We start from the raw sequence: 72,089 nt of genomic DNA, 5'->3' as shown, positions 1-72,089 counted from the left end.
TGGTATCAAGGTCAGAAAGGTGGAGTTAAGGGCTTGAAGGACAAACTTCTAAATTCAAGATTCCTCCACCAGGTTATGAACATCCATCTTTATGATAGGCCAGCAAGCTTTGTAGAAATCAGTGGTGAACCCATCCAGCCCTGGAGCTTTCCCATTTGGCATTCCCATGACAACATATTCCACTTCCTAGAGGGAGACTTAGGAGCATTTTATTATGGTCCTCCGTGAGGATTTTGGGAATATTCTTGGTGATCTTTTTGATATCCTGATCCTGATCATTCCTTGGCTCTTTGAGAAGAGAGTTGAAATAGTTTGTGAGCTTTGTTTCCAACTCCTCTTGAGAGTGAATGAGATGACCCTCTTGGTTCTTCAGAGCCAGAATTCTATTGTTCCTCCTGTGCTGTATCATTGTTTTGTGGAAAAAGGTCATGTTCCTTTCTCCACATTTCAACCAATTTATTCTGGATTTTTGTTGCCACAACTTTTCTTCCTGAATGGCTCTTTCATCCCATCTTTGTTGTAGTAGTTGTTCCTCTTGCTTGCTAGTCTTTGATATCCCTTCTTCAATTATGTTTTGTTGAAGTAGTTCCAGTTGTTGTTCCAAGTTTTTTTTGTCCGTGATGATATTTCCAAAAGTGTCTCTATTCCATTTTTTGATTTCCTCTTTGATATATTTTAATTTTTGTTGGAAAGAATACATTTTTTTTCTAGTTATGGAGGGAGAGAAGGTCCACCATTGTTTCATTTTATCCATGAAATCAGGGTGGTTCAACCAGAAGGCCTCAAACCTAAAATGCTTATTCTTCAGACACCTAGAACTTTGAATCTTGAGAGAGATAGGCTAGTGACTAGAGCCTTCTTGTGGAAGGATTATTTCCTTCATTTTCCAGGGGGTGAGATAGGATGCCTTAGAGAGAAGGAAACGGTCTAAACAGGAGGCTATTTTATGGTCTCCTCCTCTTCTCTTATTCCAGGTGTTTCCAGGAAAACTAGTGTCTTTTCGATCTTCTAGTCCCACTAGGATTGGTAGCTATCCTAGAAACAAACAATCAAAGGAATTTGCGATTTCCTTTATGTATGACAGATAAGAGAGAAACAAAGGAACCAACCTGGATCTTCTGCTTGACTCCTTGCTTGATTTCTCTCTCCCTTGATAGAGTTACTTATCCCGCTCAGAGAACACCTATAGAGACAAAGTAACAAAACACCATTAAAGCATCTCGATCTATTATATCATAAAAAATGCAGAATCAGAAATACATTGATAATACAATGGCATTCACGAAAACATGATTGTATGGAGGAAAACTCAAAGAACTTTATTAATAGTAGAAGGGAGAATTACAACCCAGCTGTCTGATCTAGCATCATCCTCCCAGCATCAGAGCCCTCTTCACCTCATGAAAATCAAGATCACCCAATAATACAATGCCTTCTCTCAAAGACAAACTATCAACACTTCCTTACAAATTATAAAATTCCAGCCTCCAGATCTCCCAGATGAGGGATCCATTTATAGATGTCTGCAAGCGTGTGAGTCATCTATGGGTTTTTTATTATTGTAATTCCACTTGTTGTTCTAGGTTCCACTTGGAGATTTCTTGGATCTCTTACTCATCCCTGGGTGAATTCAGAGAGGCAAGTGTCAAATGAGAAGTTTCAGGAAGATTCCATGAGCATCCACTTAGCAAACTATCTCGGACATTTGTCCATCCTCGCTCATCACACCCCACAGAAGGCCTCTTTAGTATGCATTGCACCTGGCTAGTGTAGAAGTCAGTATGCATCGCACCCTGACAGTGGAGCAGTCAATACAATCTAGTTTTGGCCAGTTCTGAGTGGTTTTCCAGGTGGAACTTTTGGGGAATGATGTAATCAATTGACCATGATATTTTAGGGTATGAAACATCACTTTTAGGGGTTAAGAAGCCCTTGGTTTATCAACATATAAGTTTGGGGCTGCAGTGCCTAAATATGTCTATAATAGTTGCCCCCTAAAGCATGAAGTTGTAAATCTTTTGATGTCAGGTGAAATTCTTTATCATGAGGATCCGAGTTATTCGAATTGGAAGGACCTGTATAAGATACAATACAATACATCATCATCATATTATTTTCATGATCTAGCTGAGGCGGGCATTCCCATGCTCAGCTTTATAAATTCATTTTCATGTACATAGGACAGACAATTGTCTGCACTTGTAGACTGGTTCTTCTTATGAAGAGTCATCTTCGCTAGCTTAGATGACTATCTATGCAGCTTCTGTGTACATTTTATGTCTTTATGTTCCTAAGTATATCGTAACCTAGATGGATGAAACTAGATCCTAGGCCTTCAAAACTTTTTCAATATTCGCTCGATGTATAAGTCGATCCATGTGAAAAGATGTTCTGAGGTCGAACATAGAAATACATCGCCTGATTACCAGCCAATATTGTAAGTTGTTAACAGGTGTGAGAGTAATCAACGATAATGATAATGACCCTCAAGGTATTATAATACAATTCACATGGTGTGAATATATGATTTGATGTCAAACACCACACAAAATCTTTCGGTCGAAGGCCATTGATGTAAACCTATCGCTGGAAGTGAGAAACTTGCCATTGAGGCATGCAATCTTCAAAGTATTGAAAGGGTTGTTTCTAAGTCAACTTCTTGGATAATGAGCTGATGTCGACAAGAAGTGACCCATCATAGGAGGGCCTTAATGTATCCCACATATATGACGTGAAACGAAGCAAATGATTTTCTGGAGGTGAAAACGATCTGATGATACAAGGTTCAGGAATGATGGTCATGAAAAATGGGGGGTGAAGGTATTGTAGTGGATGAGGCATTAGGTGGATGGTGAATTCTCTGAATGACTTCTCTTGAACATTTCGGTGACACTGAGATGGATTGGTAGTGTTAACCCGAAAATATTGATGGTATGGAGGACCAATCGTGATATGACTGGTGAATGGAATAACCCAAACCGACTCAGTCATGGTGATGGAGTGAAAGTGTCATGTTCAAGAGCGATCTGCTACCATTAAAGTTCTTCAAGTTTTCTTCCCTTTTTCCCTAGTCATTCCTGACCAGTACCTCTTTATTTTTGTCAAGCTTGAGGAGGATAACATATTCTTGTTCTATAATTTTCCCTTTCGGCAAACCTGTCGCTATGTTTTAGCGAGCCTAGTGACAGTGAAACTCGTTCTTGTCTAGGTGGACAATTTTGTCTCTATTATTTTAACGAGTTTCACGATAAAGACAACTTGGTCCTTTTCATGTTTAGAGAGTTTTAAAGGGAAAAAAAGAGAACTCCAGTAGTTCTTTTTCATAGCATAATCCCTTAAGTCCAAAAAATATTAAAATAATACAAAAGGGATGACTTTTAGATCACTTTAGTGAGCCGAAAAAGACAAGCGCTCGAAATTTTTCATGAGATAATCCCTCAGGTCTAAAAAAGTTTAAAATACACAGGAGGGATGGTGCTTCCAATCACTTTAGCGAGTTGGAGAGGCCAGTTGCTCGATAATCTTTTCATATTTAGCGAGCCTGAAAAGGGTTTAAAGTGGACTCATTTTTTGAGGAACGAGTGGTATCTGGGGTAGCAAATGGTTCTGGGTAATCTTGGAACTTCTCAAAACATGGTGATGTGAAGAGGGTGGCTAACAAGACCACTCATCGTAGCTATTCCTCAAAATGGTAAACAATCAAGTGGAAGTGTATGATCAGCCAAGCGAATGGAGGTGATGGAGGAAACACAACCAAGGTTCAAAAGGCTGATATAATTTGCGATCACAAGGGTTATTTACAGAAGCTAGGTTCATTTTTTAATGAGCTTGAACTCTGGGGGAACATATGCTCAGTGGTAGGTTTATTTTTTAATGAGCTTGAACCATACGATAACATTGCTCATGAGAGTGCAGGTTCATTTTTTAACGAGCTCGAACCTTGGGGAAAGTATGCTCATTGTAGTGGTCAAAAGATGTCCCTCATTGGTAGGTTCATTTTTTAGTGAGCTTGAACTCTACGATAACATATGCTCAGTCCTTTTTATGTAAGCTAGGAACGACCAAACTACAAATCTAAGGAACTACTGAGATTAGGTAGGATGGTTTCATCAAATTGTTTAGACAAAACCCTTCCTTTGCTTCACCCATAGAATAGATGAAAGTGAATGGTGACCAATCATCTGACCTCAGGAGTTAAAACTAAAAAGCTAAAAAATTTGAAAAGCTAAAAAATGAAATTGGTCGTTTTTTGCTAGCATAAAAAGGTTTGCATGCCCCCAGGCATTGAGAAAAGGAGAGTCTCTAGTAACCATATGGGAACCACTGTAGTTAATCAGGATGGTTTTATCAACTTGTTTAGACAAAACACTTCCTTGGCTTTGTCCACCAATTAGACAAAGGTGAGTGGTGTGTTACACCAATAACTTAACTTACAGGGGAATTCATATGGTAGGATTGTTTCATCCACATAATAGACAAAACACTTCCTTGGCTTCGTTCGCAGTGCAGACAAAAGTGAATGGTGTTTCAGAACAATCACATAACCTACAGGGAAACCTATTTTTTTTTTTAGCTGGGTTCATCCACCAAATGGACAAGGGTGCATGCCCCCTAAGCTTCATTACATTCACCAGACTACTCGCGGTAATTAGGTAGATGGAATGAAGGTTGAAGAGAAACTCTTGACTAAAAAAGACCATCTAGGGATGATGATTGACTTGGCACTATGTTTGAACCGGGAAACGAAAGTTGGTTGATAAGCTGGACAATTTTGCCTTCATGCGGGAAACACATCACTCGAAAGAGTGTGGAAACAATAGCTTCCATTCTATAAACATAGTCACGTCCAAGGTGTATATTATAATCTAACGGCCCTTGGACCACCATCACATTCAAGTGAATGGTTTTCCTTCTCAAAGTTATCGACAACTTAGGAAGGATCCCTAATGGTCGACTGGTTCCTTTGTTAAAACCTGATAAATTTTGTGTATCAGGCGTAAGTGATGGCGAACCAAGTGATTTCCAAGAAGTTGAGGAAAAGATACTCACTGAAGCCCCTTCATCTATGATAGTTCCAGATACGATCATTTTGTAAACTTGTACTATGATCTGGAATGGTATATTATAAGGAAGGAGAGCTCTTGCTAGTCGATTCCAATCAAAGGAAGTGATTAGATTGCTTGGATGGGGTACTGAATAAACGGGTGAAATAACCCCTTGAGTTGCGGGAACTGGGGGATTCTCTTCCTGATGTGAAGGAACAGGTAGATTCCCCCCAAGCTCATCAGAATCTGAAGTGACAAAAAGAATTTGAACAGTATCGTTCTCACTCTCTTTGGGAATGATATCATTTGAAGGTGGACCTTTTGAAGGAAATACTGGGTCGGCTGCCATCTCGACCTATTGACTTTGGTCCAGTGTGGATCCAGAAGATTTACTTTCAACGATAGGTGTTTCGACCAACGGTTCAGTTAAGCCAGTTAGATTTTCAACTAGTGAAGGACTAGGGGAGAGTTTCTTGTATCCAGGTGGTAGTTGTTGTGGTGAAGCAGGATGGTTATGCAAGACTCTCTTGGCCTCATCCAAAAAAGGACAACGGGGAAGACGATGATCCCCTTCACATAATCCACATGTAGTTCTGATCTTTCCTTTCTGCCCAGGAATTTCATTTTCACTAGTTGATGGTGTGCTATCAACATGATCACCAGAGGTTGATGACACTGGATGGTGCTAACGGGGAGACCATTCTCTCAAGATCCACAGAATGTAAGGACAATCTCAATGAAAATGGTTTCCTTCACAAATTAGACAAGAATATTTTGGAGATTCAATGTGCGGATTTTCATTAGATGATTCATTGTTGTCCCCTTACTTACTTCTTCTTCTTCTTCTTCTTAGGCACTTGGTTACTAGCATCACTATTTTCACCAAGCGAAGATGAAGAAGGGGAGGGAGAAATAAACGAAGAGGAAGGTAAAGGGCCAACTTTAGTATCAACTGGATGTTGATTCGATTGCTGAGGAATCACGTTATTTTGAACCACAGAGGTTGAGAATAGCCACATTGGCAGGCTAATAGTCAAACTTGGCAGAGACAATGTGGCCTTATGAGGTGCACCAATATTTCCCCAAGATGTAAAAGGGCTAGGAATCCCCTCAAGAGGGATTCCATGATTGGTAGACTCCATTAACTCAACATAAGATCAACGAAGGAACAGGGATGTTATTTCAAATTTAAATAAATTTTAAGGATGCTTTGACACAACTTTTGCTTTTTCAGTTTTAAGAGTCGAGAAAAATCTAAATATGACTCTAGTCTCCTTCTATTTTTAATGAGCTTGAAGTGACAAGTGCTCAGATGGACCTTTTCTTTTAAGGAGTCGAAAAGGAATGAAAGTGACTACTCTGGAAATCTAGATAGAGGGATTACCAAATCAATCTCAAAACTGCAAAATACACCTTGGTGATAAATTAAAGAGAAATTACAAAGGACTTATGTATGGCAGTCAATCTTCTCGGATGCTGTGTTGAATGCATTGCGATCGATAGGGCGGCAGACACAACTTCCTATGGATAAAGGATATAAGCCTATTGTGATCTCCCAATATATACTTGACAGTACGGGGAGCACAAGTCTGTGCTAGAACTTGTCGTATCAAAGAGGAGGAATCACCCAACCTTCGATGAAGATAATAGTTACTAGATTTTACGACACTGGAACACGTCTCTAGCCTAGACCTCTAGATGTGTTGCGTTAGGTTCCAAAGCATTGTTAAGTTCATTGAAATTTATTTTAGAGTTGATTTTGCTTAGAAGTTTGCCTTTCAAGGTTCACCGCATGATGTATATGTAAAATTCCTAAATATGCAATCTAAAATGATAAACAATCGTTGTTTATTTTTAGCAATGAAAATCCTAGCTACTAAGGAAAGAATATTACAATTCTTTCAAACAGAGAGCAAACAACACACACTAAATGCACTTTTCCTAAATCATTTTTCTCACACCGTCTAAACACAAATGCAAATGCATGTATTTGTTTTTTGTTCCCTTAATGTGAGAAATGAAAAAAAGGAAAACTGAGTATAGATCTGAAATATTTCTTCAAAGCGACATTTCAACAATTTCTTTTTTAAAATGAAAGGAAGACTTAAACGACACTTTTCAAATTCGAATAGAAAATGCTTTCGACACTTCAAATACCAAAAAATAAAATCAAATACATGACAAAAAGTTCAATTGACTATCTAGAGAAGGAAGACTTTAGGACACTCCTCTTTTTGACACAAAGCGACAGTTATGACACTTTTTGTAACAAAATGACAGTTCGATTTAAGAAACTTTTCGACAATGGATTTCAAATGATGGAAAAATACATAAAAACATTTGCTAATCATAATGAATGGAGGCTGAACTATGTAAAGTAAGGAGGCTTCAGTAATGAGATACTATTCATAAGCAGCAAAAAAAACAAACAGAGCTGAAAACAAGGACAAAAATCCCAAATTTCAAGGAAAGAAATAGGATTACTCAGTCATTGCACCTGTGCTTCACAGAAATAGGGATGCATCTCACCTTCTACACTCAGGAAGTGTGATGCATACTAGTTTCTAGTGGTAGACAGTGCGATGGGCCAGGGAACACAATGCAGCTGAATTCAATGAGTTAAGCTGAGCTATTATGGACGGTAAAGAACAAAGTATAGGGGTGTGATCTTGGGAGGTTATTGAGCTGCCAACAGGGCATCTAGAATGCTTGTAAGTCAGATGTTCAGATCATAAAACAAACTAGAGATTGACTGAAGCACCACTCATCTACTTTGCAATTGCAGAGCAAGAGCAGTTTGAAGGCTATTTGGCTAACTTTAGGCTCCGTCTATAGTTTATAAAACAAACAATCAATAGAAAACAAAGAAAATATTTGTTCCCTAGTGGAGTCGCCATTTTGTTTCCGGGAAAACTAGTGTCTTTTCGATTTTCTAGTCCCACTAGGATTGATAGCTATCCTAGAAACAAACAATCAATCAATTTGCAATTTCCTTTATGTATGACATATAAGAGAGAAGCAAAGGAACCAACCTGGATCTTCTGCTTGAATCCTTGCTTGATTTCTCTCCCTTGATAAAGTTTGCACCTCTTCTCCTACTTATCCCACTTAGAGAACACCTGTAGAGACAAAGTAACAAAACATCATCAAAGCATCTCGATCTATTATATCATAAACAATGCAGAATCAGAAATACATTGATCATACAATGGCATTCACAAATACATGATTGTATGGAGGAAAACTCAAAGAACTTTATTAATAGTAGAAGGGAGAATTACAACCCAGTTGTCTGATCCAGCATCATCCTCCTAGCATAAAAGCCCTCTTCACCTCATGAAAAGCAAGATCACCCAACAATACAATGCCTTCTCTCAAAGACAAACTATCAACACTTCCTTACAAATTATAAAATTACAGCCTCCAGATCTCTCAGATGAGGGATCCATTTATAGATGGTTGCAAGGGTGTGAGTCATCTCTGGGTTTTTAATTAGTGTCATTCCACTTGTTGTTCTAGGTTCCACTTGGAGATTTCTTGGATCTCTTACTCATCCCTGAGAGAATTCAGAGAGGCAAGTGTCATATGAGAAGTTTCTGGAAGATTCCATGAGCATCCACATAGCAAAAAGTCTCAGACATTTGTCCATCCTCGCTCATCGCACCCCACAGAAGGCCTCTTCAGTATGCATCGCACCTACCTAGTGTATAAGTCAGTATGCATTGCACCCTGACAGTGGAGCAGTCAGTACAGTCCAGTTTTGGCTAGTACTGAGTAGTTTTTCAGGTGGAACTTTTGGGGAATGATGTAATCAGTTGACCATGATCCTTTAGGGTATGAAACAACACTTTTAGGGGTTAAGGAGCCCTTGGTTTATAGACATATAAGTTTGGGGTTGCAGTGCCCAAATATGTCCATAACACCAGGTGAATAAACTATTGCTTGTGGGAATTTCAATAAGGTTGAGGTTTTCAATGGTGGCAAGGAAAGCCTTCAAATCCTTACCTAACTTCTAGATTCCTCCTTTCTTTCCAGATAATTTAGTTATCATATTGAAATCGCCAGCTATGATTTTGATGGGGTGGTGCAGAGGGTCGAGGATATTGGAAATGATTTGGAGAATTTTGATACGGTTTATCACCTTATACGGGGCATAAACATTGGTTATACTAATGGTCTCATTGGTGCATAGTATTCTCAGGATCAAAGTTAAGGAATGGTGAGTGGCCAGAGAAGATAAAAGGTCAAATTTAGAAATTTTCCAAAAAGTCATTATGCCTCCCGCCATGCCTGTAGCTGTGTTAGCCAAGGAGCTGTAAGGCCTGAAGCATGAGTTGAGCAGGAGGGGAGGGTGAGATGAGTCCAGTTTCATTTCTTGAATGAGAAGGATGTCAGGATGATTAAACATGACTCTTATTTTTAAGATATGTTTCTTCCCAGGACTATTGAGTCCCCTAATATTCCAAGATATGCAATTCATTGACATGGAGATGGGTATAGAGCAAGAGCCTTTACCTTTCCTTCATTGATTAGCTTGGCTCCTAGTTCTTGAAGGAGCTTACTGGTGGTATTTCGTCCTCACTTTCTACTTGAGCCTTTGAGGTTGACTCCTTCTACTGGGATGTTGGCTAAAATTCTTTTTGAAGTTGTACTTTCTTGTGCTGGAATGTGGGCTTTGAGTTTCAGTTCTTCCTGGAGGAGATAAGCTCCTTCGATTTTTTGTAACTATTGTTCTGATATGGCATTTATTCCTTTTTGTTTCCATTTCTATGTAATTGTTGCAAGGTATAGCCCTTGCAGAGCTCCTTCTATTGAGTCTTCCTCTAGTGTTTCCTCTGATTCTGCTGTTTGCATTTCTGTATTTTCTAGTGATTGCTCTTTACCTCTGTTGGTATTATCTGTATCCCTTCTATCTTGATCGTTGTCTTCTGGGTTCATTTCTTCCTCTCATGCTTCATCTGTTGTCATCTCATTAGGATCCCTTTATTGTTGGTTGTTGTTTAGTACCTTGAACTAATTTTGGCTTTCTTCTTTGTATAGGTTATTATTGGGGATACATTTCTTCCTATTATTATTATTCCCGAAGATTATTTTGGTGAACCCTTCGCTATATTTTTGTTTATTTGCTTTCTCTTTCATTTGAGGTGTTTTATTCATGGGACCATCTTGGAAGAGATGCTCATTCTCATGACACTTCCTGCATTGGAGGGGATTTATTCATAGTCTATACTTTGCAGCCATACTTCATCTTTGAATATTAGTTGGATAACTTCTGGCAGAGCCCCAAAGACATCTATGTAAACAAAAGTTCGGGCATAGGAGACATAGTGACCCATACTAGTGTCTTTAGACATTTTAATGTATTCCCCCAACTGGTCCCCAATACCTTTTAAGACTGAAGGAGCCCAATAATCAATTGGTAAGGAGTAGAGGCATACCCAGACTGGAACCCTAGTGAAATCCTCTTTTTTGGGTGTGAAGTTCTCCCTCCAGAATCTCATGTATAAACCAACTGAGTTGTAGAAATAGGGTCCTCCTTCAAAAATTTTGTCTCTGTCTTCTAGGAGGTCAAAGATGACTGTGAAAAATCATTTGGAGCCCAGCTGAAGTCTGATCTCCCCTTTGGGTGTCCATTTTCTCTGGATCCACCAGTTCAATTCTCTTTTTGTTGGCCATATTCCCATGAACTTTCATATGACCACATGTTCTTGCATGTATTCTCTGTATTCAACTACCCTGGGGTATTGGATTTCCAGTTCTAAAATTTTCTTCGCTTTGGGATTACAATTGTTCTTGGTATTTTTCCCCTGATCTTGCGGCTGCTCCTAAGATTGAGGAGGATTGATGTTGGCATGGAAGAGCATATCTGCAGTCTTTCCCTTGTCTGCCCACGAATCCTTGGTTGATATTTTCACTGTCTTCGTTCCTTTTTGGTGGCTCGTTTTGTTGTGGATTCATAGTTTCTTCTTTTTTCAGAGCTTCCTCCTGGTGGCGTACAAAAGGCAGAGTTGGAAGAAAAATTTGTGCAGAATGAAGCTTGGTCTGGCGGCCGTCCAGAGACCATATCCTTGAAGGAGTGGGCGTTAGGTTGCTGAAGCAGATCCACCATGGCGGGAAGGGCCTCGAAGGCCAGAACTAGAGGCACCTGGGGAAGATTGCGGAGCTTGCACAGACCCTAGCGTGCACCTATTTGTTGTCTGCTAATTAATGTGCAATGTAACTATTAAAATAATGTCTTTCACTCATTTTTGTGCCTTTAATCTCATGGTTTCTTTATGATTTCTGCTTCTCTTCATGTTTTTAAGTTACTTGGTGACATGCTCTTTTATATGAAATTTCATATGCATCCTTGAAGTTAAAACATATGGATCACTCATTACTATCCTACCACCATACATTTTCCCCAATGGGCTCAACCAATCCAATTGGCTGTCACATTCTTACCTTCAACTTCCCTTTACTCATGCACCAAGCTTCATCCAGGTCTTACTTTACCTGTTGAATTTCATTAAGCTCTCTCGAGCTCCATTAACTTTCATCTTTCCCCAACCAATCAAAATACCGTCAAAACATAAAAGGAAAGACCAAGAAGAAAACAAGAGAAAACCATGAAAAACCAATCATAGTATGAAACCACAAACAAAGTGGCGTGGCCATGCACCAGACATAAACAAAACTGGAAATCAAGTGCGAACAAATCAAAATGCACCGAAAGCACAAAACTAGCAACAACCACCATGACTCATCCCCATAGATTCTCAATTCTTCCAAGGAAAATTTCAACTCGAGCCTTCTTCAAGATTTCATGGCAACCTCTCTTGCTATGAAACTCCCTGCATCATACTACCATAAACACATAATTGTCAGTGTATAAATAAATATAGCAATATACCTATTATATTACATTGTTATGACAAGAAATTTTCCTTGTAACTGAACACATCCATCCCATCTCTCAAGGGACTCCAAATCCCTTGATGAATCCAACCATAATTAGAATCCAGCTATTATACCTGTCAATTTCATGTTCATGAATATAACACATATCCACATAATGTTAGACAAAATAAAGGTTGAGAATACTTCTTGTATGCAAAGCACTCATTCATTTGGAATTGTAGTTTCCAAACATAACCAAAGTAATTCTCACCCAATTCCTATCTTCTAACTTTTTCCTTTTTGTAATTGAGTCTTATTATGTGCTAACAAATCTCCCAACTGTTAGTTATATAATCAAATCAACTATTACCTTCCCATGCTATTACCAAGCATGTTGCCATGCATTTTTTCACACATGTTAGTCAAATGTTCCAAAGATCAATACATCATGTCTATTAATTTGAATTCAACCTTTACCAAGACTAATATTCATGTCATAATCAACTCACACTCATAAATCATAATACTACAACTAGAACCTACTCACAATTAAGTACATATTAGCTGTCTCAACACATATTATGTTAGTACAATCATCTTAGAACAAGATCATTCCTTCATGCAATATTATGGACACATACTCATAGCATACAATTAATCAAACATTCAAACAACCTATAAACATATCATGCTACATAAACCAAGTAAACGACATAATCAAACTCATACCTCAATGTATCTCAAGGGGTTATCACATTTGCATAAGTCAGTCCAGGTTAGCACAACACAATATCACAAATATATCGATTCATACCTGAATATCCTAACCATAACCATCTACATAAGCCAATATAGATTAGCATGATACATATAACATCAAGATACTAGCTACAATGAATATACTCATCATGCATATGACTGTAATGCATATAAAAAAAGGTTAACTACCATACATGACTATCTAACACGTGCATGCAACCACACTTAACTAGCATCTATCATGTATATATAACCATAAAAACAATAGATGATAGGCATGCGTATAGCCACAAGGCATATAAAAACCATTAACCAACATACCTACATGCCCAACATACAAACTTGTATGACGATCTTATCTTACCTCGATATCCAATGCTGCAACCTCGCCTTTTGATTTGCATTTCCTACCCCATATCAACAAACATATCAGCATCATGATGACATAAGATGCAACAATGACTATCACAATGTATCTTTGACCTATTGTACATGCATAACCATAATCATGACAAGGCATGTATAACAACATATAGACATTGACATGCATATCAAATGCATATACAACTGACATGCATTCATCACAAACACATCCCAACAACAACATCATCAACTTCTACATGACAACACAATCGCAACAATGACCTTCACATGCATACACATCAAACAAATATAAAACCTATATGCATGCATGACAAACACATTGCGCCCATCTAGTCTAAGTGTTGAACCATGCTCTGATACCACTATGTGGTATCATATATCACCCAAAGAAAACAGAAAATGAACATCACCCAAAGAGAACAAAACCTTCTCTGATACCACTTTGTAACACCCTCCTCCTACACTTACCCAAGCTAATTGGTCCACTAGGGTAAATATGTGATGAAGAGTTACTATGATATGACTCAACCTTCTAGATCACCTTAAGGAAGTGGAATCGACAAACCAAAACCTTACTGACCTTTCTCAGGAGCTACAGGACCCACATGAGCTAAACCACCCCTCCAGGTGCCCAAACCCTAAGTCATATTGCTTTTTCACAAAAAACAATCCCTAGTCACATGCACAAGCCTACATCCATGCAACTGTAGGCCTCTCGTCGCTCCCATAATCCTGCAAGGGAGAGACTGCAGTCCTTTTCAACTAGGTTTTTACCTGCTACTGCAAGATTTGAGCCACTTTTTTAGGGTTAGTCTCTAGACCACTGCCCAAAACTTGATGAGACTTTCCAAGATAATAAATGACACCAAGACAAATCATTTAACACAAAACTTGATTAAGGACTTGACCTAACCAAGCATAACCATGACAGAAATTCTGTCAAACACATGATGAACATGAAATCTATAGGTCATAAATACACATATGAACATAGGGGTCTCATACTTATCTGAGAATTGTCAAGAAGGTATAATGTCCTCCCATATTATCTACAATAACATCTATTAGGTCATGCATTCGATAACCAATCACATATTCATCAAACATTTCAAGATCCATAAATAGTATACATCATATAACCAACATATAAACCAGTAGTAACCAACATATAAACCATGGAAACTTAGCCATAATGTCACCATCATAATCAATACATATTCTCATAGATTAAAATAGAAAATACCTCTTATTAACATATGAAAATTCCAACCAAGTCAGGGACTTCCACATACCATCCAACCATAGACTAGGTTGAACCAAATCTTTCTTTCAGCCAGTCACTCCCGTGCCATATTCCAAGCATGAATGTGGTATCTCATGGAATAACAAAAAAAAACCAAACCAGGGCTTCTAGAGGCCAACCACCGCAAACCTCAACCAATGATTCCTCCTCTTGGTAGAGCATCACTAACTATCACTAGATTAATATCCATCCAAGTTGTCCAAAGCTACAGAGCATTTCTTCCAACCCGACTTCCAGGACTAGCAACTCAAGCCACAACTGTTGTCGGGCTCTAGAGCGTTTGTCCAACCAAGGCTTCCAGGACTAGTAACTCTACCCACCAAGGGCTCCAGATCGTTTTTCAAACCAAGACTTCTAGGACTAGTAACTCAATGCACAACCATAAGGAACATGAGCATCAACCAGAAAACAAAGATAAACCCACAACACCATGGCTATCCAGGAAATGAAAAGGCTAGGAAAAATCATTGTCAATCTAGGAAATCCTCCATGCCAATGAAAGATCATAACGAAGAAACCACATACATGTGCCATGCATGCCAAAATTAGTTAGGAAATCATACATGCAATTTGATACCTGCAAATTAATCTAGCTATATTTGATGATCCCACTATCCCCTTGTGATTTCCTTCTTTTCCTTTTCCTTCTTGCTCCAAATCCCAAGTATGCCACACTCATCTAATATTGCTCCAAGAAAAATCTAAGTGTGCAAGAGTATGAGAGAGAATATAATAGAGAGGTCGATGCTAAAACTGAAAAAATCCTTGAATTGGTCCTTAGAAGCCTTTTTATTAATGAGGTCTCTATTTTCTCCATTTCCCATTACGTTTCCTTCAATTTCCTCCTCACATGAAACATGTGACCTTTCACCTTCCTTTTCTCCTACTTTCCATTATTTTCATAAATAAATGCCAAATAATGCCTCTTACCTTTTCAAATCCATTTCCATTGCCTTTGCCAATTTCCTTTAGCCATAATAAACCAAATGAACACCTACTAGGATGTTTTTTCCACCATTTAACTTGGAATACATGTCCCATGACCTTGGTCGTATATTTTTTTACATGGATTTTTGATCAGGGGTTGTTACAACTGAGGGGTAGCAGTGAGTAGCCTAGAGTTGTTCACAAACGAAGTTGTGAACAACTCAAAAGGAGTCCCTATGTGTTGATTAATTGATGGATGAATGATCAAGTAGAGGGCATATTTTTGAGCCATGTTCAATGAACTAAAGGAGCAGGACCATTGATAGAGGTAGAGCTGTAGATTGGGAGAAAAAGGACCAACAATTGTGTTCAGGGTATGATCAAGGAAAATATGGTTGTCGACTACACCAGCTAGATGATCAGTGTATCTTGTTTAGGGTAGATTAGTTGTTGAGGTGACTTGACACCCAACCCTAGTTGTATTCTTGTATCAATGGATGCATGAGGGCCATTATCCCTGGTATAGGAGCCCTAGAAAGTTGTATTACAGTTTGTTAATATAATAGAGTTAGGTTATTGAAAATTGTAAAAAATTATTTATTTTTGTGCACGTGATGATTTAATTCTATTTGTTCTGTTGGGAAAAGCAGTTTTTTTGTGGAATTTGGATCAGTAGTGTCATAGATTCTAAGACCATAACCTAAATTCTCTAGTGTTGTGGAAAGACAACATAGGACCTAGTGTAATAACATCATAGCGAGCGGCTATTACTCAAGCTTTAATTTTGGATTTTGTTTTCATGTTTTTGGTTGTATTAACCTCAAGATTATAGCTCTTAGAATGAGGTTATTCTCATGTGACTCTGAAGCATCAAATGTTTGTGGAATACGACAACCAACCATGAGAAGGACAATGGAAATTGGGAAACATGGAAAGTATTAATGCATGGATCGAGATATGGAAACACTACACCTCTAAAAAATTCTGTTGGGCATGGAATCCCCCAAAGGCATGTTTTAGGGCTCAAAGCCCAAGTGTTGACTGAATCTTTTGTAAAGTTCTGTGAATTGCGGGCACAGGGCACAAAAGTATGATAGAGTCACAGGGTTGTCCGCCCTAGTTTTGTAATGTAATGTCGGCTGGATAGACCTACCCATGGTCTGCGGACCATGGGATTGTATAAATAGAGCAAGGCTTTAAGTGTAAAGGATAAGTAGAAAACAAGTATAGGTGACTGAGTCGTAAGTTAAAGTGTGTCTTTGGGTCGTAGAGTAGGAGAAGGCTCTGCAGATGAGTGTGCAGAGGTTTAGTAGTCCGCAGTTGAGTGCGCAGACCCCTGTAGCTGAGTGCGCAGGGCGAAGTCGAGTCTGTAACCAAGGAAGGAATTAATAAAGAGAAGTTTTGTTATAATTCTGTGTATCTGTTCTTGGGTTAATGAATGATTGATATAATTTGCAAATATATTGTTTATTTACTACACGCACCTGTATGAATGGTTTATGTTGTTAAGTATAACTTAAAGCACGCAAGTAGGCTAAGATAATCAACTAACATTGGAATACTAGTAAGGTCTTGGGTAATAACGTAGAGCGCGATGTTTAGCCCCTGGGTAGGGCTGTGTGAAGGCAGTATATCAGGCTGCGAGGTACGGGAAAGTGCGCGAAGCAACCTGTGTGTAGGGTCAAATTGCGGACTAGTTGAACTCATCAGACATCTCTAGGGTGCAGAAACCTGGTTCTAGCACCCTCCCATACTACTTCGGGTGAGACCTCAGTCCGCGCTCCGCGGACTGTTGCCGAAAGGGCTAGTATACTGGGATTTGTTTGGATAACTTAACTCTGAACCTAGGTTAGGCCCCAACAAGCCAACAAATGGTTTTGTTGCCGGGACCAGGATCTGCATAAGAGATGTCTGATGTCATGTCACTAGAATCCGACAAAGAAAGGAATTGAAGAGTGGTTGGATAGAAAAATTCACGAGTTCACGATGCAGGAAAACATGAATCCATGATTATCAAAGGAAGAGTGGTTAGATTGCTACTTATATACAGAAATCCATGAAATTTTCTTTGCATCCTTCCCCTCTGAGTTGTACGAGTGGATCGCGAAGCTAGCAGACAGTCAAGGAAGGTGTAGGCTCGAAAAACCTATTGTGTGGACTCCAAAGTTGGTGCGTAAACTGGAAGCATCAGAAGATAAGATCACGCATGCTGTGGATCATTGGCTCAATCAAATTATAGGAGGATTTATCACCGAGTTCGCGGTAGATACTTCAGTCAGATATAGTGAGGCAGAATGACGCTTCCTCAAAGGACAACAAGGTAAGTACGTTAAATCTTTGAACACTTGGATTAAAATGCTACTGTGTGAAAAGCGGGTTATGCGAATAAATTGATGTTTGGGGCTACGCAAAGTGGGAGGATCTACAAAAACGAAAGTAGCGCAGAACTAGAAACTAGCCCCTTGATTTCACCTCTGTGGGAAAGAAAGGAACAGCTCGCGAAGGTCTCACCAAGAAGTGTGATCAGTTTGATAAAGCAACAAATTCCACACATACCACCACCACCTACACCACCATGAGTTTCACCATCTTCATCCCCGTCTTTGCCCACACCACCTCTGCCACCACCACAATTCAATATGGAAAGTGCGATAAAGTTTCCGGTGTTCAAAGGAGTAGGGAATGAAGATCCAGACCAATTTTTGTTCATGGTAAGGGCTATATGGGAAGCACAGGGAGTGATAGATGAAAATATAAAGAAAGCAACGCTGGTCAGCGCTTTGTAGGATTGTGCACTAACTTGGTACATTAAGCATTCCAATGACAATCCAAACGTAGGGATCGTGAATATCCAAGTTGTGCTAAATAAGGAATTTAGCAGTCCAAAATCAGAGACACAATTGATCATTGGATTTAAGGAAATCATGATGCTTCCAAGTGAGACCCCCTGGGAGCTAGATCAGAGACTGAAGTGTACAATTCGTGAAGCCAATATGACCTTGACGGATGGGAAACACTACGCATGGTTCATAGCATCGCTAACTCCGCATCTAAGGAACGCGTTGTCACAACAAAAGCTAACCACTCAGGTCGAGGCCTTGGAGATTGCAATGAGACTACATGAGACCGTGATAGAAGATCCTAACCTGGGAGTTCAACAGATCCACGCACAGTTGAAAAGCTTGTGCCTTGAGATGCAGAGTTTGAAACAAGACAAGACAACTCGCCTAGAAGCGTGCGAGGAGGTATGGTGTGTAAAGTGCAAAGCCCAGGGACATGACAAGGACCATTGTACAGTCTTTGCGAACTACCTGTTGGGAGGAGGAAAAATGCCATTGAGACCAGAGGCACAAGCATGACCAAGTGCGGCGCTTGCATTATGGTGCCCAATTTGTCAGATAGGAGGGAAGCATGCTACAAATAACTACCATATATTACAAAAGTATATGAAAAATTCCCAACAGTTGTTCTATAATTTATGCAGGTCAGTAGGCCACGATGAGCGTACGTGTAGAAGTTATGAACTGATTATGGATCGAACTACTACCTACAGAGTTCATACCGAAACACAAGCCCTCAATAAAAATGCAGGGATGGCGCGCACTGGATTTTAGGGGTGCGGATGAGGTCAAGGTGGAATGGGACCAGGAAGGGGTCGTGGCTAGCTGATATGTTACAATTGCGGAGGGCCAGGGAATTATACTCATGATTGTACAAATCTGACGAGACCATCATACTTAATTTGTACCCAGTTTGATCATGAGATAGAGGATTATCCCACGTTGATAGTGAGGTTGTGCGATAAAGGAGCATTCCAACCTCCCCCGAATCAGAACCTGCAAATGATGAGGTCTAAGCAGTGCGAGGAAGACCCAAATGTAAATATCATGCTCCGAAGTGGTATCACGATAGGATATGACAAAGGCAAGTAGCCCGAAGAAAGTGCCTGGGTTCGCAAGGCTCCAACAAAGGAATTGAAATTTTATTTAGAGCACACTAAGGAGACATTCATGGAAGCTAAGAAGAGCTTCGTGGATACCTCCACCTTAGGAGGTGAAGACAAACTTGAACTAGAAATGGACACATCAATGCTCACTACATTTTTGGAGACATGCATGAAGCTGTTGCATGACATCAAGGCTATGAAGGGTGTTGGTCAGTAAACAGGGTCTTTTTCACCTCTATTTACCCTACATTAATTATCAATCCAGGTACGATTTGTTATCTCAAAGAGTGTACTCAGTTTGAGGCGGTCAATTTTCAAGAGTAATGCTAGTAGTATAGTGCTTCTACAAAAGTAAATAAATGCTAGAAACAAACTCTAAATGCAATGGCAAGAACTTGAATTGCTTATAACTAAATCATTCATTTAAGAAACTACAACACTTCATCAGTCAAGGGTGCAATAATGATAACTCTTCCCTTTGTAAACTGATGTAATTGAAAAGCAATCAAATCAAAGATCATCAATCTGGGAACCGGACAACAATAGTCAATGTTCACTACAGTTTCAGATCGTTCTATTCACACCAAAACAATTACTTGAAATGATAATTCAAATGACAGGAAAGGGAACAACAATTAATCTATTTAAAAGATTGAACAACAAAGCTTTAACCTATAGGAATGAATGAAGCAATAGTCGTAATCTACAGGAATTAAACAACAATCTTTACCTTGGAAATGATTTGAACAACAAACTGGAAATGGAACAACAAACTAAAGTGAGTTATGAAATATTGAACAACAATCCGAATCAAATATAAATTCATAGCAAACTAAATCGACGTTACGCACACAACATATCTATACTGAGGGAAACAGTAATCTGAGTCTCGGTATAACGGTTATTGATTACGGGTATGAAGAAACAGCAATTGAGGTTACCATGGAACAGTAATCCTAATAAACAACAATTACTCTTAGAGGTAAACCGTAAATAAATAAGCAATAGTACCTATTTATAAATACACAACACTGCTATTCTGTAAACGAACAGCAAAGGTAATCTGCAAGGAATAGCAATGTGATACGACAACATAAATCGGTAAAGGAACAACAATGTGATATAAATTTAGAATGAATAGCATAACATTCCAGTTGCAGAGGATAACCTTACTACTCAAATATGAATGAAATATAACAGAGCCAATACATGAAATAATAAGGAACAACAGATTACTGATCAAAGCAAATAAAAGAAATAAAATTGCACACGAATTGGAATTGAAAAGTAATGATACAAGAAGCGAGTGATCCACCATGGCTGGGCCCTTAGCCTCTAGGGACGCACTGCTATGGTTACTTCAGAATCAGAGATGGAACATCAATGAAATTTATATATTAATCATCAAAACGGAGTACAATAATCACTCTTTAGAGAGAGTCGATGATCAAAGTTTAAGTTACAACAGTGAATTTCATAAAACAACAATAATAGTCCACCCCATGGGCTTAGCAACGCTACCCCTTTTTATAGTGGTCAGGCGGAAATATCAAAGATAGAGATATTCTTTAAGGTAGTGATCCCTCAGGATCTCTTGATCCTGAGGGATTCGCCATATCATTATTTCTCAGTTATCTCTTCGTTCTCTTGCGCCGATTTGGTATCTCTTCTTCCTTTTCCTAGCCTACGTGCTCTGATTTGGATTGCCTCATTTGGATGCGGTTCCCTGTCAAAGGGACAACAGTTGATTTCGTCTTGTCTTTTTCCTGGGAATGGCGATCTTCCAATTTCTTCTTTTTCTACATAGAAAAAGGTAATAATTAGTCACTTTTTGTTACTCAGAAATCTTCTAAACTTTATCATAATATTTTACCATATTTCCATTTCACAATGTAAAGAAGTTATGAAATTAAAGGAAAACATAACGAAATGACTGGCAATTACATACCTTTTCTACTGCTCAACACACCCCCCTACTTACCCTTTTTGATGCCCTCATGAAGAAATTGTAATTGACATGCAAGACAGTTAGGGAATAGGCTGGAGAAGGGTTCTCAGTAGGTGGTCTAAAACCATGATGCCTAGCTAAGAATTCAAAAATATGCCCTGTTTGACCTTCAGGAAATTCATATAAGGCTCTATATCTAGGTGTAGGATACCAAATGACTAGAATTCGGAACCTACAACGTAACCAAGAGGGCCTTCTCTTAGAATGAGGTCACCATAGATAGCCAAACGGTCAACAGCTAGCTTAAAATTCCCATAATTGAAAGGTTCTCTATTTTGGATATTCCGATTAGAGGTCTAATATCAGAATTTGGCTGCTGCTATGGCAAGGTCTTTTATGGTAAAGAAGTATTCTACCCCTTGCCAAATGACTGCTGTGTGAATAGGTCCCAATGTCTGGATCACACCCTGAGTTCTCATTAGGCTCCTATGTTTATTCCATAATTACAATGGGTCTGTAGGTTCACCCCTCACCCATAGATCTAATCCATTCTCCTATCTTTGAAAGACATTGTAGGCTTTAAGCCATTTTATTTGATTAACACCAAAAGAAATAAATGCCTGTAGTTGGACATCACCCACGAAAGGGCTAGGTTTCTGTTCTATTTCTCCATCTAACACAAGATTGTGAAAATAAAATTCACATAACAGTCGCTGAACTTTCACCCCATAATGCTTACAACAGTTTAAGAAGTCATCAATGGTGTTTATCTCTATAGGCACTCCTGCCTTGACAGCTTTAATTTTCAATTATAAATATCTTTCCATTAAAACAAAGCATATTTTCTAGCAGGTGCCCTACACGCTAGAACGTTAGTATATAGAGAACATAAGGTATCCATTTGTTTTATGACTATGTCTAGTCTATGGGTTACCTTTTTGACTCTTTCTTCTACCTTTCGCCATCCTTCAAAGGCCTGGGTTTCTGATGCGTTAATGTTTTTAGGCTGCTGTTTTAATTTCTGGTATTTTTCTTGAGGGACAGTCTGCTCTGTGAGTTTCTCGATTGTTTGGTGGGCTTGTGCCAAATCTTTTCATAGAGTTACTATCCTCGGGTCATTATCCAACGTGATTATTTAGGGCTGGAGATCTACTTGGATTTTCTTATTACGACATCTCATATTTATGGTCTGATTTTCCTCCTCACTAGAGGACAGTGCCTCTATCTAGATTCCCTTATCACAAGTCGGTGCGTCGTTCATTTGTACTTCTACATTTGCAACAGCCAGATGTTGTTCCTTTCGAGTTTGAACGATAGGTTGGAGTTGAGTCCTTTTGGTATTTTTCTTAAGGGGTTTTTCCTGGGCAATTGCATGCTTTGCCACAGAGGTTCTTGTTGATTTCTTCCCCATTTTCAAGACTCTTATCTGTTGTTGAAGTTGCTTAATGAAGTTAAGCAATCTCTGCTATTCCTTTCGCAATATTTTAATTTCCTTTGTTTTCTTGGAAGGAATAGCCATTCGTTTACTCAGGTTTGGGCTTTGTACCTCAAGTATTGTACCTTCGCCTTGGCCAATTTCCTTATTTTCTTCTTGGGGTACTTGTTCAGTGTTCTGGTGATTGGGTCGTTCATGGATAGAAACCCTAATTTTCTCTGTTTTTTCCTGGGTAGCTACTTCTTCTACCTCTTCTTTATCATGGAATTCTTCGAGCGTATTCTAACTAGGAACAGATTGTTCCTCTTCTTCATCATTGTCACTCTCTTCCCCAGATACACTCTTATCATGAGCAGAGTGATCCTCTTCTTCTTCCTCCTCATCACACATTTCCTCAGATGTACTTTTATCATGAGCATAGTGCTCCTGTGGTTCTTCTTCGGTATGGGGGTTGAGTGGGTTGTGAGGTTGGAGATATTCAACCATATTGGCCAAAATTCGGGCCAATTCATCTTCTTGCAGAGGGTTTTGTGGTGAACTTTCACCATGCTGCCCTATTTCCTCCCCTTCTTCCTGACCGGACTATTCAGTCTCCTCCTCTGGTTCTTCTTCCTCATTTTCTTCCGTTTCTTCTTCATTTTCCCCACCTTCCAATTGTGGGGGTTGCTCATCTCCTAAATCGGGTATTTCCACCAGTTGACTAATATTCCCTAGGAATTTCCAAGCATTCCTCTGATCCTTGCCAATCTAACAGGTTTTCTTCATTTCAGTGGTCTGCTCGATGTGTTGGCACTGTGTTTTCGTTTCTGGGCTGGCAAAGCCAGTCCCCAGTCTATGGAGAAAATTGATTCTTCCCAACTACTCTGCTATTGGACAATACTGTAGCTGACTATCAGTCGTATTAACCCGTGGTGGCTTACTATTGACTCTACATGGTGAGATTTCTTGATGCTTCAGGCAACATCATGTAATAAACAATTTAAAAATGCAACAAAATTCACAATACATCTTTGCTTTAATATGGTTAGAATTTTGAGATGGCGTGGGCTTACCAGGCCTTTCCTACCGTTGCAAGTGATATAGCTTTGGATAATTCTTGCCAATTCTGCCCATGGCTCTCCCAGGGCTGTCGGAAGAACTCCTTTCCATTTCACAGTAAGGTTTTGCCCTTCATCCTGGAAGATGGTCATGGTGTTTCACAGTCTCACTTTTTTCAGAGTCCACACAGGTCCAGTGGCTGGCAATCCCAAAACTTCTGCAATTATGTCGTCAGTGACTACTATCTATTTCCCTCTCACCATGGAGTAATTTTCTTGCAGGTTCTGTAAAAACTCAATTGCCAACGTCTCATTGGATTGCTGTAGACGGTTAAGATAAGCTATCCATCCTGCCCTTGCTAGGATTTCTCGTGCAGCATCAGACACCATCAACACCTGTGGCTCATTGCGAATTGATCTTCCTCCCATCTTATGATGGAAATAATACTGAGAGGGGGGGGGTGAATCAGTATTATCAAATTCTTATCAATCTATCTTCCTTATTTATACTTTGAATAATTCTTCAAATATTGATCATTACTTTGTATGTCAGTATAATGAGCAGGAACAAGAAAAGAAAATAGTCACACAAAAGAACACCAGATATAAGGTGGAAACCCAATGTGGGTGAAAACCACCTGCTGCAATATGTCTCTATCGTTTTTCAATTAGAAACTCCTTTTACAATGATTTTTTACTGTTGCAGTCCTTTACCAGTACGCAGGCTACAACCTGCAGAGAGCTACAACCCTCTCTCGTTCTCCAGCTTCTCCTGGAAGGGAGCTACAACCCCCTTAGCTCTTGTACTAGCCAAGATACTAGTATGTAGGTGTTGGCCTACTAAAGGCTACAACCTTCTCTTTCTTCCAGGGACCACGTTTCATAAATTTTCAGACTGGATCCATGAACATCAATCAATCATCAAGTATATCTGCATCAAACAATCTCCTTTTCCCAATTAGCACTGAATCAAGTAAACACTTCTCTGATAGCTGTACCCAGAACACAGTAACAGTAACCACACACCAAATTTTGAACCCAGAATACTGCAACAATAGACAGAGGTAGCTAGGTCATAATTTAAAGATATACGCTACTTCAACAACCTGAAACCTGCGTGCAGATCTATAAAGGATAATTCCTTCTTTCAAATATTCAGACACTAATTAACCCAGATTGTCAGATTTATAGATCAAGCATGCGCCTCATATAACAGATCAAAATCATGCAAAGATACTATTATTCAAGCATAAAGATTATGACCCATCAAAAGAACTTATTCTTCTTTATGCGCTAAGGTTCCTCCTTCATTCACATCCAGATCTGCACCATAACCCAATCACAAATATTTAAGATCTAGCACTTATTAGATATTCAATTCATTCGATGATGCTTTGACAAATGATCTCCTTCCTCTTTTATAGTCTTAGGCCTTCCACAATACCACGGTCCAAAACCATAGGATCAAAAAACTGTTGGACTAATACCATGAACCAACCATGAAAGTGCGTGAGATCAACACTTTTGGATGCAATACCACGTACCAAAACCATAGGATCAAAAACTGTCAGACTAATACCATGAGCCAACCATGAAAGTGCATGAGATCAACACTTTTGGATGCAATACCATGGATGAAAACCATAGGATCAAAAACTGTCGGACTAATACCATGAGCCAACCATGAAAGTCCGTGAAATTTTCTCTTCATGAAAGGAAATTTTCTCTGCATGAAAGTGCGTGAACTTTTTCTCTACATGAAATAAAATTTTCTCTGCATAAAAGTGCGTGAATGTTTCTCTACATGAAATAAACTTTTCTCTGCATAAAAGTGCGTGAACTTTTCTCTACATGAAATAAACTTTTCTCTGCATAAAAGTGCGTGAACTTTTCTCTACATGAAATAAACTTTACTCTGCATAAAAGTGCGTGAAATTTTCTCTACATGAAATAAACGTTTCTTTGCATATAAGTGCATGAAATTTTCTGCACTATAATTTATCATCTGAGATGAGTGGGTTGCCATCAAGTACAACATATGTATCATAATGCCAACAATCTCCCCCTTTGGACTTGATGGCAACAACAACCAATCACTCTCCCCCTTTGACATCAAGGGCAAAGGGTTATGCTCCCCCTAAGAACATGCTCCCCCTGACTATAAACCAGATCTGCAAAGAAGAACCATAATCCATCAAACACCATAAATGACCATGAAAGAGATAGAGACGTATTGCAGCAATATTCAGACCAGCATCCATGATCTCCTTCTGTACTTCCTCCATAATGCCAACAATGTATGCTCCCCCTGAACCTGTGCCATTCGATCTTTGACCAATCCGCAACCCAGCACATGTACGCATATACTTCAGATGAACCTTGCGTACAACCAACATTCAGAAGAGATTCAACAACAAGATGATGCATCAACAACCCCCAGCTTTTGCCTGAGGTATTCAAAGGTCTCCCTAGGCAATGGTTTGGTGAGTATATCAGCAACCTGTTTCTTAGAAGGAACATACTCCAACTTGACCTTTTGTTCAAGCACTTGTTCCCGGAGAAAGTGATACTTGATTGGTATGTGCTTGGTTTTTGAATGCATGACTGGGTTCTTTGAAATGCTGATTGCACTTGTATTATCACATAAGATGGAGATGGGTGGTGTACAAGTGATTTGAAAATCCTGCAAGGTCTGAATCATCCAAAGGAGTTGAGTGCAGCAAGATGTAGCAGCAACATATTCTACTTCAGCTGTAGACAAGGCAATCGAACTCTGTTTCTTGCTGAACCAAGATACTAATCTGGAACCCATAAACAATGCACCACCACTTGTGCTCTTCCTGTCATCCACGCTTCCGGCCCAATCTGCATCAGTATAAGCATGAAGTGTGAGATCTGTATCTCTAGGATACCATAAGCCATAATTTTGAGTCCCTTGAAGATATTTGAAGATTCTATTTACTACCTGAAGATGAGTTTCCTTTGGATTTGCCTGAAATCTTCCAACTATTCCCACTGCATGCATGATGTCTGGTCGGGTACCTGTCAAATAAAGTAGAATTCCAATCATAGATCTGTAGGTTGGTTGATGTACTGTTGCTGATTCATCATTTGCACTGAGGCTACATCCTGTGACCATGGGTGTACATACTGGTTTTGCATCTTCCATGCCATATTTCTTCAAAATCTGCTTGAGATACTTGGTTTGAGACAAGAAGATCCCTTCTTCCTTTTGTTGGATTTGCAGGCCAAGAAAATATGTCAATTCTCCAAGCAAGCACATTTCGAATTCTTTCTGCATCACCAAGGAAAAGCTTTGACTCATAGATTCTTCATTGCTACCAAAGATAATGTCATATACATACACAACAAGTATTAGCAATTTGTCATTTTCAATTTTTATATAAAGATTGCTATCTACTAATCCTTTTGAAAAACCTTGTTGATGAAGATATTTGTCCAAACGATAGTACCAAGCCCTTGGAGCTTGTTTAAGACCATAGAGAGCCTTTTTCAGTCTGCATACAAGATTTGGATCATTTCCAAGAATGAAACCATCTGGCTGCTCAATGTATACTTCTTCTTCTAAGTCTCCATTCAGAAAGGCTCATTTCACATCCATTTGAAATATTTTGAACTTTTGAAAGCTTGAGAGAGCAAGGAAAATTCGGATGGCCTCAAGTCTTGCAACAAGAGCAAAATTTTCCTCAAAATATATTCCTTCTTGCTGCGCATACCCTTTACAAACAAGTCTTGCCTTGTTTCTAATTACTTTCCCATTTTCATTCAACTTATTTTTGAAGACCCATTTTGTCCCTATAACATTCTTATCCTTTGGTCTAGGAACCAACTCCCAAGTGTTGTTCTTTTCGATCTTCTCAAGTTCTTCATCCATTGCTTTGACCCAACATTCATCTTTGCATGCCTCTTTTACATTTTGTGGTTCAGTGGAGGAGAGTAATGCCAAATAGCTTGAAGCTTCTGCAATTGTTCTTCTTGTTTGTACACCTGCTTCTTTCTGCCCCAAAATCTGAGATTCTGGATGATTCTTCTGAACGTACAGGGATGGAGTCTTCTCTTCTATCCTTATCTGTTCCTCTGGTGCTTCTTGAGGTTCTTCTTCTTCATCATTCTGTCTTTGAGGGTAGTCTTCATCTTCTTCGATATTTTCATGATTTACTTGCCTAGGAATGTATCCCTTTTCATCAACCACTACATCAATGCTGTCAACAATTCTTCCAAGTCTTTTATTGTAGCACTTATATGCTTTGCTGTGTGGAGAATAACCAAGAAGAATGCCTTCATCTGCTCTAGGTTCAAGTTTGCCAAGTTGCTCATCAGTATTCTTAATATAGCATTTGCTCCCAAAGATTTTGAAGTGCTTTACCGAAGGAGTCTCACCATACCAGAGCTCATGAGGAGTTTGAGTGTTGTTCACTTGGACATTTTTTTTGTTGAGAATAACAACCGCAGAATATGCAGCTTCACCCCAGAAAGTTGCAGGTGTTCCAGACTCATCCAACATAGCACGAGCCATTTGTTGGACTGTTTTGTTCATCCTTTCCACCACTCCATTTTGCTGAGGAGTTCTAGCTGTAGATAATTCTCTTCTTATCCCATGTACTTCACAGAAATCGAAAAATTCATTTGAGGTAAACTCCCCACCTCTATAAGACCTGAGGCACTTAATTTTGTAACCTGATTCATTTTCAACCAAGGCTTTGAAGGATTTGAATTTCTCAAATGCTTTGTCTTTGTGCTTCATAAGTCCTAACCAAACAAACCTGGAGAAATCGTCAATGAATAATATCAAGTATTCTTCTCCTTGAGGTGTCCTTTTCCTAAATGGACCACATACATCTGTATGGACTAGCTCAAGAGGCATGCTAGCTAATCCTTCCTTCTTTGGAAAGTTAGTTCTGGTTTGCTTTCCAAACTGACATGATTTGCATATGGTGTTGTCTGGAATTTTGATATCTAGAAGACCACGAACTGCCTGATATTTGCATGCTTTCCTTATTTGTGAAAAACTTAGATGCCCCAACCTCTGGTGCCATAACCAGTGTTCATCATCCTTGCTCAAATAGCATTGTTGTTGTCCTTCTTCAAATATGTATAGATTATTTGGAGTTCTTCTACCTTTGATCACTGTTTCACCTGCATCAAGATCACGAACACGACATCCGTTTGATCTAAATATCACCTCGGTTCCTTGATCACACATCTGGCTGACACTTAGAAGATTATGCTTCAATCCATCAACATACAAAAAATTTCCAGCTTTGACCTTTTCTTTTAACTGAGCAGTGCCTTTTCCTTTTATAGCTGCAGGAGTATCATTTCCAAAAGAGACTTTCTTTCCCTTTTCTAAAGCAGAATATGATTCAAGTTTTTCTTTTTCACCTGTCATATGTTTCGAACATCCACTGTCAATGTACCATAGATTTTCTTGTCCTTCTGCATAAAATGCTATCCCACATCTTTTTGTTTGTGGTTCCTTTATTCTCCATGTTCTGGTGCTTGAGGCTTGTTCCTTTGTCTGCTGAAACCTGCTCCTGCATTCAGAATCTTCATGACCAAAGTTATTGCAAATAGAACATTCAACTTCATTTTCAAGAGCCGAAAAGTTGTTATAGGTCCTTTTTGTAATCCCGATCATACTTCTTTGTTTTTGAGCTTCTCTAGTCATGATTGTTTTATATGCAACACTTTGAGTTGCTTTGTGACCAAAGTTATGGCAAGAGAAACATTGCCCATTGAAGAAACTTCTGCGATTATCAAATCTACCGGCCAAATGATTGTAATTTCTATTGTCATCCATTCTTGAAGAAAATTGAGAAGATTTTACCTATGGCTGGTTGTAGCTTTTGTTCATCCTTAAGACAGATTGCCCCTGGTTTACCTGATAGTCTTTGTTCGTTCTTGATGTAATTCATCCCTGCTTTACCTGGTGATCTCCATTGTGCTTTTGCTCATTCCTTCTTGCTGCATCAAGATAACTCTTTGAGGTGGATGCTTGAGATGTTTCTCCATTATACCCCAGACCTGTCTTGTTTAGCGGAGAACGCTGTACATTGATGATCTCATCCAGAGTTTCAGATCCTTTGACAAACTTAAGATTAATAGCCTTTGTTTTCTCAATTTCTTTTCTAAGGCCAACAATTTCACCTTCTAACTTTTCAAGATATTTTTCTTTTTCATCAATTTGAAATTGTAGAGTATCAATGATCATATTCTTTTCTTCTATACATGTCTTAAGTCTAGAAATATCTTCATAAAAACTATCCACATCTATAGCATGCCTGTAATCATCATCTTCAAATGCCATTAAAAGTTTATAGTCATTACCTCGTTCATCTTCATCACTATTTGATAGACCATCACTGTCTTCATGAGTGTAGTAGCTTTTCTTATTTGCATTCTGTTTCTTGTTCCATCTGGCAGGTCCCTTTCCTTTGTCAATCTTATCCTTATGAGGACATTTGGTAGCATAATGACCTAATATTCCACAAGCAAAACATTTAAAAGGTAGCTTACCTCTGAACCTTCCAGTACCCCGTTGAAGATTTCTGACAAAATTTGATTCTTCTTCTTCTTCTGGCACGTGACTTGATTCATAGTAGTCTCCTTTGCCTGAAGCCTTAAAAGCAGCTTCTCTCCTGTCTGATGGACCTCCTTTTCTCATTTCATAAGCAGTTAGAATTCCGTGTAGCTGAGACATAGTAAGAGTTCGTAGATTTTCCTTTTCTTCTATTGCAGACACTTTAGATTCAAACTTGGGGGACAATGATCTTAGGAATTTTTCAACCACAACAACCTCTTTTATTTCTTCACCCAAGTTTTTCATACAATTAACAATCTCATCTACCCGAAGGAAATAGTTAGCCACACTTTCATCATTATACATTCTGAGATTCTCATACTGAATCCTGAGGGTTTGAAGTTTTGCACGTTTTCCCTGTTCATCTCCTTCGTAGCTCAAAACAATCTTGTCCCATATTTATTTTGCGGATTTATATTGCATAATCTTCACGAATTCAGATTGAGATAGACATCCTAGAAGAGTATTAACCGCCTTTGCATTTGTTTCATATTTCTTCTTCTCAGCTGAATCTGTAGGAGTAGCTGATGGAAAAGTATACCCTGTTTCTATAATGTCCCATACTTATGTACCCAAAGATTGAAGATAGGTAGTAACGCTTACCTTCCAATATACGAATTTTGTTCCATCAAAAATCGGTGGCCTGATTGATGCTTCCCTCTCGTAGTTGCTCATGATGTTAGATCTTCCTTCAAGCGATCAAGCTTCTTCAGAAGGACCTGCTCTGATACCAATTGTTGGAAATAATACTGAGAGGGGGGGGTGAATCACTATTATCAAATTCTTATCAATCTATCTTCCTTATTTATACTTTGAATAATTCTTCAAATATTGATCATTACTTTGTATGTCAGTATAATGAGCAGGAACAAGAAAAGAAAATAGTCACACAAAAGAACACTAGATATAAGGTGGAAACCCAATGTGGATGAAAACCACCTGCTGAAATATGTCTCTATCCTTTTTCAATTAGAAACTCCTTTTACAATGATTTTGTACTGGTGCAGTCCTTTACTAGTACGCAGGCTACAACCTGCAGAGAGCTACAACCCTCTCTCGTTCTCCAGCTTCTCTTGGAAGGGAGCTACAACCCACTTAGCTCTTGTACTAGCCAAGATACTAGTACGTAGGTGCTGGCCTACTGAAGGATACAACCTTCTCTTTCTTCCAGGGACCACGTTTCATAAATTTTCAGACTGGATCCATGAACATCAATCAATCATCAAGTATATCTGCATCAAACAATCTCCTTTTCCCAATTAGCACTGAATCAAGTAAACACTTCTCTGACAGCTGTACCCAGAACACAGTAACAGTAACCACACACCAAATTCTGAACCCAGAATTTTGCAGCAATAGACAGAGGCAGCTAGATCATAATTTAAAGATATACGCTACTTCAACAACCTGAAACCTGCATGCAGATCTATAAAGGATAATTCCTTCTTTCAAATATTCAGACACTAATTAACCCAGATTGTCAGATTTATAGATCAAGCATGCGCCTCATATAACAGATCAAAATCATGCAAAGATACTATTATTCAAGCATAAAGATTATGACCCATCAAAAGAACTTATCCTTCTTTATGCTCTAAGGTTCCTCCTTCATTCAGATCCAGATCTGTACCATAATCCAATCACAAATATTTAAGATCTAGCACTTATTAGATATTCAATTCATTCGATGATGCTTTGCCAAATGATCTCCTTCCTCTTTTATAGACTTAGGCCTTCCACAATACCACGGTCCAAAACCATAGGATCAAAAAACCGTTGGACTAATACCATGAACCAACCATGAAAGTGCGTGAGATCAACACCTTTGGATGCAATACCACGGACCAAAACCATAGGATCAAAAACTGTCGGACTAATACCATGAGCTAACCATGAAAGTGCATGAGATCAACACTTTTGGATGCAATACCACGGACCAAAACCATAGGATCAAAAATTGTCGGACTAATACCATGAGCCAACCATGAAAGTGCGTGAAATTTTCTCTTCATGAAATGAACTTTTCTCTGCATGAAAGTCCGTGAACTTTTTCTCTACATGAAATAAACTTTTCTCTTCATAAAAGTGCGTGAAATTTTCTCTACATGAAATAAACTTTTCTCTGCATAAAAGTGCATGAACTTTTCTCTACATGAAATTAACTTTTCTCTGCATAAAAGTGCGTGAACTTTTGTCTACATGAAATAAACTTTACTCTGCATAAAAGTGCGTGAACTTTTCTCTACATGAAATAAACTTTTCTCTGCATATAAGTGCGTGAACTTTTCTGCATTATAATTTATCATCCGAGATGAGTGGGTTGCCATCAAGTACAACATATGTATCATAATGCCAACAACTTATTCACACTCAGCACACTGTAAAAACACAGAGACGATAATGGAACAACAGGCTATTCAAATTTTTAGCTCGCTGTTAGGAAAGAACAGAGAAAGTAATGGAATAGCAAGCTGTTCAAATTTCTAACTTACTGCTAATTTTGCAGAGCAGAACATGGAAATGGTTTCAGAACAACAAGCCATGCATATTGGGAAAAAAAATACCGTTAAGTCTTGCTATTCCTGAGTCATAATTCTTCCGAATGATGAGCTGACACGTATGCCAGCAAATTATGAGGTCACCCGCGCCCCCCTATAATGTTATAGGCCGTCCTCGGCCGTCAAATAAAGGAGCAGCATGCCAAACTGCCATAGTACAAAGTAATAAAGGAACAACATATAAAGATACGCCATGTTTAAAAAAATGAACAGATTACCGAAATCGAGGCTTATGATAGAATCAATAATAAATATGGAAATGCCATGATATGATGCGAGAAATGGAGGATAGGACAACTGACATGAAAGAAAGTTTTTATGTGGTCATTATCGAGTTTTACTATCATAATTGATTTGTAAATGATTTCAATGTATCAGGGGTTCGGAACGGTTATATACATAATCTCATTTGAAAGCATTTATAAAGATATAAGAAGAAGGGTTTTATGATGACTATTGGTGTATAAGAAATATGACTTTAATACCATCAATAGAGCTCTGTTGCCCACAAGTGTCCGTAACCTTGACAGAGTTGTTTATTTCACCCTTGGAACCATAATCCTTTGTGTATGCCTAGGAAAGTGTTGTGCAATGTTAGAATGGAGGCCATTGTGCTGGCTTAGTAACCAGATGAATCACAATGCCATTCACCAAGAAGGAGTGAAAGGTGGGCAGGTCGGCTCGTGATGAGACCTCCTGTTCCAAGGACTTTTCATTTTCCTCATGTGCCTCTTGGATCATATCCCTGGTGTGGTGGCCATAGTGGGAATGCCACTTCACATTCTTCCTTATGATCATGGTAGGCTGGCTCTTGATGAGACTCCCTATCCTTCATCTTGACAAATCATGTTAGTAATCATATAGATAAACAATTTTTCTTCTTCTTCTTTTCTTTTATATAGCACCTTTAATATTTATATACAGAGGGTGGTTCAACACTCCTTAAGAGTAGGGATGGTGGAAGAAGTCTGAACATCTCAATAGAGAAAAATACACCCTTTATTCTTATTCAATAATAATGATAAAAAAGAAATATAGGGATTTAGAAAGAACCATCATGATAAAAATAACCAATCATATTGGTATTAGTGAAATAATGATAGCAAGGTGATAAATAGTTGTGTTCTTTCCTCTTTTATCTTATCAATTCAAAGTAGTTTCTTGTAAATATGACGATTTTTATGATTTGCTGATTTCAGTATCATCTAGTTTTTGTATTCTTGCATAAATGTATAGTTGTGCCTTAAATGACCATCACTCACAAAAATGCTCTAAATGGTAAAACACATATACACAAAAGAAGAAAAATGCACTCCAAGAAAAATTTTGTTCTTAAGATGGAACACCTACTATCTCTTTAGAGGGACGAAAAAAGAATATGTGTACCCCAAAATGCAAGAAAAAGGGAAAAAACATGCTCGAAGCTGCCGTTCCTTAAGAGGAACAACAGTTGTTCCTTAAGAGGAACAACAGTTGTTCCTTAAGAGGAACAACAGTTGTTCCTTAATTGAAACAGAAAATAAAGCAAGCGCAAACAAAAATGCGAAAATGTTGTTCCTTTGGAAAGGAACAGCAAAAAAACAAAAGTGTTGCTCCTTCGGAAAGGAACAACAGAAAACAAAAGTGTTGTTCCTTCGGAAAGGAACAACAAAAACCGAAAGTGTTGTTCCTTTGGAAAGGAACAATAGAAAATGAAAGCGTCGTTCCTTTGGAAAGGAACAATAGAAAACAAAAGCGTTGTTCCTTCAGAAAGGAACAAAAAAAATGCAGATGTGCTGTTCCTTCGGAAAGGAACAACATAAAATGCAAGTGTTGTTCCTTTGGAAAGGAGCAGTAAAAAATGAAAGTGTTGTTCCTTCGAATATGGATACTAGAAAATGAAAGTGCTGTTACTTTGGAAAGGGACAACAAAAAATGAAAGTGTTGTTCCTTCGGAAAGGAACAACAGAAAACAAAAGTGTTGTTCCTTTGGAAAGGAACATCAAAAATGGAGATGTGTTGTTGCTTCGGAAAGGAACATGCAAAAGGTGGAAATGTTGTTCCTTTAGAAAGGAATAACAAAATTCAAAAGCATTGTTCCTTCAAAAAGGAATAACAAAACGATGTAAATGTTGTTCCTTCAGAAAGGAACAACAGAATGCAAAAATGATGTTCCTTCGAAAAGGAACAGCAAAGCGGTGTAAATGTTGTTTCTTCGGAAAGGAACAACAAAATGCAAAAGTGTTGTTCCTTCGAAAAGGAACAACAAAGTGGTGAAAATGTTGTTCCTTCGAAAAGGAACAACAAAATGCAAAAATTTGCAGAAATGCAGAAATTTGTACAAAAAGCAATTTACAAAAACAGAACTAAAAAAGTTATGTACAAAATTTAAAAGAAATGAAATTTCTTAGTGAACCAAATGTGAGGAAGAGTTATTTTCCTCAGCCAGAATCTGCATGTCAGAGTCTTCCCGGAGTTGTTGGTAGAAGGATTCCCGAGTAAGTGGTTTGTGATACAACCGAACTTGATGGCCATTTGCTTTGAAGGTGTGTCCAGATCAATCAATGGTGGCTAAATTAATGGTGCCATTATCATGCACCTTTTGGATTTCATATGGTCCCAGCCAATGAGTTTGAAGTTTCCTCGGAAAATCCTGAAACCTCGAATCATATAGGAGAGCCCAATATCCTTCGCAGAAGAATTTCTTTTTGATGAGGGTGTCATACCATTTTGCTCTCCGTTGTTGGATTAATGTGGTATGTTGAAGAGTAGAGAGCTTGATTTCATCCAGCTCGTTGATTTGTTGTAGTTTATTATTCTGGGCCTCGTCTAAATCTAGACCAACTTCTTGTGCTGTTCTCAAGGTTTGTATTTCGAATTCTATTGGAAAGATAGGTTCCTTTCCAAATACTAGCTGATTTGGTGAATAACTGGTAGCGTTTCTCCATGTTGTTTTGTATGCCCACAAGGCTTCTGGCAATATTGTAGCCCAATCGCGTCTGTGTGGCACAATGGTTTTTGTTAGTATTGCTTCGATTACTTTATTCGTGCTTTCTACTTGGCCATTTGCCTGTGGGTGATATGGAGTGGTAATTTTATGCTGAATATGATAGTTTTCTAATGTTGCAGCAATTTTATTACTAGCAAATTGCGGTCCTCCGTCCGTGATTATGTCTCTTGGGAGGCCATACCGCACAAATATCTAGAATAGGAAATGAATGACAGAATCCTTTGTAGCTCTTGGCAGTGCCTCTGCTTCAACCCATTTAGTCACATATTCTATTGCTACCAAAATATATGTTTTCTGGTTTGATGATGGGTTGATCGGACCAACAAAATCGAGTGCCCAATGCTCAAATGGTTCAATAACTAGCTGTGGATTTAAAGGCATTTCGTGGAACTGTCTAGGACGTCCTGCTCTTTGGCAACTATCACAGGCTTGAACAAATTTCTTTGCGTCTTTGAAGATTGTGGGCCAGTAATACCCTGTTTGCAGAACTTTGTGACCAGTTGTTTGATCTGCAAAATGTCCACCACACGGTCCGTTGTGACAAGCTTTCAGAATGTCAAAAATTTCATCTTCATAGATGCATCTTCTGATTTGCATATCCGCCCCTGTATGGAATAGGTAGCCTCCAATGCAAGAAAATCGGGTACTACACTGCACAATCTATTTCTGTTCGTTGGGGCTTAGATGTTTTGGTAATTTGCCTACCGCTAAATAATTCGCAACATCAACATACTAGGGTGTTTTGACAGTGACAACGAAAAAATGTTCATTTGGAAATTGATATTCAACTACTACTGTGTCCACTGGTTTTGGCATTCGTGAGAGAAAGTTAGCTACAGGATTCTCTTTCCTAGGTTGATCTTTTATTGTGATGTAGAATTCCTGCAATAAAATCAACCATCTGGTTACTCTACCATTTGTGATTGGTTTATTTGCTAAATATTTTATGGCAGAGTGATCTGTATATAGAACAATAGGATATCCAGTGACATAATGCCTAAATTTATTTACAGCATAAATTACAGCTAAAAATTCTTTTTTAGTAACAATATAGTTTATCTTAGCAGGAGACAACTTCTTGCTAATGTAATAGATTGCATATGGTTTTTGTCTTCTTCTTGCCCAAGAACTGCCCCAATAGCTGTGTCTGAAGCATCTGATGAAATTTGAAATGGTAGGTCCCAATTTGGACTTCTGAGTACTGGGGCTGTTGACACAAGCTTTTTTAGATCCTCAAAAGCATGGTCACATTTATCTATCCAAAAAAATTCAACATTCCATGTTAATGTGTATAGAGGTGCAACTATTAGAGAAAAATGTTCTATAAATCTCCTCTAATAACCAGAAAATCCAAGAAAACTGCGTACCTCTGTCTATGTGGTAGGAGTCGATATTAACAAAATTATTTGAATTTTGGCCGGATTTACCTGTATTCCAGCTGCTGAGATATAATGACCTAGGATGAGCCCTTCGGTCATTATCATATAACACTTTTCATGGCTCAAGCAGAGCCTAGTGGAAATACATCGTTACAACACCTTTTCTAATGTGTCTAGTGCTGGGTCAAAGTCATCTCTGTATGGTGTGAAATCATTCATGTATACTTCGATCCCTTCATTTATTAAATCTGAAAAGATGCCGAGGATAGCTCTTTGAAATGTGGCAGGGGCATTGCATAGGCCAAAGGGTAAAACTCTATAGGCAAACATTCCCCAAGGATAGGTAAAAGTAGTTTTGTCTTGGTCTTCAGGGGCAATCTGAATCTGATTCTATCCACTGAAGCCATCCAAGAAAGAAAAGAATTTCTTTCTTGCTAATGTATCTAATACCTGATCAATGAATGGAAGGGGGAAGTGGTCTTTCTGGGTGGCTTTGTTTAATTCTCTATAATTTACACAAATCCTCCACTTTCCATTCTTCTTCGGCACCACTACAAGTGGAGAGACCCATTTTCTATCAGAGATTGGATAAATAAATTTTACATCCAAAATTTTTGTAATTTAGCTTTCACAATGTCTTTTAGGTGAGGGTCGAGTCTCCTTTGGGGTTGGTGAACATGTCTCACATCCTTTTCTCCATAAATGTGGTGTGTACAAAGCTGGGGATTGATTCCTTTCATGTCCGGATAATCTCATGTAAAAGCTTCCTTGTATTTTCTTAGTAGTTGGATCAACTTTTCTTCTTGTTCAGGAGTTAGGTTATTATTGATGTTTAAGGCTTTTCCTGGCTCAATCTCTATTGTTTTGCTATTTGAAACGAAGGTAGTGGGTATTGTCTGATCATGGGTGTATTTGACAGGATCTTCTTCTAATTCATTGTCAAATGCTGCCTCTATCATGTGACATTGTACTTGGGATCTGGATTCAACTTGGTTAATAAAATTGTTAATAACATCATCCTCTATTTGATCTTTGAAATCGAGGGCATCTTCTATGGTTAATGTGGATCTAATGTTTTCGGTGAGGTATGATACAGGATGTTTGTTAGTTTTTATTATTGTCACACTTGTTTGGGTGGGAGGGTATAGGGCTAGATTATTGATGTTACTCCCTCTAGTTATGGTCATACTTCCTTGTCGGCAGCCAATATAAGCATCAGCGGTTGCAAGCCAAGGTCTGCCTAAAATCAATGGTTGTCCATCAAGTTGGTTTTTGGGGTTTATTATCAAAAAATCGGCAGGATATTCCCAGGAATCAATAGATACCATGACATCATGTAGTGTACCTTCTGGCCTAACTACTGATTGGTAGAACAGTTCTAATAAAGTGGAGGTTGGTTCTACTGATGTAATGCCCAGTTTTTGACAAGAGGTGGTTGTTAAAATATTAATTGCAGCCCCTAAATCAACTAGGGAATTTGAAAAGTTTTGTCCATTGATTTGCACTGTCACTATTGGATTTCCCGGGTCTTCATATTTAACAGTTGCTTCTCTCCCTGATAATATATTAGATAAGGTGCCGACTACTTGGACTGTTGGGTTATTTGTTATTCTCCTCCTTGGTTTTTTTATACAGAGTTCTCTAATGGTTTTTGCATATATTGGGATATCTTGGATAGCTTGGAGGAGTGGGATTTTTATGTACAAATTTTTTAGTTCTCCCAGAATATCAAAGTCAGGATGTTCTATAGGGCATGGTATGATTAATCGTTCTGGGAATGGGGGAGAAGATGTGGTTGTTTGATTATGAGTTTGTTGTCTGATCACATCTTCTTCTTGTAATGGTTTTTCTACAGGTAACTGATTTTCAACTTGACCAATTTTATCTCCCTCGGTTTCTACAATACATGCAGATCTTAATTGAAGGTCATTACACTCCCTTAGATCGGTTTCTAGCTCCAGTGTTTCAATTATTTGAACAGATTGGACCGGTTTGTTATTTGGGTTTGGGTTGGGTTGGGCGGGGAGTTGCGGTCTTAAATTGGACTGGGGGTTTTGTTGTAGTGCTGGAAGTGTAGGTTGAGGGAGTGGAATGGTTTCTACTGGCTGATTTGGACTTTTCCAGTTTGTCTGCTAGGCTTGGCTCTGTGAAGTGGGAGGGGACCATTGTGTTGGATATGCATTGTTTTGCCAATATGGTGGAGCGTAGGGAAAATTAGGCCAATTAGATTGAATTGTTTGGTTCAGCCATGGAGATGAAGGAAATGGTTGTTGTGACCAATTTGAGAAGGGAGGTTGATTTTGCCACATTGTATTATATTGCTGAGCATGATATTGTGGAGGCTGGAAAGAAGAAGCTGGATCGGAGAACATACTTAATTGTTGCGGCTGCCATTGACGACGTTGATTAAGTAGGTACACCGGTTCTAGTTCTTCTTTCGCTTCCTTGTATATCGCTTTCAAACTAGGAAGTGAGGGACAACTTTCTGTAGAGTGGTCTTTTATACAAATGGCGCAAACTTGAACTGCATCTAATGGGCACTCTTTGTGGCTATGTTTCTTCCTGCATCTAGGACAGAATATTGCCAGATTTTGCTCTGCTTCTATTTGTTTCTGCTTTTCTTGCATAATATCGAGCTACATTTTCAGAGTGCCCAATATATTAGTTTTGAAATTTTCCAATAAAGTTCCAATTTCCGCGTGAGTTACTCCTTCTCCAGAGATCTTTTTGTCTCTTGTAAACCTGTCATGTTCTGTTGGTTTTAGCCTTGTGCTGCCTCGCGAGCTCCTAATACATAAATTAATAATGTCAACAAACTTTTCTTGATAAATATCTCCTTTTCCCATAATATTTAGTGTTTCAACCCATTGTTCCTTCATGCCTTTAATTAGTCTTGTTTTTAATACATTGTCAGGTAAGGGTAATGATGCATAAGGAGATCTTTGAAGTTTATACTGAAAACGTTCAACATATTCTTCTAATGTCTCATTAGGCCTAGCTACCATCTGAAATATTTCATCTTTTAATTCTCTAGACCTACAATAATCTTGATATTTCTTCAAGAAAGTTCCTTTTATCTGATGCCAATCATTTATAACACCTCCACCCAACCCCATAAACCATCGTAAATTAGCCCCTTTCAAAGTAGAGGGAAATAATTTCATCTTTTTGGGATTGGTGGTATAGTCATATCCTCTGCACAACACATCAAATTCAAATAAAAATGCATCTAGATCTTCCGATGTTAGATCATGGAATGTAGGGATGTGCTGGAGAGAAATGGCCTTCATAGGTGCATTAACTGTAGTATCTACAATGGGATATTGCAGTGTGGAGGTTTGGGTGTTTTGCTGGTTGTGGGTCATTTGGTCAAATATGTGCCAATAACCTTCCGGGATGTTAGGAGGGTATTCCTAGGCTGGCTAGAAGGAGTAGGAATGGCCTTATCAACACTTCCTTGGTCCGGGATAATGAGAGTTCCTTGCTGAATTAATATTTGGGGGGATTCTTTCTCTTCGTTCTGGATGATTTTTACAACACTTCCCTTATCTGGGTTGCTTAATGGCTGAACTATTCCAAGAGGAGATTTTAGCTCTTCAATTTCCCCTGTTTCTCCTCTTCCATCACAGAGATTACTAAGTTTATCTTCCTGCAATGATTTTGGGCTAGAATTCTCAATTTCTTAAAATCTTGCTCCTCTGTTTGGCTATGCAACTCAGCAAAGGCCATAGATGGTGATCCTGTGGTTTGAAGGCAACCAGTAGGTTGTCTAGAAGTGGCTTTTCTAGATCCTACTGAAGGTTGAGATTTTTCTTTTTTAAGGATTTCATCTATGAAGGTTGATTGGCCAAGGGTCACCGGCCCCTTAGCTTTTTCAGGTTTGGGTAGTGGTTTAGGATTCGTTTCAGGCTTTTTCTACTTAGTCATGCACACAAATCAAAGGCTTATTTCTACCCAAAACAACAACAAATCTGTAGGAAAGTGGGTAGGGGAGCAGGGCTGTTACATGCTACATACGTAGGTTCTTACCTTCCATTTTAAAAACCCAACTCTCTCCTAGTAGGTACTTACACTACTCTCAAAAGAAACAAATGGCTACACTCTTCCCTGGCAATGGCGCCAAAATGTTGGTCAGTAAACAAGGTCTTTTTCACCTCTATTTACCCTACATTAATTATCAATCCAGGTACAATCTATTATCTCAAAGAGTGTACTCAGTTTGAGGTGGTCAATTGTCAAGAGTAATGATAGTAGTATAGTGCTTCTGCAAAAGTAAATAAATGCTGGAAACAAACTCTAAATGTAATGGGAAGAACTTGAAATGCTTATAACTAAATCATTCATTTAAGAAACTACAACACTTAATCAATCAAGGGTGCAGTAATGATAACTCTTCCTTTTGTAAACTGATATAATTGAAAAGCAATCAAATCAAATATCATCGATCTGGGAACTGGACAACAATAGTCAATGTTCACTACAGTTTCGTATCATTCTATTCACGCCAAAACAATTACTTGAAATGATAATTCGAATGACAAGAAAGGGAACAACAATTAATCTATTTGAAAGATTGAATAGCAAAGCTCTAACCTACAGGAATGAATGAAGAAATAGCCGTAATCTACAGGAATTAAACAATAATCTTTACCTTGGAAATGATTTGAACAACAAACCAGAAATGGAACAACAAACTAAAGTGAGTTATGAAATATTGAACAACAATCCGAATCAAATATAAATGCACAACAAACTAAATCAAATGTTACGCACACAACATATCTATACTGAGGGAAATAGTAATCTGAGTCTTGGTATAACAGTTATTGATTATGGTTATGAAGAAACAACAATTGAGGTTACCATGGAACAACAATCCCAATAAACAACAATTACTCTTAGAGGTAAACGTAGATAAATAAGCAATAGTACTGATTTATAAATACACAACACTACTATTCTGTAAACGAACAACAAAGGTAATCTACAAGGAATAGTAATGTCATACAACAACATCAATCGGTAAAGGAACGACAATGCGATATAAATTCAGAATGAACAGCATAACATTCCAGTTGCAGAGGATAACCTTACTACTCAAATATGAATGAAATATAACAGAGCCAATACATGAAATAATAAGGAACAACATATTACTGATCAAAGCAAATAAAAGAAATAAAATCGCACACGACTTGGAATTGAAAAGTAATGATACAAGAAGCAAGTGATCCACTAGGGCCAGGCCCTTAGCCTCTAGGGACGCACTGCTATGGTTACTCCAGAATCAAAGATGGAACAACAATGAAATTTATATATTAATCATCAAAACAGAGTACAATAATCACTCTTTAGAGAGAGTTGATGATCAAAGTTTAAGTTACAACAGTGAATTTCATAAAACAACAATAATAGTCTGCCCCTTGGGCTAGCAACGCTGCCCCTTTTTATAGTGGTCAGGCGGAAATATCAAAGATAGAGATATTCTTTAAGGTAGCAATCCCTCAGGATCAAGAGATCCTGAGGGATTCACCATATCATTATTTCTCAGTTATCTCTTCGTTCTCTTGCGCCGATTTGGTATCTCTTCTTCCTTTTCCTGGCCTATGCGCTCCGATTTGAATTGCCTCATTTGGATGCAGGGCAATAGTTGATTTTATCTTGTCTTTTTCCTAGGAATGGCGATCTTCCAATTTATTCTTTTTCTACATAGGAAAAGGTAATAATTAGTGACTTTTCGTTACTCACAAATCTTCTAAACTTTATCATAATATTTTACCATATGTCCATTTCACAATGTAAAGAAGTTATGAAATTAAAGGAAAATATAACGAAATGAGTGGCAATTACATACATTTTCTACTGCTCAACAAAGGGGCTACAAGAACTCATAACTAGATGTGCTGGGACCGTTCCAGGAGAACCGCATGTAGTCCAGAAGCTCCGGAAGCACACAACGCAAACAAGAAGAGAGATGAGATTGACCATGCAGATCGGGGAATATGAAATGGATCAAGTGATTTTGGATCTAGGATCGGACACGAATGTTCTGCCAAAGCAGACATGGGAGCGCATGGGCAAGCCTACGCTGCAATGGTCTCCTATCCAACTGTGAATGGAAAACTAGCAAAATATCCTACCTATGGGGAGATTGCAGGGAATCATAGTAGATATCGAAGGGGCAAGCGCGCTAGTAGATTTCGAAGTGATAGAGATTGTTGATGATAGCAATCCCTATCCCGCATTTCTAGGAATAGATTGGGCTACTGACATGAATGGAGTAATAAATCTAAAGAAGCAGGATATGATTTTTGAGAAAAAGTCACTACGCATAGTGGTACATTTAGACCGTGCAGAAGGATCGCGCTACATAGAACTGGTGCATGACAATGACATCGACAACGATCTGGATTGCATCTACAAGATAACCACACGAGAGCAAGATTGGGTAAATCCCATTACGGATGGCTGAATCTCATGGGAGCGTGAAAGCTCCTACACATCAGATTTTGACGAAGAAATAGAACAATTGCAAAACTGGTTACACGAGGTAACCATGCTCAACTGTAACATGATGATAAGGTCACTGTGCTACGTAGAAACAAAAACAAGAGACCTACCTACGTATGATGAGTTAAGCGAGGTAGAGGAGTTCCTAAATAAATTTGAAAAAGAAGTGCTAGAACAACAATGGTTTGATGCTCTGAAATGGGTACTGCATGCTACACCCACAAGGTGGTGGGGTACGCACCAACAGAATTTTTAGGACTGGCATGAATGCAAAAGGATGATGTGCCTACGATTTGGGACACCTCAGATGTGGCTAACAGACAAGTATGACAGACGGGATGACCCACGTGCACACCTCATGAAATGGACCAAGGTCTACAGGGAAGAGCCACAACCTGAGTGGCTGCACCTTTTCTGTCATACCCTGGATCATGCCCATGAATTAATATACTAAGATGGAGCTCTGCCATGGCACAAGTGAATGGGATATCTCGCGCGAAGGATTCCTGTTAACCTTCACGTTTGAGGTTCGTTGGTGGGATGCTGTTGATGATGCGCTACAAGCAGTAAAAGCAACTATCTTCAAAATACCTCAGGAGCCAATGGAAGTGCTTCAGTCAGAATGGGCGACCCAACTGAGCTGCGTGCTAGAGTGTTACAATGTAAACATTGAGGAGGAGGATGAAGATCCACGAAAAATTACCATTCTAGAAATTGAAGGCTATCCCGAGGTTCAAAGACCATTGATTAAAGATCCTGACATCACCACGCTAATAAAAATGAAGCTGGTAAACTTTGGGACGGAGGCCAAGCCAAAGTATGCAACACTTGGTGACTACTGGGATGATGCCAGGGTGGATAAGGTCACTGAGTTACTCTGCGAATACCAAGACTTATTCTGGACCAAGATTACGGACTTAAAAGGGATCGTTGGCAATTTAGGGATGATGAAGACCACCCTAAAATCTGACGCGAAGCTGGTTAAGCAAAGGCCTTACCGCTTGAATCCGAAGTATAAGGAAAATGTCAGCATAGAACTAGACAAAATGCTCGCAGCCTGAATTATTGATCCAACAGAAAAATCTGACTGGGTAAGCCCTATGGTAGTGTAGGAGAAAAAGCAGAAGGGAGAGATAAGAATATGTGTGGACTTCAAGGAGTTGAATGATGCTTGTGTACACAACCCATTCCCGATCCCATTCATAGATGAAGTATTAGAAAATGTTTGCGGGCAAGAAGCATATTCTTTCACCGATGGGTTCTCAGGGTACCACCAAATAAAAAATGCACCGGAAGACAGGAGCAAGACCACCTTCGCCACTGAGTGGGGCTACTTTCAATACACCATCATGCCATCTGGGTTAAAAAATGCGCCAGCCATCTTTTTGCGCATAGTTGTTTCCGACTTCAAAGAATATATCCAAAAATTCCTGGAGGTCTATTTGGATGATTGGACTGTCTTTGGATTGGTTAAGCACCACATAGCAAGCTTACACTTGATGCTGGATACTTGGTGACGACACCAGATTGAGTTGAAACTTAAGAAGTGTATGTTCCTCGTTCCCTTTGGGATTATGTTGGGACATGTGGTGTGCAAATAGGGATTAATGGTAGACCCCACGAAGATTGCAGTAATTTTGAATTTGGAAGCACCGCGAAGTGTTAAACATTTGTGCGCTACCTTGGGACACACATGGTACTATAGGAAGTTCATCAAAATCCTTGCCAAGATCACCGCGCTGATGGAGAAACTATTGAAAAAATATGTCACATTCTACTGGAATTATGATTGCATGAAGAGCCTCAATGTCCTAAAGGGGAAATTGGCCTGCGCTCCAATCCTAGTCTTCCCAAAATGGGATGTGGAGTTTCATGTCCATGTTGATGCGTCATGTATCGCGCTGGGAGTGGTGATCACACAAGAGGGCGAAGAGGGATTGGATCACCCTATCGCATTTGCAAGTCGTAGATTGTCCAAAGTTGAAAAGAACTATTCCAAAACCGAGCATGACAGATTGGCTATGGTGTACGCGCTCCAAAAATATCGACACTATTTGCTAGGAAGATATTTCAAGATGTATACAGATCATTCCGCACTAAAGTGCTTGGTCAATAAGCCTATGTTGGGGGGGAGCATATGTAGGTGGCTCTTATTGTTCCAAGAATATGACTTTGAGGTCGTGGTAAAGCCTGGACGCCTGAATGCAGGACTGGATCACTTGTCATGTATCGAGACAGGTGAGGAACCTACTAGTTTGGGGGAAGGATTACCTGACGCATAACTCTTTGCTGTGTGCATTGCGGATAGACACTTTGAAGATATAATCCACTTTCTGACAACGGGGACTGTGCCAAAGGAATACTCTGTTCAATAGAAGAAGGAATTAGTGGTGCACGCGACAGATTTCTCTGTCATCGTAGGGCACCTATACAAAATGGGAAATGATGAGATACTGTGAAGGTACGTACCTGAATTTGAACGAAGTTAGATCCTCACGGAAGAACATGGGGGAATTGCAGGAGGGCACTATACAGGATGAGTAATTGCATAAAATATTCTCCGCGCAAGGTTGTGGTGGGCAACCCTTCATCAGGATTCAAAAGCACACTGTAAGGCTTGCGATATATGTCAAAGGATCGGTAAAGCATCGCAGAGGGATGAGATGCCATTGAATCCACAAATGATGTTGCAGCCATTCAAAAAATGGGCAATTGAATTTATAGGATCTATCAAACCCCAGGGAAAAACAGGTGCACGATACATCATCATCGTGACAGAGTACTTAACTCGCTGGGTGGAAGCGTAATTAGTCAAAGATTGCATGGCCGCCACAGCTACGAAGTTTTGTTTTAACACGTGTTGGCTCGATTTGGCTGTCCAAAAATCTTAATCAGTGATCGCGGTACAAATTTCCTAAACGAAACCATCAGCGCACTCACAGAAGAGTTCCAGGTGTTGTGGAGCCCCAAACTTGCATCTTCCCTATACACCTTTCTAGCCCTTTTTCCATTTACCTGGACTTCCTAAGCTATCAAATCATTGCATATTAGTTTTAAAAGAGCATATAAAGTGGTTTCCTAACTATGTCTTGTGTCTGCTGTTTGAATTAGATTTTTTCTCATTCAGTTGCAGAATCTTGTCACTTTTCGCAGCCTTTTTGTTAAAGTCTATGTTACAGGTGTCTTCAGGAAAATCCATCCACATGGGCAAGTTGAAAATGACATGGAAATGAACCGAGTCCTATTGGCTCATTTGAATTCACCAAAGAAGGCCATGGTCAAAGGTAGTTAAGCGGTGGTCAACGTAAGAGTCCTACGGTGATAGAACTCTGTTTTTCACCACGTGAAGACTTGCGTGGTTGTTCGTAGATTTCTGGGGACATATCAACACCCATGGACTTCTCCATGAACCGAATCCAACAGCCACCCTCCATAGATTCAATCTTCACGGCTGCCATAATGCTAGATTCCTGGACGTGGTTGTTCACGTGTCTTTTATTAGCGCATATTTTAGGAAAGTAGTTATGTCATCCTCTATTATAAATAAAGCGTTCTCATACACATAATAGCTAGCTTTTGTAATGTAATTTTGACTGTTAATAAGCCCATTGTGCCGTGACTTTATTTATGTGTTATGACTGCAGTTTAATACATGAGAAGACTCTGTTTATAAGCTCAATTTGTGGTTGATTGCTGATTTCCCGAGGTTGTGTAGAGGGCCCCTGTACACACCGAGGTTTTGTTAATTGCTATATAGTTTTATGCTTTATTTCTTTACGTTCCTTATGCCATAATCATTCACTTGTATATATTTCACTTCTTATGGTATTAACGTTGATTGCTGTCCATAGTTTTTATGCTTTACAATGTTGTTAACTGATCAGTGTCTTTGTTTCAGATTACAATAGGCAGCCCAGGGATTTGCACATAGTTTTATAATGACTAATGACATGGAATTATTCTTGTCCTTCTGTTGATTTATTTTTCTTAGTTCTTAGTTCCAGCACTGTTTTATTTATTTCAGTTTTGCTCATTTACTTTTCTACAAGATAGATATTAAATTACTCATGTCATTTTCAGTTACCTCCAAAAGCCATAACGAGACTAATGGTTAGGGATTGAAATGTGAGTGTGTAGTTTGATATTAGTTTATTTTTCTGCAAGATTAGTTATTGAATTGCTCATGTCATTTTCAGTTACCTCCGAAAGCCATAGTGAGAATAATGGTGAGGGATTGAAGTATGAGTGTGTAGTTTGATACTAGTTTTATTTTCTGCAAATTAGATATCAGGTTGCTCAAGTTGTTTATGATTGCCTCCGCAAGCCAGAGCGAGACGAATGGTGAGGGGTCAGAATATGAGTTGATGTAATTTGATTTTATTTTACTTTGCTTGCAATTTTTGGATTTATTTGAGTTCAACTTCTTTTATATTTAGACAAAAACAAGGATACTGGGTTTCTTGGTCAATAGCTCACTGTTTGTTTAATTAGAATAGTGGCACATTTTCATTTTCTTTTAGGAATTAATTTCATCATTGCATGTTTTAAAACCTTTTTGAAAATTTTGAAGTTTGGAAATCATTTTAAGGGACACCATTGCCTTGAACACTTATATTCATACTTATATGTTAGGATTGCCACCTTACATTAGGGAATCAACGAAGATAAACCCAAAAATAAACTAAAAAATAAAAAACGACAAAAAAGTAAGAAATCAGTTATCTTGCATATATAGTGCACCTCACTTCAGCAGTTTACGACTCCTGGATTGAAAATTAATATAGCAATTTAGGACACTCTAAATTGACCAAACATTTTGGCGCCGTTGCCGGGGAAGTGAAACTAGGTAGCCAATTTCTTAAAAAAAATAGGAAAATTTCAAGGAAGGTAAAAATTGATAACTTCTCAAAGTATGCTCTCCTCTTGCACCTAGTGTGATCTGGAGGATCAGAAAAGAGAGTTATTGGTTCAATAATTTCTTGAGTATGCTCTCTTCTTGCACCTAGAGTGATCTGGAAGATCAGAAAGAGAATTATTAGCCCGACTTGAAGAAAAATAAAAAATGACATGCATAGAGCAAGAGATTCTAGGGGAAGGTTTATAGCTAGGGCCAAGAGTTCGATTTTTACAACTCCATCTACTTCAAGGCATAGACAAGATACACCTCCATCATCTCCAACTCACACTCCTAGCCTTAGGATTCTTGGAATTCAAGGGGCAGCAGTTGAATTAGGAGACTCTCCCACACTATCCACTGAATCTGACTTAGGAAAAGAACCTTTCTTTACTTCTACAGGAGAACAAATTGTAATCAAGGAAGTAGAATCACCTGAAGAAGAAGAGGAAGAAATTCCTCCTCGTTTTCCATTAGTAGAAGAACTAGAGGACTCTAAAGTCTCTGAGGAAACTATCATGATAGAGGAAGTAGTAAACGGGTTTGGAGGAGGAGGTAGAGGTAGAGGTAGAGGAGGAGGAAAAAATGGAGGAGGTAGAGGTAACAATGGGGGAAATAGGGATGGAGATAACTCATTTGGATTTCCTATAGTTGATGAGGAATCTCGTACAACAATGAAAAACATCTCACCATCTGTCCTCCCAAACTTTTATGGGTTACGAAGTGGGGATCCTGAAACATTTCTATTTGAGTTTGAAGTTGTGTGCCGAACTTATGATTATATGGAAGACTCTCAAAAACTAAAATTGTTTCCTTCAACATTAAAGGGAGTTGCTTTGAAATAGTTCACGGGATTAGTCACTCAATCTATTAAGACTTGGAATGATATGAAACAAACATTTTTGGATAGATACCTAGACTATTGCATGCCCACCAATCATAAGGATGAGGTATTCAAGATGGTGCAAAAAGAAGATGAAAACTTGGAGGATTTACTTGAAAGATTTAAATACAACCTGAAAAGAGAAAAAATGAGTAACTTAGATGAGGAGACCTTGAAAGACCTTCTATTAAAAGCCATTAGAGATGAATGGATAGATATTTTAAACATGATGGGAAAGGGAGATATTTCTCAACTTCCACTTCATGATATAGCCGAACTATGTGTCCATCTCTCAAGGGGAAAATCTAAAACCGGAAAAGGGCCTAGAGATCCTTCTCTTATTAGATCAAACAAATCTGCAACTGGATCAGTAAGTAGGGCTGAGATTGGAAATATGCTTGATGAGTTCAAAACTGATATTTTAGGGAGCCTTAGTGAACAAATAGACACCCTTAAAGTACAAAATAAGAAAAATGCAGAAGCTGAAGCTTTGGCCATCTTTTGTCCAAAATGTAGGAAGAAACATGCTCTAAGGGAATGCCCCTTGGATGCAAAAGTTGTAGAAACATGTATGATTTTCTCAGAAAGCCATGAGACCAAGGATTGTCCTTCAATTCCTGGGCTCAAAGCTGTCTTTCAAGAAGATCCAAATTCAATTGAATCTCTCTGATTTGTTTCAAGGAGACCTTGGCAGGGGCAACAAATCAAGGGTTTAACAACCCCATGAACTTTCAACCCCCACCAAATTGGAATCCTTGGCAACAACCTTGGTCCCAACTTCAAAATCCATTTCAATCATGGGTACAAGGTATGCAAAATCCTTATGGGAGATTTTATCAATTTTATCAATGTCCTCCATCTTTTCAAAATCAACAAGCTCCACAACTTCCAAATCAGAATCCACAACTTTCATTGCCATTTCCACAACAACAACAACCTTCTCAACAAAATTCATATTCTAAACTCTTGCTTCCATTCCAACAGAAGAAAAATCAACTACCATCCCAGCCATTTCCAAATCCCAATAATAAAAATCATCAAAATGCTTACATGGTAGAAGGACAACAATTTCCTACCTATATGATTGTTCCTCTCAATGATGTACAACTTAGATCTGGTAGAGTTTTAGAAAAGCCTTCTATAGATGCTCAAAAGAAAAGTATTTCTGAGGAAGATTCTCTTGAAGCCAATAAAGGTTTTGAAGCATCTCTTCAATACCCAAGCACTCAAAAAGAAAAAGAAAAAGAGTCAACCCCCAAAACTCCTATAGTTGAGCAACCTGCAACTTCATCCACACCTCCTTTTCCTGAAATATTACAAATTGACAAAGGAGTGGAAAAACAAATCTTGTTGCTTGACTATGATTTCCTAGATGAATTAAAGAATGTCTGTATCAAGATTCCCTTGCTACAAGCCATTAGAGAGATTCCTATTCTAGCAAAAACAATAAAGGAGTTGAGTCTCAAAAGACCAGGAAGGAAACCAAGAGATACAAGAATAATTCACCTGGTAGGAAAAATTGTGGATATCATGATGGGAAAAATTACCATGCAGAAGTATGTAGATCCTGGTAGTCCAATTGTCAAGACACATATAAATGGGGTAGAAATTCCAAATACTTTGATTGACTTAGCGACTGCTATCAACATTATGAGTAGACAGACTATGGAACAACTAAAACTTCCTAATCTTCTTTTTATACCTACTCTACTGCAACTTGCATATCGATCAATTATCAAACCAGATGGTGTATTAGAAGACATTTCAGTCTCCTTAGATTCTTGGGAATATCCAGTAGATTTCATGATTTTGACTCCCAAGAGTAATTTAGGATGGCACCCACTCATCTTAGGAAGACCTTGGCTAGCCACAACCGATGCTTTCATCAGTTGTAGATCTGGGGATATGTACATTTATGATGGTAATTCGACAAAGAAATTCAATTTGTATCCTCCAACAAAAGCAATTACAGAAGTAGGAGATAATGAATGGGTCGATGATGAGGACACTATACAACCTGTCTTTACCATTTCTGAAATCAGTGAAGATAGTCAAATTATGAACACATTAGAAAATTTTGAAACATCTTCAGAATATGACCACACACAATTTCAGTTAGATTCTGACTTTGAGTATCTATCATCTAGAAAAATGTCTCTTTACTCTATGGAAGAGTTTGGTAGTTCCGCCATTGAGATTTTTCTAGGTAAAACATTGAATATCAATAAAAATTTGGAAAAATCACAACAGGGAGAGCTAACCAAAATCTTGCAAAAACATTCTACTGCATTTGCATGGGAGTATAATGATATGAAAGGTATTGACCCTCATACTTGCATTCATCACATCTACATCGAGGAAAACAGTATACCAATCAGACAACCTTAGAGAAGGATGAATCCAAACCTTAGGGCGATAGTAAAAGAAGAGCTCCAAAAACTACTCAATGTAAACTTCATTTATCCAATTTCAGATAGCCAATGGGTTTCTCCTTTGGTTATAGTACCTAGAAAGAATGGTAAATGGAGAGTATGCATTGATTATAGGGAATTGAATAAAGCAACTTTGAAGGATCACTTTCCTTTACCCTTGATCGATCAAGTATTAGATACACTAGCAGGCAGAAAGTACTTTTCATTTTTGGATGGTTTTAGTGGCTATAATCAAATTCAGGTAGCACTGAAGATCAAGATAAGACCACATTTACCTATCCATGGGGAACTTATGCTTACCGAGTGCTTCCTTTTGGATTATGTAATGCACCCACAACATTCCAAAGAGCAGTACTAGGAATCTTTTCTGATCTAATCCATGATTGTGTAGAGGTTTATATGGATGATTTTACAGTTTATGGTAATTCATTTGAAGAAGCATTAGAGAATTTGGAAAAATTCCTTATAAGATGTAAAGAAACAAACCTTTCATTGAGTCATGAAAAATGCTTTATGATGTTTACTGAAGGTATTGTTTTGGGACATCACATTTCAGGGGATGGGATTAAAGTTGATAGATCAAAATTTGAAGTCATTTCCAAGTTGCCTATTCCAAATTGTCAAAAAGATGTTAGAAGTTTTCTGGGATTTACTGGGTATTATAGAATATTTATAGAGAACTTCACCAAAATAGCATCTCCACTCTTCAAATTGCTTACAAAAGACTGTGAATTCAAATGGGATCCTGATTGTCAATCAGCATTTGAAACTTTGAAAACAAGAATATCTGAAGCACCCATCTTGAGAGGGCCAAATTGGAAACTTCCTTTCCATATTTCTACAGATGCTTCAGATACAACTCTAGGAGCTGTGTTGGGTCAAAAGGATTTAGTTCCTTATGCCATTTACTATACCAGTAAAAATTTGACTCCCACTGAGTTGAACTATACTGTGACTGAAAAAGAGTTCTTAGCTGTTGTTCATGCAATCAATAAGTTTAGACATTATATAACATGCTATGAAACTTTTGTCCATACTGATCATTCTGCGATTAGATATCTAATGAACAAACCTGTTACTAATGGCAGAGTTACAAGATGGCTCTTACTTTTACAGAAATTCAATATTACTGTGTTGGATAGACCAGGGAAAGAAAATACAATAGCTGATTTCTTGTCTAGGATCCAAAATACTAAAGAAGATTCTCCTGTAGAGGATAAGTTTTCAGATGAATATTTATTTGCAGTAACTACTAAGACTCCTTGGTATGAAGATATTGCTAACTGTTTGGTTACAGGGAAACTACCTCCACATTTATTTCCTAGTGAAAGAAGAAAGATTATTTAGGAGAGTTCAAAATATTCATGGATTTATAATGAATTGTTTAAAACAGGGTCAGATCTTATGATCAGAAGACGTGTTAGGGAAGATGAAATGCCTAACATCCTCAAAGAATGTCATGATGAACCATGCGGCGGACACTTTGCTGACAAAAGGACGGCCCATAAAATCATTTCTTTAGGATATCATTGGCCTTCCCTCTTCAAAGATACAAAAGAATATGTCAAAAGGTGTGACAACTGCCAAAGAGTAGGGAAACCGACTCTTTCAAATGAAATTCCATTACAACCACAGGTACTCATCGAACCCTTTGAAAAATGGGATTTAGATTTCATTGGACCTATTAATCCACCATCTAAACAAAAGAAGTATATATTGGTATGCACTGATTATGTAACTAAATGGGTAGAAGCCAAAGCATTACTTTCTGCTACTGAAAATTCAGTTGTTAGTTTTCTTTATGAGGATATTTTTACTCGATTTGGTGTCCCAAGAGAAATTGTGACAGATCAGGGAAGTCAATTTACATCCAACATGATGGAAAAGCTGATGGAAGAATACAAAATCAAGCACAAAAAATATACTCCTTACCATCTGCAAGCAAATGGCCAAGTGGAGTCTACAAACAAAGTTATTGAAGGCATCATCACCAAAACTGTTCATCTACACAGAAGAGATTGGGCAGAAAGGCAACCTGAAGCCTTATGGGCCTACAGAACTACATGGAGGAATACAACAGGACATTCTCCCTATGAACTTGTTTATGGGAAAGAAGTCTTGCTCCCCATTGAGTTTCAAGTCAAAACTTTCAAGATGGAAGTTCAGTTGGGGATGGATCTATCAGAAGCCCAAAAGCATAGAATGGAGTAGTTGAATGAGCTGGATGAGACCATACAAGAAGCAATCCTAAGAACTGATCTAGTTCAGTATCAAAGAGCGAAGTGGCATGACAAATACATCAAAGAGAAAAAGTTTCAAGAGGGAGATTGGGCATTACTATTTGATTCCAAGTTTAAAGATTTCAAAGGTAAATTTCAGACTCATTGGCTTGGGCCATATGAGATTGACAAAGTCTTTAGCAATGGAGCGGTAAGAATCAAGACCATTGATGAATTTCAAACTCCTCTTATTGTGAATGGCCACAGATTAAAGATCTATCATAAGCCACTCTCAAAAGAGGAATTTGTCAAAATGTTTCAAGAGAATTTTGCAGCAAAGCTGGTGAAGAAGAATCCTTCTTCTCCACCAGCCTAGCCTTTGTTCCTTTCTGTTAAAAAAAAATAAAAAATAAAAAATTAATAATAATAATAATAATAATAATTTGTATAAGCCTGAAAACCAATCACTGATTGGCAGTCTTATACAGAAAATATAGAGTGAAAATCAAGAACACCTGACACCCTATATTTTCCAAAAAAAAAAAACTCTTTCTTTCCCATTTTCACTTCACTTCACTTCATTTTCATTCCACTCCATTTCATTTTCATTCCACTCCACTCCATTTCATCCCACTCTATTTCATCCATTTCATTTCATTTCATCAATAAAATTCTCTTTCATGACCATTTTCATTCAGTTAGTTATTATCTATCCATCTTTATTCAGCCAAGTGGTTACTGTGTCAGTGTTCGCAGTTGGAATCAGTTTCCGCAACCAGAAGCAGTTTCCGCAGCCACCACTCTGTTTTTCAAATTGACAGTCAAGATGTTAGTTCAATAATCATGAAAGAAAATGAAGGTATGACCGATGACATATTATGAATACATGGAGCATCTAAAGGAATCCATAAGGAGCAGTTGATCCAATGCTAATGGACAACAAATGGCAAAGATTCCAAGGTATGAGTAAAAATTTCTTTCAAATAGTAATCAAAGCACATTTTTGCATAGTTATTAAACCATAAGCTCCACTATATGCAATGATTGCCATGATAGCTCCATAACCATTCCACAACATTCCTCCACAAACCATGCATTTATTTTCCAAACGGTCTCATGATTAATTCTCGGGTTTAACTCGTATTTGACTACACTTTCACACTCCACCTGTAATCATGGGACGTGACCGATTTAATTATGACTCCTCTCCACCGCATAATTTCCGCAGCCATTTCATAAACGTGTTAACATCTCCTCTGCAGCCGTTTAGTTTAAAAATTCTGCCAGGTTCACTTCACTCCCCTGCCATTTTATTGAAGCCACGACTACATTACCACCTCGTTCACATACGTCTCCACTCCATTTCGTGAACTCAACTTGGCTGCCTGTCCTTCGTTTTCCGCTTACAGTCCTTGAATACTCCCGCTACCTGTTCTCCAATTTCCATTTTCAGCCACTGTTTTCTTCTCTATAAACCTCGTAACCTAGCCGTCTTACCTCTGCTAAACCCCTCACACGCAGAAAAATTTCAAACAGAAGAAAGGATGGGTCGGTTATTGAGGGTAGAACCAGAAGGGCCCAAGTTTTTAGAGGGATACCCTCAAGTGAAATACTTACTGAAGAAGGAAAAATGGCTACGTTTCATTCAAAAATTTAAGGGCCACAATAAGGAGATTACAAAAGCTTTTGCAAGGTCTTTTAACGGCCAGGTGGTGGAAATTGGGGACCTTAAGTTTACAGTCACCAAGGCATCCATAGCAGCTGCTACAGACCTGCCCCAGGAAGGTGAACGCTGGTTCAAGAACAAGAGCTTGGACGAGTAGGCTTGGAGAGTCATATTACGCAACCCAGGTATGGACGTCACTATATTCACAAGAGGAATTATTGTTCATGCTTTAAAAGAGGAGTGGGCTAGCTTATTGTTAATCATTCAAAAACTCATTACTTGTGAAGTCGGTTTTGGGGAAATGTACATGTATCATACTCAGTTATTGATGAAATTTTTAGAGAACCAAACCCTCAATCTACCCTACTTTTTATTGCTGAGCTTGAAAAAGATGTGCACAACAATCCAAAAGAATATAGAAGGCATAGAACCTCATTTTTATCATCATGGGCTTGAGAGAATTCTAATTGAGGACCAATTGAAGAAAAATAGGGATACCTGCACTACAACAAAACAGGCGATTTGCGCCAGATTTAGCACCAGATTCTAGTGCATTTTTTTCTCAATTGGGATGAGCAACCTGGCACTAAATTTGGCTCTATTGTACAATTTTTAAAGCGTCCTGTTTTGCACCAAATTTTGCATCTTTTTTACGCCAAATTTTCCATCATTTTCTGCATCATATTTTGCACCAAGATTTTCATTTGGTTTTACAACAGGTTTTGCTTCTAGTTTTGTGCCTTTTTTTGCATCTATTTTTGCATCATTTTTTGCTTCCTCTTTTGTGGAATTCTTTGCTTCTATTTTTGTGTCATAATTTGCATCGATTTTTACACCATCTTTGACATCTTATTTAGCGCCTTTTTTTACATCCAATTTGTGCCAATTTTTACATCTGGTCTTATGCCATCTTTTGCTTCTAATTTTGTACTTATTTTTACATCTATTTTTGTGCCAATTTTTGTGCCTTTTTTTACACCATCTTTTCCATCCAATTTTTCACCATATGTTGAATCTGATTTAGTGCGAAATTTCGCATGCATTTTTGCACCATTTTTTGCATCCACTTTTGCATTTTATTTATCTCCCTTTTTTGCATCCTATTTTGCACCATATTTTGCATTTAATTTTGCATCATTTGTTGCATCCAATTTAGCATCATTTTTAACACCATTTCTTGCATCCAATTTTTCATCCTTTTGAGCATCTAAATTTGCATCCTATGTTGAACCATATATTGCATCCACCTTTGCATCCCATTTTGTATCTATTGTTACGTTCACTTTTGAGCCATTTTTTCATCTACTTTTGCATTTGTTTTTGCACCAAGTTTTGAATGATTTGTTGCATCATTTTACATCCAATGTTGCATCTCAATTTGCATCCAAAATTGAGCCATTTTTATGCCCATTTTTGCACCATTTTTTCTTCTTTTGTGTCCAATTTTGCACGATTTTTTATGTCCAAATTTGCATCCTTTTTGGTATCTAGTTTTTCATCCTTTTTGGCTTCCAAATTTGCATCCTTTTTTCTGCCACATTTTGTCTCCACATTTGCCTCTCATTTTGCACCTACATTTTAGTTGGAATTTTCATCTAGTTATGCATCATCTTTGACATCCTCGGTTTCACCATTTTTTAGTCCCATTTTGCATTTTGTTTTGTGTCTTTTCTTACATCCTTTTTGCATCCTAATTTTACACCATTATTTGCATCCTCATTTTGGTGTCCATTTTTGCATCCTTGTTTGCACCCAATTCGGTATCCTTTCATATGCCTTATTTTGTTCCCTTCTTTGTGTCTAGTGTTGCACCCTTTTTTAATTTTACTTTAAAAACCTTTTTGTGTCATTGTTTGCATATTGTTTTGATGGCTAGTTTAACATCCAATTCTACTCCCAATTTTTCATCCATGGTTAAATCCACTTTTGGCTTCTTGTTTAGAGTTTTACTTTTATTTCCCTTTATGACCACCTCTATGGGTTCATTTTACTAAGTTCATTTACATAGTGAAATATATTAAATTTTCTAAATATCATTTTGCTGTAGGATTTAATGCATGGTTAGATGAAAACAAAACCCTTTCAGTTTATCTCAGAAACCTAGGACAAACCAATTAAGAGAAAGGTTTTTCTAAGGCTTAGGATTCTTAGTAGATCAAGATGTAGAGTATAGATTAAGAAAAAGAGAATGAATTCTTGTGAGTCCTCGCATGCAGGTCTTCTTGGACTTTTTCGTATAGCCAAGAAGCGCTCCTAGCTAGCTCCAAAGCTTGGTCCTACACATAAGAGAGAGAATAAAACAACCTTCACAACATAATATCTTAATAATAAAAACTATAAAAAACATGTAAATATTATTGAATAAATAAATATAAACCAAAAACCCATGCATACATTAGTTAAATAGAAGAAGTAAAGAATGAATAGAAACATATGGAAGGAAGAACAACTGATCTATATGCATAAAGGAGTTGGAGGAAAGTTACAACAATCAGATATAGTTGCAACATCACCTCCCCCAACTCATAGCTCCAAAACTCTCCCTCTCAAGACAGATCTCAAGAGCGTGACAATACAAAATTCCCATCATTTTTTCAATGGCCAAGCCTCTAATATATAGGAAAGTGGAGGCTATGAAGATTTCCAAAATTCCTCATTAGTTCAATTTGGGAAAAATATTTTGGGTGAATAATGTTTCCTCATATAAAAAAGGAATTTTCCACTTTTTAGATGCTTTTGTGCTTAGGAAAAAGCTTCCCCATGCTTTATGGCTCTTTCCCACTTTTGTATGCTTTTATTTTTTAGGAAAAAGCTAAAGATGAGGATAAAGAGATTACATTCCACCATATGTTTCCGAAAGTGACCAAGAATGTCAAATTCAAATTATAGTTTGCTTATGTTTTAGTTTTTTTTTAAAATATATATTTAGTTTTAGTATTTTTTTTTCTAGAAAAATATATTTAGTTTTTGGTATATTTTTCTATAAGAAAAATTATATTTTGTTTTTATAAAAATGGATTTTAAACATTCCATTCATGCTAAATTTGTGATTTTATGATAGGAGTTTAAATTATATATAGTAAAGTAACTTAATGTCATGTGTCGTGTTGCTGAGATGGGTGTTATACATCTCTTTCTTGCTAAGTTATAGAATGTGCTTGGGTTTTCTTAATGCAATAAAACTGATTATGTTCTTGATGATATCTTGAAATGTTCATCTTGAACCAGGCTAATAAAACAATAAAGTTAAAATAGGTTTTCCTTTGTCCTTTATAGATCTTTGTCCCCATTAATCTTGGTCTTAATAGATTAATTGTCTTGTGGTGGCCTTGAGTGGTCACTTCCATTAGTTGCATGCTCTGTAGTTTTCAGTTAGTGACATTTTTTAGGCTTGATAATATGTTATTTAATTTATCAAAATGTGTTATTTTCCATATTATTGTTAAATATTAATATTAAATATGCTGATTTTTAAGCATGTTTTAGCAAAACTTTCCCAAAATGTTTATAGATTGTATTTTATAATGCAATGATTCTTTGCTTGATGAAATTGTTTTGGATATTTTTTTTAGTATATTAAATTGTATGTGATAAAGTAAAAAATCACCTCTTTTTTAGATTTTCATTGATCAATTTCCCTTAAGGCCATCAAGTTCACCATTTGGTCCCAGGTTAAGGAAATATAGGAGTCATGAAGTGGAATTGTCCAAGCACTTAAATCTTGAGACATGTTTCTTTTTAGTCACTTTATACTTTCTTTCTATGTAAATTTTTGATGAAAATAGTCTTGGAACATGAGGGGCATCAATAGTAAGCGAAAACAAACTCCTAAAAGAAAAATGGTATGCAAAGCACCCATAAATAATGTTGATATAAGAAGCAAAAATATTAAGTGAGGTTCAACCTCATATAATTAGAAAATGGGGGAGGAATTTCCAAGTAGTAGTGATTGATGCTTAGAGATACTTGGGTGGAATGGTTATTATTTGAAATGATTAAGACATCAAGGTTACCAATATGTTTACCTCTTTTCGCATTATGACAATACAATTTTAGTTAATTGAAATTGAGGACTACTACCATGTATCCAATGTCTATGACTCCAATATCGCAAATGGAAAACCTCTATTTCTCAATTCTATTTCTAGCACAAGTAATTTATACTCCCCATCTCCATGGATTGTTGGGAGTGACTTCAAGATTATAAGTGTCTCGAGGAAAAGAAAGAATGAATCGAAATGTTTAACAAGATATTTTGTAAGCTATACCATTAAAGCCACAAAGTAATCTCCATTAAATTTGTCAAGAAATGAGTCTCCAACCCACACATGTGGATCAATGAGATGTAATACATGTGTGTGTGGTTACGAACTCAATACACCTCTATAATAACTCCACAAACTTATGTATTTCACTCTGTCACATAAATTGAAGTAGTGTGACATAAGTAAACCAAGAATAGACATGAAAGCCTTAGCAAACAAACATTCCTTAGATCCTCAATTAGGTGCTTAAATGATGAAGTGAAAATGCAAGGAGAAAAGAAGAATTCATGATTTAACCATCACGTACATGTGATCAAGTGTGACTAGGAGTGTATATATTCATATATTTTCCAAAGAGGGAGTGAATACATGAGTTACCATTTATTGGCCCTTATTTTTCTTTCTTTTTCATTTTCTTATATATAGGACTTAGGGAATAAGGTTTTCATAAGTTTGGCACAACTCATAGATATAAGATTTACATGAATTTTCACTTCAAACTTAGAGTTTAGACTTAGATAAATCAATATAGTGTATGTTTAATGATTTTGGCTTTCACTTTTTTATTGTATTTCATCACAAATACAAAAGGGGAAATATTTTGCCACAAATCTATGAATTCTTAATCATAAAGTCGTCATGTGATGAAAAAAAATTAATAATGTTATTCTCTAAGAAAATGATGGGTATTCTTGAGAAAATCTTATGCTTGTGGATGTTTCCTCCCTGGTTGAGAGGGAGTGAGGGTAGACACCATGTTATCCATGTGTCATGTACTATGGCTAGGATTAACAATCTTAAGCCTAGTAAAGGCACTAGTAGGAATAATGGTGGATTGGATAAACATCTGGGACCAATATTCTTTGAGAATTTGGACATTGACTAGGACTAATCGCCATAAGTCAAGTACATTAATCCAAGATAAGAATAATCATGAGGATTGAGATTTTCTGGTGTCAAATATTATGATAGTGGATTAGGAAATGATCATGTGAGGACATACCTGGTAAACATCTTGGTGGGGTAAGTGCCTTGAAAGGCAGTGGTGTCCAAATTTATGCCTCCCAACATTGTGCTCTGATCTAATGGAGAGATAAACTTGTTAGTCAAGGCCTTACTATTTTGAAAATTTTGGCTATGATGATGTAAATCATCATTGATGCTTATCAATCTATATCCCTTCTTATATGAATATTTCAACTTGAGAGTACTTTTTTGTCTCATTATGAGTACCTCGCTAGTTTAGAGGGAGGGTCATCATCTTCATTATTGTCGTCATCACCACCGTCAATGTGATCATTATTGTCATAATTTCATTATCATCATAATCACCATTCATGTCTTCTTCATGATCATCATCATCCTCATGATTTTGTATATTGTCGTCAATTGTTCATAATTATAGGTATCCTAAGAAATATCACCAACCTTAGGACACATGATATATGAAAGAAAAATAACCACTTTATTTTTTAGAAATGATTGATGATCATCAACATCACTACCATTATCATCGTCATTATAATTGTCATCATCCCCATCATCATAACTAATATAAGTTTTATCATAATTTTTGTCATCTTCATCATGAACATCATAATCATCATTCATGCCATTATTGTTCTTGATTATGACCAAGATGAAAATAATGATAACGATGATCAGATGATGATGACTTAGAAGATGACGCCAAATATAATTATTATGATTTTTACCATGATAACATTTAAAAATTGGGAGGAATGGCCAAGGTCATTAGCATCATCATCATTGTCATTGTAACTCCCATTGTCTTTATCATCATTGTCATTATCATAACAATCGCAATTCATGTCATCGTCATCATCTTCATTATCATCATCGTTATAATTATTGACATTGTCATCAGTTGTTCATAATTTTCAATGTCATAAGAAATATAATCAATGCAAAAGATATGATGTGTGTTGGAAAATGGATGCAAAAGTAAACAAAAAAATGGGGGTAAAAATAGGCGTAAATTTGGATGAAGAGTGGACACAACATAAGTAGATGCAGAACAAGACAGAAAAATTGAACAAAAGTGGATGAAAAAGTAGATGCAATAGTTCATACAAACTTGAACACAAAATAGGACTCAAACATCGATAAAAAGTGGAAGAAAACATGGGCACAATAGTAGGCATAAAACTTAGCATGAATTGTGGTGAAACAAATGTGGATACTCCAATGAATGTAAAAGAAAAGGGACACAAACTTGAGTGCAAAAAGGAGGAAAACTTGGATGAAAAAAGGGATTTAAACATGGCCCAAACATGGGTGCAATAGTGAACACAAAATTAGTTGCAAAACTAGACAAATCAAAAGTGGATGTAAAAGTAAATTCGAAATGGGATGCAAAAAACATAAACAATATTTGATGCAAACTTGGACACAAAAGAGGATGCAAATATGGATGCAATAGTGGAAGAAAATGTGGGTTGCAATGATAGGCATAAGATATGGCACAAATAATAGCACAAAAAAGGTGGATGTAATAATAGACACAAAAAAATATGCAAACTTAGATGCAAGACAAGATGCTATAAGGGATGTAAAAGTGGATGCAAACACGGGTGCAACATGAGAAACAAAATTGGATGCAAAATATGGATGAAATGGAAGTACATGCAAAAGAAGATACAAAATGAGATGCAAAACCCAACACAAAAGTGGATGCAAAAATAGATGAAATATTTTATGCAAAAGAGGATGTGAAGATGGATGCAAAATTGGAAGCAAACGTGGGTACAACCGTATGTGCAAAACATGGAACACATTTTGTCACAACAAAAGTAGATGTAATGCTAGATGCAAAAAAAGAAGCAAATGAAGATGAAAAATAGGATGCAAAAAGGGATGTAAAAGTGGGTGTAAACATGGGTGCAACAATAGATGTAAAATAACTTTTGCAACTTATTTGAAAGAGCAATTTTGTCCCAACAATTAGACTTGTAGCATAAAGAACATGGTTAATACATATGATTCGACCAAAAACTAGTTACTACCAAAATTCAACCAAAAAAAATATTACTCCATAAAAATAGAATTAAAAACAAAAAAAATAAAAACAAAAATTTCCCAAATTAAAAATAAATAAATGATAAACTTTTTTTTACCAAAATTTAGTGATTTTTTTAGTGCTAATACTAACATCACCATTACAACAAGATATTTTTTTAGTGCTAATACTGCCATTACACCAAGATATAAGAGGGATATAATGCAAAAAGTTTAATAATAATATGTATGTAGAAGATGGTCTTTAGACTGGTGAATTCATGATAATCAATGGGACTACAGTAAAAATAATTGGATGTTATTTACTTTTTTACATAGATTGTCAAAATAATTGCATAAATCGATTTTTTTAACCAAAATTTAACAAAAACTTTGCTAGTGCTAACATTAGAACCACCATTACAACAAGATATCTTTCTAGTGTTGACAACACCATTATAGTAAGATACCTCAAGAGAGACAAAAAATTTAAAAAGTATGATAGTAATATGTATCCAGAAGATGGTAGTGAAACTAGTAATTGTTCATTCTCATTATCATAATCATTGTCATTATCATCACCATCATCCTTGTCATCGTTATTGCCATCATTACATTATCATCATAATCACCATTCATGCCATCATCATCAGCTCCATCATCATCATCATTATGGATATTGTTTGCAATTGTTTATAATTATAGACGTTGTAAGAAATATCATCAACCCAAAAAATGTGATTAGTGCTAGAAAAGGGTTGTTTAGGACACATTGATATACGTCAGAGAAATAACAACTCTATTTTTGAGAGATGATCGATGATCATCATCATCACCACCATTATCATTGTCATTGTCATTTTTATCATCCCCATCATCATCATTAATGTAATTTCTATCAACATTGTTGTAATCATCATCATCATTCATGCCATTATTGTTTTTGATGATGCCCTAGATGAAAATGATGATGATGACACCAAAGATAATGCTTATGATTATGACAATGACAACATCTAAAATTGGGAAGATTCGCCAAGGTCATTAGCGTCGTCATCATCATAATCATTGCCATCATCATCATTAATGTGATTGTAACCACTATCGTCTTTATCATCATAATCACAATTCATGCCATCGCCATCATCTTCATTTTCATCATTGTCAATATTATTGACATTGTCATCAATTGTTCATAATTTTCAATGCCATAAGGAATATCATCAATGCAGAAAATATGATGAGTGTTGGAAAAGGGATGCAAAAGAGAACATAGAAATGGGGGCAACAATAGAAGTAAAATTGGATGAAAATTGGATACAACATAAGTAGATGCACAACAACATGAAAAACCTAACACAAAAGTGGATGAAAAAGTAGATGCAGTTGTCAATGCAAACTTGGATGCAAACATGAAGGAAAAAGTGGAAGCAAACATGGGTCCAATGGTAGGTGTAAAACTTGGCACAAACTGTGGTGAAACAAATGTGGATGCAACAACGGACACAAAAGTAGATGCAAAAATGGATGAAACAAAAGTGGATACAATAGGGGATGAAAAAGCATATACAATATCTGATGCAAACTTGAACACAAAAGAGGATGCAAATGTGGATGCAAATGTGGAAGCAAATGTGGTTGCAATGGTAGGTGCAAGATATGGTGCAACAAAAGTGGATGTAACAATAGACAAAAAATATGCAAAATAAGATGCAAAAATGGATGTAAAAGTGGAAGAAAACATTGATGCAACAGGCAAAACAAAATCTGATGAAAAAAATGGATACAATGGAAGTAGATGCAAAAGTAGATACAAAACGAGATGCAAAACCCAATGCATAAACCTGACACAAAAGTGGATGCAAAAATAGATGCAATATTTGATGCAAAAGAGGATGTGAACATGGATGCAAAATTGGAAGCAAACGTGGATACAATAGTGAGTGCAAAACATGGTGCAAATTATGGCATAACAAAAGTGGATGTAATGATAGATGAAAAAAAAGAATCAAAGTATGATGCAAATGAAGATGTAAAAAGGGATGCAAAAAGTGAAATTTAAAATGGGTGTAACAGTGGATGCAAAATTGTATGCAAAAGTGGATGCAATAGAAGTCGATGCAAAAGTAGATGCAAAACGAGACACAAAACCCGATGCAAATCCTGGTCCAAAATTGGATACAAAAAGGGATGCAAAAATAGATGTAGTAGTTGATGAAAACCTAGATGCAAATGAGGATGAAAACGTGGATGCAAAATTATAATCAAAAGTGGGTGCAAAAGGAGGTGCGAAACTAGGCGCCAATTGTGGCACAAAAATATTAGATGCAATAGTGGGTACAATAATAGATTGAAAAGAGGATGTAAATATGGATGCCAAACAAGATGGAAAAGTGGATGCAACAAAAGTAGATGCAAAATTATATGCAAAACTAGACACAAAACTCGATGTAAAACGTGGCGCAAAAGTGATGCACAAATGGATGAAAAAATGGATGCAAAAAATGATTTAAAAAAGGATGCAAAAGTCGATGCAAAAGTTGATGCAAGTGTAGGTGAAAAAAGTGGATGCAAATGAGGATGCAAAAGTATGTCAAACAAAAATAGATGCCAAAATTGATGCAAAACCTGGAACAAAACCTGGTGCAAAGGATGACACAAAACTTGGCATAAAATTTGGTGCAAAACATGGTGCAAAACCTATTGCAATACCTGGTGCTAAACTTGGTGTAAGATTTGGTGCAAAACTTGATGCAAATTTTGTGTCACGTTTTGCACCATATTTGATAAATGGATGCAAATAACACCAAAAATGGGCTCTAGATGCAAAAAAAGAAGTAAAAAGGGACGCTAATCGCTGGTTTTGTTGTAGTGCTGGGAACGGTTTTTAGTGAGAAACTAATTTCAAGAGCCATCCGAGGCACTTGAAAGAAGTACACCAAGAAGGAGTAGGAGAAAGGAGAAAAGTGCAATAATTCAAGACCCTCCTATTAGCAAAAACAAAGAAGTTGATCAAAAAGAGAGGGAGGAAATAACTAAGGATAGAAAACAAAGAAAATTGAAAGGGAAAAGAAATATAGAGGATGTATACCAATCACCAGAACCTTGTTTAGAAGAAGACCATCAAGTATTGTCTGAAATACTAGTGCATCTTCGAAAACAAGCAGCTACATCAAAGAAGGAAGAAAAAGGAAAACATAGTATGGAAGTAGAGAGTACTAGCCCACATCCTTTAATAAGAAGCAATAGGCTTAGAGGAAAGTGGAGGAAAGCACAAATAAAAGGACCCCACTTTATTGACTTGGGTGGGGAAACACCGGAGAAACCTCCAGCTGGCCGTAGCCCACCTCATCTTCAGCTAAATATTGAAACCAATCCTCCAGATGTTGACATGAGTCCTTCTTGGCCAGAGTTAGAAATCAGTCCTCCTCAACAAGACTTTGGGGTCAGCCCAAGGAAAACACCTGAAATAGACCCAAATCAACAAGAGGTGTATGATTATCTAGAATCCTTAGAGAAGATAGCTGCAGGCCTGAGCACGTCATCCACTCTACCTCACACAGCACAAGAAGCACAAGTCCAATCATTGAAACACGAAGTGTTTGAATTGGAGGTATTAAACAGAAACATTAAACAAGAAAATGAAACATTAAAGGAGCAAAGCAAATAGCAAGCTAAGTGGGCTTGATTGTGGGGAAAACTCCACAGTTAAGCGCGCTTGAGCCAGAGGAGTTCTGGGATGGGTGACCTCCTGGGTGCAAGCCCCGGAAGTGATGATTGATGCTATGTGATTCGTTCTCCACATTTCACTAGTTTCAATCCCACTTCTTCACCCCTGTGAGCATCACCCGATGCAATGAGTGCTAAGTGAACTATTCAAAAATCATGAGAAATTAGTCAGTTACGACTACCTCTCATGGAAATGGTCATACGTTTGAATGACTTACTTAACGCAGTTGAATCCCAAAAAATGATATCTAATATAAAGTGTAGGAAGTTGAGTAGAGAATTGATCAGTCTCAAATTCAGATGTTTGATGAGGAAGCCCAGGATGGTAGTAGTACCAAGGAATAGGAGAAGAGGACTGGATGTACTAGCAGAAGCTTTAGAGCACATGGACTGAAGGGAGGATGATCAAAATTTTGGTTGCATGAAGACATGCAACACCTTCACAGTGGGGGTATGTTGAGCCCCAAACTTGCATCTTCCCTATACACCTTTCTAAACCTTTTTCCATTTACTTGGACCTCCTAAGCTGTCAAATCATTGCATATTAGTTTAAAAAGAGCATATAAAGTGGTTTCCTAACTATGTTTTGTGTCTGCTATTTGAATTAGATTTTTTCTCATTCAGCTACAACATCTTGTAACTTTCCGTAGCTAGTTCAACTTTCCGCAACCTTTTTGTTAAATTCTATGTTGCAGGTGTCTTCAGGCAAATCCAGCCACATGGGCAAGTTGCAAATGATGTGGACATGGACCGAGTACTATTGGCTCAGTCGAATTCACCAAAGAAGGCTGTGGTCAAAGGTAGTTAAGCGGTGGTCAACGTAAGAGTCTTACAGTGACAAAACTATGTTTTTCACCACGTGAAGACCTGCGTGGCTATTCCTATATTTCTGGGGCCATATCAACACCTGTGGACTGCTCCATGAACCGAATCCAACAACCACCCTCCATAGATTTAATCTTCACGGCTGCCATAATGCTAGATTCCTGGACATGGTTGTTCATGTGTCTTTTATCAGCACAGATTTTAGGAAAGTAGTTATGTCATCCTCTGTTCTAAATAAAGTGTTCTCATACGCATAGTAGCTAGCTTTTGTAATGTAATTTTGACTATTAATGAGCCCATTGTGCTGTGACTTTATTTCTGTGTTATGGCTGCATTTTAATACATGAGAAGACTATGTTTATAAGCTCAATTCGTGGTTGATTGCTGATTGCCCGAGGTTGTGCAGAGGGCCCCTGTACACACCGAGGTTTTGTTAATTGTTGTATAGTTTTATGCTTTATTTCTTTACGTTCCTTATGCCATAATCATTCACTTGCATATATTTCACTTCTTATGGTATTAATGTTGATTGCTGTCCATAGTTTTTATGCTTTACAATGTTGTTAACTAATCAGTGTCTTTGTTTCAAATTACAGTAGGCAGCCCGGGGATTTGCACATAGTTTTATAATGACTAATGACATGAAATTATTCTTGTCCTTCTGCTGATTTATTTTTCTTAGTTCTTAGTTCCAACACTATTTTATTTATTTTAGTTTTTCTCATTCACTTTTATGCAAGATAGATATTAAATTACTTATGTCATTTTCAGTTACCTCCAAAATCCATAGCAAGACTAATGGTGAGGGATTGAAATATGAGTGTGTGGTTTGATATTAGTTTATTTTTCTGCAAGATTAGTTATTGAATTGCTCATGTCATTTTCAGTTACCTCCGAAAGCCATAGTGAGACTAATGGTGAGGGATTGAAGTATGAGTGTGTAGATTGATACTAGTTTTATTTTCTTCAAATTAGATATCAGGTTTCTCAAGTTGTTTATGATTGCCTCCAAAAGCCAAAGCGAGACAAATGGTGAAGGGTCAGAATATGAGTTGATGTAACTTGATTTTAGTTTACTTTGCTTGCAATTTTTGGATTTCTTTGAGTTCAGTTTCTTTTATATTTAGACAATAGCAAGGACACTGGGTTTCATGTTCAATAGCTCACTGTTTGTTTAATTAGAATAGTGGCACATTTTCATTATCTTTTAGGAATTAATTTCATCATTGCATGTTTTAAAACCTTTTTGAAAATTTTGAAGTTCGGAAATCATTTTAAGGGACACCATTGCCTTGAACACTTATATCCATACTTATGTTTTAGGATTGCCACATTTACATTAGGGAATCAACGAAGATAAACCCAAAAACAAGCTAAAAATAAAAAACGAAAAAAAATTAAGAAATCAGTTATCTTGCATATATAGTGCGCCTCACTTTAGCAGTTTACGACTCCCAGATTGATAATTAGTATAGCAATTTAGGACACTCTAAATTGACCAAATAGATGTATCATCAGAAAAGCACAGCGTATCACCCACAAGCCAATGGGATAGTAGAAGCATTCAATAAAATACTAGATACTACGCTAACCAAAGTGTGCAATGTGCAGCAAAGTGATTGGGACCTGTGCGTACTTATAGTACTATGGGCTTATCGGACAATGTGCAAGAAACTGACGGGAAAAACACCTTTCCAGTTAGTTTATGGCATGGAAACTGTGATGCGGATGGAGTATATTGTACCTAGTCTACGCATAGCAGCGCTCACAGGTATGAAAGACTATGAAGCTATGGAAGAAAGGCTCGCACAATTGGAAGAACTTTAGGAGGAATGGTTCCTGGTTGGTTTTCATCAGCAGGTACAAAAGCATCATGAAAATTCCAGTCATGATTGCTATATTAAGTTGCACACCTTCAAGGTAAATGACTTAGTGTTGCTATATGACAGTAAGTTTGAAAAATTCCCGAGAAAGTTCAGAATGCATTGGCTAGGACCATACATGGTTAAGGAGGTCATAGACAAAGGCACTGTACAACTAGTCAAACTAAATGGAGAGACTTTCCTAGGAAAATTGAATGGCAGCTGCTTGAAGCCTTACATGGGTGGCCCGATTATCTAACTAACCGACGGAAGCACAGGCTTCGCGCTCCAAGGCTCCGAACAAAGGTGCGGGACTATTAACAAATGCAAGGGATACCGGCATAGATGGAGAGAAGCGGTTCGGACACAGACGTCTTAGAACAATGAATGTAACAGATCCAACAAGTAGCAACTCAATGCGCTGCTGACCTCCGCACAGTTTGAGAACAGTTGGAGGGACTCCGTGCAAAGATTTCCGTGCTGACAGAGTGACTTGAGCGTGAGTCACGATCTTTGTGTTGGGGGCCTATTGGGCATGGAATCCCCCCAAGGCATGTTTTGCTGTAGGATTTAATGCATGGTTAGATGAAAACAAAACCCTTTCAGTTTATCTCAGAAACCTAGGACAAACCAATTAAGAGAAAGGTTTTTCTAAGGCTTAGGATTCTTAGTAGATCAAGATGTAGAGTATAGATTAAGAAAAAGAGAATGAATTCTTGTGAGTCCTCGCATGCAGGTCTTCTTGGACTTTTTCGTATAGCCAAGAAGCGCTCCTAGCTAGCTCCAAAGCTTGGTCCTACACATAAGAGAGAGAATAAAACAACCTTCACAACATAATATCTTAATAATAAAAACTATAAAAAACATGTAAATATTATTGAATAAATAAATATAAACCAAAAACCCATGCATACATTAGTTAAATAGAAGAAGTAAAGAATGAATAGAAACATATGGAAGGAAGAACAACTGATCTATATGCATAAAGGAGTTGGAGGAAAGTTACAACAATCAGATATAGTTGCAACATCACCTCCCCCAACTCATAGCTCCAAAACTCTCCCTCTCAAGACAGATCTCAAGAGCGTGACAATACAAAATTCCCATCATTTTTTCAATGGCCAAGCCTCTAATATATAGGAAAGTGGAGGCTATGAAGATTTCCAAAATTCCTCATTAGTTCAATTTGGGAAAAATATTTTGGGTGAATAATGTTTCCTCATATAAAAAAGGAATTTTCCACTTTTTAGATGCTTTTGTGCTTAGGAAAAAGCTTCCCCATGCTTTATGGCTCTTTCCCACTTTTGTATGCTTTTATTTTTTAGGAAAAAGCTAAAGATGAGGATAAAGAGATTACATTCCACCATATGTTTCCGAAAGTGACCAAGAATGTCAAATTCAAATTATAGTTTGCTTATGTTTTAGTTTTTTTTTAAAATATATATTTAGTTTTAGTATTTTTTTTTTCTAGAAAAATATATTTAGTTTTTGGTATATTTTTCTATAAGAAAAATTATATTTTGTTTTTATAAAAATGGATTTTAAACATTCCATTCATGCTAAATTTGTGATTTTATGATAGGAGTTTAAATTATATATAGTAAAGTAACTTAATGTCATGTGTCGTGTTGCTGAGATGGGTGTTATACATCTCTTTCTTGCTAAGTTATAGAATGTGCTTGGGTTTTCTTAATGCAATAAAACTGATTATGTTCTTGATGATATCTTGAAATGTTCATCTTGAACCAAGCTAATAAAACAATAAAGTTAAAATAGGTTTTCCTTTGTCCTTTATAGATCTTTGTCCCCATTAATCTTGGTCTTAATAGATTAATTGTCTTGTGGTGGCCTTGAGTGGTCACTTCCATTAGTTGCATGCTCTGTAGTTTTCAGTTAGTGACATTTTTTAGGCTTGATAATATGTTATTTAATTTATCAAAATGTGTTATTTTCCATATTATTGTTAAATATTAATATTAAATATGCTGATTTTTAAGCATGTTTTAGCAAAACTTTCCCAAAATGTTTATAGATTGTATTTTATAATGCAATGATTCTTTGCTTGATGAAATTGTTTTGGATATTTTTTTTAGTATATTAAATTGTATGTGATAAAGTAAAAAATCACCTCTTTTTTAGATTTTCATTGATCAATTTCCCTTAAGGCCATCAAGTTCACCATTTGGTCCCAGGTTAAGGAAATATAGGAGTCATGAAGTGGAATTGTCCAAGCACTTAAATCTTGAGACATGTTTCTTTTTAGTCACTTTATACTTTCTTTCTATGTAAATTTTTGATGAAAATAGTCTTGGAACATGAGGGGCATCAATAGTAAGCGAAAACAAACTCCTAAAAGAAAAATGGTATGCAAAGCACCCATAAATAATGTTGATATAAGAAGCAAAAATATTAAGTGAGGTTCAACCTCATATAATTAGAAAATGGGGGAGGAATTTCCAAGTAGTAGTGATTGATGCTTAGAGATACTTGGGTGGAATGGTTATTATTTGAAATGATTAAGACATCAAGGTTACCAATATGTTTACCTCTTTTCGCATTATGACAATACAATTTTAGTTAATTGAAATTGAGGACT

Source organism: Pinus tabuliformis, chromosome 6 (assembly GCF_031772625.1).
Source record: "Pinus tabuliformis cultivar Carrire ecotype Pingquan chromosome 6, CPIR1, whole genome shotgun sequence".
In the NCBI taxonomy this organism is placed as follows: domain Eukaryota; kingdom Viridiplantae; phylum Streptophyta; class Pinopsida; order Pinales; family Pinaceae; genus Pinus; species Pinus tabuliformis.
This window is presented reverse-complemented; position numbering follows the sequence as displayed.